At 47.9% G+C, this 53,253-nt stretch overlaps 1 long non-coding RNA gene across 1 annotated transcript; it reads left to right on the top strand.

Moving 5' to 3' along the window:
- Positions 1 to 26,073: 26,073 nt before the first annotated feature.
- LOC126037175 (uncharacterized) lies at positions 26,074 to 27,613 on the top strand. Its single transcript, XR_007505540.1, has 3 exons — positions 26,074 to 26,556; positions 26,649 to 26,991; positions 27,472 to 27,613. It is a non-coding gene; the product is annotated as an uncharacterized LOC126037175 (long non-coding RNA).
- The last annotated feature ends 25,640 nt before the right edge of the window (positions 27,614 to 53,253 follow it).

Here is a 53,253-nt window from a genome sequence, read left to right as displayed (position 1 = left end):
CTTGTGAACATTACCTGGCCTTCCATACCAAAGGCCCACGGCAGATGTTTTTTTCCAAATGGCCTTCTAATTTGAATCCAGGAAAACAACCAATAAAAGGCATTCTGAAATGACACTATGCACTGCCTGTGGAAGAGGCTGCAGCAGTGCAAAATGGCAACTGCCCTAGAGGCAGGGATCCTGTGTGTCCTGGTTTCAGCTGGGACAGAGTTAACTGTCTTCCTAGTAGCTGGTACGGTGCTGTTTTTTGAGTTCCGTATGCGAAGACTGTTGGTAACACTGAGGTTTTCAGTTGTTGCTACGTAGTCTTTAGTCTGAAGTCAAGGATTTTTCAGCTTCTCATGCCCAGCTGGAGGGGCACAAGAAGTTGGCACAGGACAGAGCCAGGGCAGCTGACCCAAACTGGCCAACGGAGTATTCCATACCGTGCGACGCCATATCTAGTATAGAAACTGGGGGGAGTGTGGGCAGGGGATCGCTGCTCGGGGACTAGCTGGGTGTCAACCGGCGGGTGGTGAGCAATTGCACTGCGCATCATTTGTACGTTCCAGTGCTTTTATTATTGCTGTTGTCCTTTTATTAGTGTTACCATTATCATTACTAGTTTCTTCTTTTCTGTTCTATTAAACCGTTCTTATCTCAACCCACGAGTTTTACTTCTTTTCCCGATTTTCTCCCCCATCCCACTGGATGTGGGGGGGAGTGAGTGAGCGGCTGTGTGGTTCTTAGTTGCTGGCAGGGGTTAAACCACAACACTGTGAAAAAGAAACTTGCAGGTCAAAGGAAGCTTATCCCAACAGCTGCAAGGATAGGTAGCAGCATTGTTAGGTGGTGACTTCTAAAGCTTATAAATTACCCTTAAGTGTGTAAGTTCTCCTCCTTTCCCAGTGTGTTGAAAATGTGGAGTTCTTAAAGATTGCTTGGAATAATTTCTTCTCCCCTGTGTTTAGTGTGCCTCTAGGAATTGGTTTTCCACACCTATACTCTTCTTCCCCATTTGGGGGAGTCTGGTACTGCTTATAGAACCAGTTAGGCTAAATGGATCTTCAGGGTGTGTCTGAGAAGACTGGGAGTGGAGCGGGTGCTAGCATGGAGGAGCGTAACGAGATGAGGAGATACCCAGTTTGTCATTCCACATACTTGCAGGGGTTTGACTCCATACAACATGCTTCCTTCTGTTAAATGTTAAGCTAATTGTGTCCTGTGTGTTTTTAGCTTGGCTAGGATGGGCCTTTATGTATTTCTGGGGAGGTTCGGTGAAGAAAAAAACGATTTCCTGGTTCAGGTGCTATAAAATACCTGCATGCATTACTGCATTTAGTAAGCTAAATTATGGTAAGCAAGTTGCAGTAGGCCGCTGTCAGCAATGTACAGTACTACAAAGGAAAAGAGGGAGGGAGGGAGACAAACTAGTTATTTAGCCAGTAGGCAAGTAGACCTGTGAAGCAATGTGGAGTGTGCTGTGGTCTGATGTGCCTGGAGGCTTTTGGCAGCCATCCCAGCTCGGTTCTGGTTCTGGCTGTGTGTTCTTCAGACATTCCCTTCCTCTTTGCCGCCTTTGCGGCAGGGTGAGTAGGAGTGCCTCTTTGTGAAGACAGCGATCCCGCTGAGTAGATCTGTCATTTAAAATGGACACCTTTACTCCCGGAGTACAAGTCTCCTGTCACTCAGAAAGAGCTTGTTATATGTAGAGGTAGCATGGGATTCTTTCTTCCTTACAGCCTTGGCTAGCCTGTCATTTGTTTGTCTGTCCCAAGGGCTACAGTCATCAATTAAAGCTGTTGAGGATATGGCTAATGAGGCCTGCCCAGTGGCTTGCCACAACGGGTGATGAAAATCTCAGGAGAAAGAATTGTTGGGTCCTGCTGGCGCCCAGGCAAGTGCACTGGTCTTCCAAGATGATGTGACATCCTCGTAAGAAGTTGTTTGGGTGTTTTTTTTTCATTTTGGAGTGTTGCAAGTTATGCTCTTGGCTTTCTCATTCTGCTCTGATCTTGTAGATACTTGGTCCTTCTTTTGTCCTTCTCATTTGTACCTTTATGGAAAGCCCTTATAGAGGCCAGTGATTTCTGAGCAGTGGGCTGCGTTCCTTAGCGCGGTGGCTGTTTGCAAGCTGTCTGCTCCCACGGGCTGGTTGCTGTCGTCCTCCTTGCCACACAAGGGAAACGGAGCAGATGGGAGCCCTTGCTCTCTTGGTCTCACTGGATGTGTGTTTGGCAAGCGCAAACAGATGATGACGACTGCTTCTTTGAGAAGAAACGAGTACCTCTTGGATTTACTTGGCTAAACTCTCATCCGTTATTAAACAAAGAAAATGCTTCCGGAGAGTGGAAGCAATAAAATTGCTTGTTTAACCACCTTAAAACCACAATGAAGCCAAAACCCCCAAACTGTTCACTTTCATCTGCTTTTCCGAGGTTTTTCTCTAAGTGATTTAATCAAAAAAAAAATCAGATGCAGCGTGCAGCAAGGTAGAACTTCCCTTGCTAATCCAACAGGTTATTAGCATTTAAGAAAAATGCGTGCTTGAGAGTGGTTTTGCTGTGTTCTCACATACTCTCTTTGAGCAGGCAACAGGCAACCCTTTCTATTTATTTCTGTGCTGAATAGAAGGTTTGAACCCAAACCTTTTGGTCAGAATGCCTTGAAGTTGGGAGTGTGAGGGCTAGTCAGTATCTTCTCTTCCAACCTGCCCTGAGGTGAAGCTGTACTCTTCCCAGGTAAAGCCATTACGTAAAGTAGATGAATACCTTTGATGTTTGCCTATATGCTGGAATTACAAAATGTCTGTGTTGAAGTGAAATGCCTGTTCTGGGGCGGGATGTGGGGGGGGAAGCGGCAAAGTACCGTGGCACATGCTTCTAAGGCAAACTAGAATGCAATATAGTAGATAAAATGCTGACCTGCATTGTAGAAAGAGGTAGTAACTTGATCCTAATGATCTCCAAGTTAAACCTCGACATAAGAAGGGGCTCTTTGTGGTTGTGCTTCTGCAGGTTCTGATGATTCGGACTGAAACTAGCAGATGATGTTAAGACAGGGTATGAGATCTGTAATCTCCCTGAGAGTGGAAGGTATTGTTTATACTGGGATCACTGCAAAAAGGCTATATAGGTCATACTGGGAGGTCCAGGTCTTACTGGGAGCCAGGAATGACAGTTCCTGGTGTTACTGGGAGCTGGGAACGACAGCTGCTGGGTATACTTGGAGCTGGGTATTTCATGTACTGGGCATACTAGGAACTGGGAGTGCTGTGTAAGGGCTATACTGTGAATGGGGAACGGTGAATAATGGTGTTTATTGGAGCTAAGAGTGAGAGATACTGGGTATTCTGGGAGTGACAGGTGTTGCTATACTAGGAATACTGGGGCTGAGGAATGATGGGTAATGGTCTTACTGGGTGCTACTGGGTATACTGGGAAATGGGAGCCAGAGTGGAGAGGGAATCCTGGGAGTGGATAGGGACAGGTATTTGGAGAACTGGGTGTACTGGGAGCGAGGGGTAATGGGTATGCTGGTAGGGACAGGTGTTGGCTGTAGTGGGAGCTGGGAACAGCAGGTACTGGTCGTACTGGGGATACTGGGGGTGTGTGTGCCAGCTACTGGGAGTACTGGGAATGGAAGTGACTGGTAATGGCTGTACTGGAGCTGGGACTGTGAGGTACTGGTCATACTGACAGCACTGGGAGTAGCACCCCCAGTTCATACTGGGTTCCTGCTCTACCAGGCCTAGTATGGGACTGCGGGGCAGGGGAACTGGGGGCTCCAGTTCCTCTCAGTAACCATATGTCTGTTCCCCCCACTCCCCCGCTCCAGGCCATGGCTGGTGCATAGCCCCTTCCCCTGCACCAGTGCTGGACCTGCTGCTGTGTGAGTGCCCCTGTGTGCAGGGAGGGGGGCAACACACAAGAGGTGTGTGCGGGTGTGCACACGTGAGTGCACACATGGGGTTGTGTTGTAGGTATTGTCCGTACACATATGTGTGTGCACTGGGCTGGAGCACATGTGCCAGTGGCGATGTCGCGTGTGTGGCTGTGCTGGACACTGCACACATGTTCACATGCATGTTCACATACACATGGCTTCAGGAGCTGATGCTGACGTGTGTGTAGGGGTAGGTACAGAGCTGCCCATGTGGGGTCACGTGTGTATGTGTGTGTGCACACACGTGTACACCAGGCTGTATGTGCACACACATATGCCAGGCTCTGACATGGTGCCACGCACATGTGTGTACACATGTTGGAACACGCACATGGGTGTCCTTGTGCCTGTGTACACATGTCACAGTGCACATGTGTGTTACAACATGCATTACAACATGTACATGGGAGTACTTGTGCCTGTGCACATTTGGCAGGCTGTACACACACGTGATAACATGCGTTAAGAGCACACACGTGGGTGTACTCATGCCTGTGTGCACATGCCAGGCTGTACACACATGTAAACAGGCATCACAATATGTATACATGGGTATTTGTCTGTGCACACGTGTAAGGGTGTACATGTGTGTTACAACAGGCATTACAACATACAGATGGGTGTAATCGTGCCCACATACACGTTAGGCTGTGTTACAACATGCAAACAGGTGTACCTGTGCCTGTTTACACGTTAGGCTGTGCACATGTTACAGCAGGCACAGGGGTGTGCCTCTGCACACGTCAGGGTGCACATGTGTATTACAACACACACACTTGTGGCCCTGTGCATGTGTTAGCGTGCACATGTGTGTTACTACAGGCGGTACACCATGCCCATGGGTGTACCTGTGCCTGTGTGCACACGCATAACACACAGGTGACCACACATGGACATGGGGTCACTGTGTGTGCACACGTGCCTGTTGGTGTGCAAAAGCCTGCTGGCCCATGCACACTTGTGGCCATAATGAAAATGATGGGTAGTTCAGCAGAAGTGTTTTCGACATGCACATTTCACTGCCTTAACGACAAAAAGCATTATTAAAGCATGCTTCTGGAACTTTTTTTTTAATAAGCATATAGGCTTCTTTTTTTGTTTTGTGAGCTTTTCCTACTACTTTTTTGTGTCTCCAAACACAAAGGATGAGACACAATGACACTACCAGTAGAAATATCAATAGCTAGAAATCCTGCTCTCTAGTGTCCTCTGTAAGGTTGACCTGAGCCATATGACCTGACTTCTCTTGTCCCAACTACCGCGGTAGTGGGCTTGCCCTGTAACAATAAAGCTGTTGATCACAAATAGACTTGGACCATCGGAGTTGGAGGGACAGGGAGACAGAAGTTGGATTTGATCTTTACAAGGTGATGAATGTCTTCAGCCTCTTATGAGGGTGTGGTTAAAACTTCTAAGCAGACTGAGCATTACTTGTTATCTGGCGGTGGCTCTTCTTCAATCCGTCGAGTTGGGGATGACTTTAGAAGCTCTTGAAAATGTGTTACATCAGGAACAGCTCAAATGTGTTTATCCCAATTGGAGAGAAAAAAATCAGTGGGTAATACTTATTCAAAAATAAATACAGGAAAAGACATGGAGAAAAAAAGAATTCTTAACGTGTCCATTAAGTCCAAGAATAAGGCTGAACAAGAGAAAATGTAAGTATTCATACCTTGCCTCTGTGACAAAGTATTTGATTGTCCAATGGCAATCAAAATCTCCCTGGATGGGTCGCTGTGAAGCTGGAGATGACATGCATATAAATAACCTTATAACAAGCTACCCTTTATAGAATTGTTTTCTGCTGTTCAATTGTCCTGATTTTTAAATTTGCTAGAGGGTTTGTTCCTCACAATGCACACTTTTCTACTTTTGATCTAGGAGAGATGACCCTTGTACCGTATATGTGTGTTAGTAGACTGGCACCAGATTACAGATCTGATGCTCCTCTGGGATGAGTAAAGAAGCCAAGCTTTCAGGATGCAGAAGCTCTTAGTGAAATGCTAAAATAGCCAATGATTAATGCCAATGTACCAGTAGCCTGTTTTTTTCCTTCCTTATTAATTAAAAAATTGGCATCAGTAAAAGGCTTCCTGAAGTTACTTCAGAAATACTAGTAAAAATGAACTTTCATTTCTAGTTCTAGAAATTATTTAAGCTGTTTAGAAAGTAAAACACTCTTGCATGTTTTAAAGTCTTTTTTCCTCTTTTGGAGAGTTTGTTCCCTTAGACTGCTACTGTAATGTTAGAATTCTATTGTGAAAAGAGACTGGATGTTTTTCATCATGTACCAGACTTTAGGGGTCTAGCTGTTTAAAAAAGAGAGATTATGATCATTAATTTAACCTCTGACAAGATGGAAATAAGAAGATTGAAAAGTGCTTGTGTGTAAACTCTTGTTTTGCTTGGGCTGGCAGGAGGAAGGTGAATGGTGCTTAGTGCAATGGATGGTTTTGAAGCAGTGATTACTGGGGACCAAAGCAAAATTAACTATTTTTTTCATTATTACATTTTCTAGTATCAATAATGTAGATTTGACTGCATGTTTAAGGTCGTTCTAGATAACTCTGTAGGAGCTGGTATTTTCATGAAGGTATTCAAGATGTTGTTTCCCAAGCTGATAAATAATTTTTACTTTTTCCAGTGATCCTTTGAATATCTCTTTGCTAATACCCTGTACTGTACTACAGTACAGGAGGCCACCTACACAACCTCTGCCATCACTAGCCCAGGAACAACAACTTCCTCCTATGAGCAGACTTCTGTGCATAGTAGGATAGGGTACCAAAGCTGCGTGGCTCCATCTGAATCAAGTCCTGTTGCAGTTATGGTGAATGAATTTCAGAAAGACAACCTTGAAAAAGGTGAGATAGTCTTACCCGTGTTCGACTTGTATTACCCTGCTAGGTTAATACTTTTAACCAAGCCAAGTGGTATTGTTGATTCCCAATCCCACCCTGTTCTTTGGTTTTCTTTTTCCTATTGTGTAGCCATTTTTGGCCCTACTGTATTTGGGATATAAGAGCCTCTGATTTGGGGAGGGGGGGAGGAGATGTTGACATCTTAAATTGCTGTTGGACCTTTTTTTCTTAGTAACACTTAACATTCTACCTGCGTGTCCTTCTCTGAAGCTGACCTTTTAAAAAAGGACCTATCTCTGTATGTAAATATTAGTTATGGTATTTTGCTGTAACTTGACAGGTTTTCTCCAAAGGTGTATTATTTATTAAATTTATGTGGCACCTTGCAAATTGATCCCAAACTGTCTGTGGCCCTTCCAGCATTACTATTCTGTTGGATATAGACACCAGTGGGAATTAGTTTCATGTTTTATTTTAAAAAGCATAGGGAGAGGTCTAATCTAGGATAGAGAGGATCTCTCTTGGGAGATTCAAAAGCACCTCCTCTCTTTGTGCATGGAATGTATATTTGTTTGAAGAGAACTTAATTGATTAAATGTTTCAGGAACTTGTGAGAGTCTGTAAATTTACTTCTGACCTTTGTTATGTAATGGCTCAGTCACACTTTGTCTTCTGCACTAGCTCCTATGTACTAGTGAGGATCGAGCGTAGACTATCCATTTCTGTACTCCAGCATTACCTCAAAAAACCCTGGTGCTTCTCAAGTCTTACCCTTCAAGGGGGGGAAAAAAGGGGCGTCTCTGTGTAACTTGAATAGTTAAAATGGTGAGTTGCATTAGATGAAAAGCCCAACCACTTCCTGTATGTTAATGCAATTCTTTCTTTCCTATCGGTGTGAACCTGAAGTTGATGTTCTATACAGTACATGGGAAGGTCTCCTGCCGATGAGTGTAGCACAGGCAGCGTGTGGGATTCTGTATGTTGAGGACACCTTGCACTTGAGACAACTGTTCTCTGGTTTTGTTAAAGGTAGTAAAAAGTTAACATTCTGCCTTTTTTGTCTTTCACTTTAGAATGAATGTAGAATTTTGCATGAAGCATGTTTGATGTCCCATTCAGTCTGAAAACTTAATACACCTCTAAGATGATTCATTCAATCCTTTCTCCTTCATAACTATGTTTCTGTTTGTTACTTGAATTTACTTCTGTGTTGTCAGTTACCCTCAAACTTCTTGCCAAGGCCAAGACCTCTTGGTTTCTGTTTGCATAGCACCCAATCCAGACCAATAACGTGAACAAACTGTGATGTGTAACTTCCAAACGTATGCCTGACTTTTGTTTGGTGACCATTCTAAAACTGTCTTCACGTGCATTGCCAGTTTGTGATGAGCCACTGGGTAGTGGCCTCTGGTGTAGTATGGAAGCGTGGCCCAGCAGAAGGCAGGGCTCAAGTCTCTTTCTGAGTTCTACTGGTGGGTGAGTGCCTCTAATTCTTTCTATTATCTTTGCAGGACAAGAGTTAAGTGTAGAAACAGCTGGGAATGATGTTGGGCAGTAGAGTTGTTCATTGTCTTACTACAGTATAGTGATCCTTTGGAAAAGCACATCTGTCGTAAACAAGTTTTACTCTGTGTAGCCTAAAAAGTAATATTAAAGCTTAACACTTTCTGTTATCTAGGTCAAATAAAAAGTAAGTCAGTATTTGACAAGTCTTTAGCCATTAAAAATGCTTAATGTTGTGCTCAATTGTGGCTTTTCCCTTGTAGCTTCTTCTATTCTACTGCATTACAGGTTTGACTGAGTACTCCAAACCTGTAAGTTATATGTACCCTTGTACTCCAGCAATCTCAGCCTCAATCATCAAAGGTGCTGTGTAGGTTGGAATAAAGAAGCAGAGCTGTACATAAAAGGAGATTTGTACCGTGCCTTGAAAAGTGCAAATGACTTTTGTTTGCAGAACCAAGTACAAGAAATTTTAAAATGAGTGTTGACTTGTGAGCAAAAGCTAGTGATCCAGAAGGTGGGAGGTGAAGTGCAGAAGACTGCAGTTTACTGCAGGTGTAGCAGTGAAAATTATCAATTGACTGAGGAGAAGAGTTCAAGAAGGGAAATAATGATAGTTCTGTTGCTGTTTGAATTTTCCTTAATAGCCAGCTGCATGGTGCCTAGTTGCTGGCTGGGGTTAAACCATGATAGGATGGCAGCCCTGCCCTCTAGTGTAGCGCCTACTCTCTTCAACATGGTATAATCAACCAATGCTATGAAAAAGCAAAGCACTCTCGCGTCTCAACTGGATCATTAAAAGCACATTAAACAGGGCAGATTGCAGGACAGGCACCTTCAGGACTCTACTAGCTAGATGTCTCCAGGCAGAGTATGACACATTGACAAGATTGTTCTGAGTCAAACTGTCCAGTGTTTTTTTTTTTACCTATCTATTTTGCTATCCCTGCTGACTATAATATCCTATCTCGGACACAAGGATATTGTGGGGGATGGTGAGGAAGGCCTTGCTGACTTCCCAGTAAAGGACAACCACTGTTCTGCCTGGCACCAGCACTCCTGAAAAAGTACAGTTTGGGGGTTTTTATCGGGATGTATTTCAAAATTCCAAGTCCTTTTGTTCAGTATCGAGACAAATGTCTTGGGCTTTGATGGTATTACTTTCACAGTTGGTTTCGTGCAACACAGGCATCCGTATCACCTGTTTGCCACTAATATCAACTGTTTGCCACTTGTTCCTGGTGTATTGGGGCCATGCTCTATGTTCTCATGAACGGAGGACAGTTCTGTTGTGATTTAACCCTGACGCCATGATTGGGTTTGTGGTGTACACTGAAGCACTGTGTGTCGTTAAGACAAAGGCAGTGGCCCTGTTGTTGATGGGGTCATAAGTAAAATTGGCTAAACACCACCAGGATTGGAATTCTCTTTTGAATTTAGTTGCATTGTCCGAAATCACTTTTCAAATCTCTGTGAGTAGGATGCTTTCTTCACCTTCTCTTACAACTGCTGCTACTGCAGATTGCATCTACAGTGGAGCCTGGGTACAGCTACGGGCTAGTGAAAGGCTGCCTTGGATTGTTTCAAGTGCATCTACACTCAGCTGGTGGTCTTTTTCACTCGTTTTCTCCCACTGACGTAGGGTATCGGACACAATCCGTGGATGAGTCCCCAATGCTCATCAAGAGGATCGCAATGGATGTTCAGCAGACCTGTGTGAAAGTTTGCAGCTTGCGGCCTAAGGCTTCAGCACATCTGGCTACTCATGCTAAGTAAGTGAACAGCATTCTAAATCACACGATGCGAGGCGGCATCACCTCAGGTGAAGGGCGGGTGCCGCCCCTCGGCAGCCTGACCACCCAGGAGGCCAATCCGAGGCAGCGTCACCTCAGGGGAGGAGACCCGACAGCCCTCCCCACCTATGTCGGCAAAGAGTGATGCGAGAAGAAGGCGGGCTCCGCCGGCGATCGGGCCCAGCAGCCCCCGACCCAGGCCTGGGGCCCCATCGCCCCTTCCACCCCACCGCCATGCTCTGGAACCCCCATCTCCATGGGAGCCACCACCTCACAGAGAGTCGGTATCCTGTGGCCATGCCACTGGACGGCAGACATGGGCCACCGGGCTTCTCGCCGCCGTCGCTGCCGGCATCCGACCAATGGTGAGGAGGACGAGGATTTGTGGGGGGTGGTGCTTGCCATGGGGCCGCCCGCCATCACCTCAACCACATCCTCTCCCTGCAGCCCAAGGGACCCCGCAGCAGCCTGAAGGATGGTGAGGCGGGGAAGGACGTGGCCACCATCCAGCATCTCCTCCCAGAGATGGTGAGTGGAGTAGGGGGTGATGGTGGGGCTGGGGTATCCCCCTCAAAGGAGGGGGAGTCCCGGGGTTGATGCTCTGCCCCCTCTCTCCCCACAGCTACTGCACGTCATCTCCTTCCTGACGCTGCCTGACCTGCTGAAGACTGGGCCAGACCTGCCGCTGCCTCCATGAAGTGTATGACAGCGAGGCTGCCTGGCACCACCTCTGCACCCCTCTCCTCTCTGCTGCCACCAGCGCCCAGCCCTGCAAGAGGGCCGCCATCCTCAACTGTGAGTCCCCTCCATTGCCAAGGGAGTGGGGGCTGGTGGCACTTCGTCCCCCAGCCAATGACAATGTCCCTGCTTCCCCTGCTCCAGACACCAAGGGGCTCTACCTCCAGAGCCTGGGCTGCCGCTGGCAGCGAGCGCAGATGATGGCTTCCGCTGCTGCCTGTTAAGGTAAGGGAGGGGGTGCCTAGGGGATCCCTGCCATTTTTTAGGGCCCATAGTTTCATTTTTAGGGCCTCAACCCTCTTTTTTTAGGGCAAAAAGCTGCTTTTTAGGCTTCAAAGCGACATTTATAGTGTCCAAAGCCTCATCTTCATTTTCCAATGTATTATTTCTTGTGTCATGGCCAAGCCCTCATTTTGGGCTCCAAAGCCTCAGTTTTGTGATCCAAACCCCTCTTTTGGAGCTCAAAAACTCATTTTGATTGTCCAAAGCCTTATTTTTAGAGTCCAGAGCTTGGATTCTAGGGTTGAAAGCCTCCTTTTTATGGTCCAAACCCTCATTTTTATTGTCAGCAGGTCCCATGCCCAGCTCCCTGCTTGCTGACACTGCAGGGCCATGGGCTTGGGAAGTGGGGGGGCACTGGGCCAGTCCCACGGTAGCCATGGGGGCTGGGGTGGGGGCGGGCAGGGTGGGCGGCTGGCTGGGCTGGTGGGGGCCTGTGCCCCAGTGCTCCGTGGCATCAGGTCCGGCTCTCAGAAGTGCTGCGGTGTGCAGGACTGCTGTCTGGGCACGAGGGGCAGCTGCTGGTGGTGGGCTGGGCTTCCTAAACTGTGAAGATGCACTTGTGGAGAGAGGAGGCTGCTGAGGCCCCGCTGCAGCTACAGTGCCAGGTGGGTGTGGGGCAGCGCTGGGTGCACCATGGGGTGCGGGCACCCATCTGCACGTGGGAGCTGTGGGTACAGAGAGCTCTGTGCAGAAAATGGGGTGCCCCCCACACCCTCAGTTGGGGCTCTGCTTGCCTGCCCATGGCTCATCTGCTCTTGGCTCTGACCATCCTGACCTGCCTGCTCTGCACATGCTGGGAAGGAGCCCTGACACCAGCAGGATGATGGGACCAAAGCTGGGCACAGCACTGTACGGCCAAGAGAGCCTCCTGTTCACATTTCTCAGCGTGCCTGGCAGAGACCAGCACTCGGCTGCCCTGCCCGTCCCTGACCAGACAAGGTGACAGTCTTGGCTCTCTGTTCAGTGAGGTGATCTCCATCCTCTCTTCAGAATATGTATCCAAAGAGATAACATACCCATGCACAGACAACCCCTCTCACATCTATGCTGAGAACAGCGGCAGTGCTCAGGTGCAGATGGGACGGACTGACTCTCTTTCTCCAAAGCAAGGCCGAGAGCTGGGAAGGTTCCTCACCACGGTCTGAGTTGCTGGGACACCCGGGCCGAGGTGAACCTCTGGGATTTACGGCATCCCCTAACAGGGTGATTTCTGCTGGTAGGTTCACTGGCAGGCAGATGTCACGATTGCAATTCTCACTTTTAATGGCTGTGTCTGCCTCCGTCTGTTGCTGGGTCTGCTCTTGTCGAGGCAGGGTCACTTTTAACTAACACTTGCCACAGGAGGAAGGGGTTTCAGAAAAGAGTGCCCATGTGAATTGAGAGGCCAGTTAAAACATCTTGCAGCAGCAATCTCAGTAGAGTTTGGCCGGTAACTGACTCGGCACTCCAGAATACCCTACCTCTAAATGCTTCGTGGCTAATAGCAGCCATCTAATACAGAAGTTTGGCAAAAAAACCTCCCAACAACTCACCGTCGTCTCTTCCTCCACAGACGGATCACACAACACAGTATCATCCCAAACAGCACGGAGCCCAAGACTGCCACAGCGCTGTCCCGATCCAATATCGGGGAGGGTTCTTAAACGATCCCAAGAGCGAGATTAAGACCCAAACAAGGTCAGATGCCGTACAACCTTACGAGTTTTATTTCCTATAAAAACTGATAATAGTGACAGGACAGAGGAAAGAAGAAAGGAAAAACAGGCAGGCATAAGCAAGAAGACGGGAGAGATGCAGCAAGACTAGTTACCACCACCACGAAGCCAGCAATGTCCCATTGACTCGGTCTTGGTGCAGGTGATGGGGGTCCAAGTTCCAGGTTGCAGCAGACAGACGATGATGACAAGTCCCAGTTTCAAGAGCTGATTATCAATCCCTTGCAGTTCCTTTCAGTTCCTTTTTCCAGTCCCTTGCAGTTCCTTTTTTGAGGGAGGAGTACGCAGTTTTTCTGAAGAGTTCAGCCATTTCCACAGAGACTGCTAGCTTCAGGCGGATATGGTGATTTCTTTAGGGCCTTTAGCACGTACTCCCCACAGCAACAGGATGCTGAGGCTAGCAAATGGTCAGCAAAGTTGAGACAAATGTATTCCAACAGAGCCTCTTACAGTCTCTTACAGGCACCTTCTGGAAATCCTTAGGATCCACAGTGTTTGTGTTTCTCTTGCCATCCACACCTGGAGGAACAAGTCTGCAGGTTAGTGTGTCCACATACTGCTGGTAATCTCACAGGAGGTCTGACATTGCCAGGAAATGATCTTTCTCACTTTGTTAGCATCTCTGCACCAGCAAACATGCTGGGGCTGCAACGTTTCCTTGGTTTCAGTAGAAGCAAAGGAAACTCCCAAAGCCGTTGCAAATTAATGCACTCTGGAGCCTCTCTTTCTCCTCAGAGCTTTGCTTACACTCTGGTACGGCCATAATCCAGTTTTCCCAGTGTCACGGGTTTGCTCCCCTTTCTCGGCCACCTGTCACATTTGCACAGAATTTCTTCTGCGCTCACCCACCTTCACTCCCCAAGGCTTGCTAGTGGTGCTGCCTGGAGGCTCTCTCTGGCACTTTGGGACAAGTTGTCCCAGCGAACAGGACTCATGAGGCCAGATGGAGAGCATGTGGGGGAGCGCAGCTGTTTGGCCAATCGTTCCTTTGAGCAACACAGACAAAACCCATCCCTGCATCAGGGAGTGCCACCCCCAGCTCTCTCCCCAGCCCAGCACCCACACCCCGAGGGGATGGAGTCAGGTCCTCTCAGGAGACACCTGAACCTCGTTCTCCCTCTTACCTTTTCTCCAGCACGGGCATAGCCTGCATGCCCCCAGGTTTCAGGACTTGTCTCCCCCTTATGGCCCCCTGCAAGACTGCTAATTACCTGGCTTCTTTGGAAAAAATCCATACATCCCAGCATGGTGGGCTTCCTTGGGTACTGCCAAGAATCTGAGATACATAACTCTCAGTGTGGCTTAGGCACAGAGTATGGAGAAGATGGTGCAGGTTCTCTCTATGCCCATGCCCGATCCGTCAGTGAATCCCTTTGGACCTCAGTTCTCAGATCCCCCTCTGTTGTGCCCAGAGCCTCTAGGGCCTCAGTGCAAGCTCTGGGATGCAGGTACTGAGGGAGGTACATTCAATCAAGAGTCAAATTTCCCATCATCTGCTGAGCATGTTTCAGATGGCCTCGTTCCCAACATGGCAGAATTCTGAAATTCCTGTGAATGGGGTGTGGTGGGTGGTGGGCATCTCACTGCATCCACAGAGGGTTACAAGTGCGTGTCTCTCTGGCATGCTGATGGCAGTATCCTCCACACCCCAGAGATGACCGTCATCCTCAGAGAGCCATTCCTGGCTTCTGTTAGAACACTCACTCTGTACTAAAAGAGTAGTTTGCTGCTGACACAATGTGCAGTAGTGGGTAGCAGGGAAAGAGTCTGCAGACACCCAGTGATTTTGATTTATGGCACTGGATGCCCAAGGGACAGCAATTACCTGGCATGCCTGTTGATTGAATTGCCTGTTATTTTCATCAGAGACTAGTGCTGTGGGACTGCCTCCTTCCTGAAGTGACTCCTTCGCCACAGTCTCATGGTCCATCTCTTTAGAAAGAGGGTCGGCTGAATTAGAAGTAACAATTCCTCATCGGGAACATGATATCTTCAGAAGGCAAAATACATTAATAATGCTTAGAAACAAGCCCTGGGTGTTTGGGGTGCACCTCATCACTAGTCCAAACAATGTGTCATTCATGGAAAAAAAATTAAGAGCTAGACATTTCCCAGTTTACCAGTAAACAGCAAAACTTGACCTGCTGAGAGACTAGGAGATTGCATGTTATCTTATTGTTCACACTTAGTGCATTTTTGGCAAGCTGCAAGTACGCTGCAGCTAATTCAGCTGGGGAAAAAGCCCTTTGGAGAAGCATGTCCCACCATGCCAACTCCATCACAAGGAGGGGAAGGGTAAGAGACACACACAGTGGACTGAACCCGCAGCTCTTGAAGCCGTATTTTGGGAACTTCCACAAGTGGCATTGAAGAGCCCACAGTCCCCAAAACAAGAGGAAAACCACAACTAGAAGCAGACAGCTAAACCACCCGAGACTTAATTCACAGCCCTTCATTTTAGCTGCCTTCAAGTTTGGTGTCTGGCCTCAAGCTGGGTGTCCAGCTTCCACCTGTCCCTGAGGTGTCACTGAGCTCCCACCTGAATTAATGTAGATGGAAGTGTGGCAGTACATTCCACACCCCGCCCCCCCCTCGCCCCCTCCCGCCCCATCCTGCCAGCAGGAAACTTCAGGAAGGGAGAAGGGGAAGGAAACCCTGGAGGCTGCAGGTTGAAATTTGAACTGGCCAATTGAGATGCAGCAGGTACACCGAGGTGACCCTCCTAGACAACAGAATTAAATGACCACAGGTCAGATTCGACAGGGGTATAAATGGGGTCCTGCTGGAGGACACGTTGGCAGTCCTCCTCGGAGCAGCAGGTCTGCAGTCGGGGACTCCCCCTTGGGCCAGGGCACCGCCCAAGGTAACTCCTCGAGGGAGAGAGCCCTCAGCCTTTAGGTGATTGATATGTGCATTTTGAGTCCTCACTTTAAATCTTGGGGATTCTTAAGTTGGCTGTGTACTATTAATTCTCTTTACATCATTGAACCTGTGATTTTATAAAATGTTACCGGACTTTAACTAACTTTTGCTGAAGAATAAATCTGAGTTTTAACACCTGTTGGATTTGGTTAGTCATGCATCCGTAACAGGAAGGCAGGAGTGAGGTATTCAGATGGAAATACCTGGTGACCAGTTGAGTTACCATAGGTGGTGCAAGATACATGCAGGTAACTGCAAGCTGTAATGGAGAAGTTCATAGAGACAGGGCAAAATCTTGGGAATCAAATATAATCTGGCTGGGAAATTCTTTTGGCCAAGTGAAATGGCAGCTGATGCCAAAATAAAGGCCAAAAGAACCTTTTCCTACTCATTATCTTCATGGCAGTTTATACAGGTATTCATATGAATGACTGCAGTCATGTACCATAGCAAGAGCTAACTCTCTCTCTTTTCCATCAGCTGAATTTGCTATACCTCCACTGACTATTGTGGCATTTGTCCCATGTTCACCCCCACATTGCCTGAGGAGATTGAAGCAGACGGACTGACCCCTTATTAAACCTGTGAAAAAAAGGATTGCTTGGTGTTACTGTACTGAGGCATAAGCAATCTTGTCTGATCACGTCAGTCAGGGTTATCCAGATGTTTTCTTTGGTTTGCGGCAGTATCCATGACTACGTCCATCCGAGGACTGTGAGGAAGATGGACCATCCGTACATTCTTGTGCCGTCTTGCTTCGCAAACTTGGCCAACAATTGGTAGGTGCCAGCTTTACGTGGGCGTCCCCAAGGAGGCATTGCCGTACACCAGCCCGGTGCTCTTCGGAAAATCCCAGTATTTATACATTGCAGAGGAACGGGTTTCAGCACACGTGGCCAGCGGATGCCAAAAGTCTGCCTCAATTGCAACCTATGGCGCATGCACTCACTGGCCAGGCGCGCTGCACGAGTCATAGCTATCTTGTCTATTGGTTCATGGGCTTTGTGATGCGGTTGCAATGCACAGAGAATTTTGACCTGTTATGTTAGCCAAGATGACCTACGCATTAGTTTTTGGCTGAGGTGGTATTCGTATTGCCGCACCATCTATGATGCTCCAGATGATGATAGTTGTACAAATCGAACGGAAGTCAATTGTGGGCCTGCATCTGTGGAAACACAAGCATAATCTTGCCCCCAGGTTATTAATGGAAATGGACCTTCCCATTGCCCTGTTTCTAGATTCTTAACTAAAACCATGACCTTACCCCTATTGCAAAGATCTATGAACACAATTAATTAAACACAGTAAAAGTAGTATTATACCTAATAAAATACATAAGAATAAAAGACTGTTCAGGTAATGCCAATGACACACAAAAAGAGGTTTGATTAATAGCTTTAGGTAGTGACACCCAAACATTCTTACTGTCCCATGGCTTATCAATCACCGGTGTCACTGTCATGCTGCTTACTACAGTCAGTGTGTTCCATATCAATCTCAGCATAAGGTTTCGTCCATTTAGTTGGAATCCACTTTGGCCCATTTTCTGTAATTACACAAGCATAACCTCGACCCCACGTTATTACTTTAAAAGGTCCCTCCCATTGCTGATGCTCAATATTTTTAACCCAGACTTTCCACCCATTATTAACATTTTGAATCCCACTATTCATTGTTTGAAAGTGGCGAACTACAGGGGGAACAACTGACTCTCCACGCAGAGTCAAAAAATTCATCACATATATTGCTTTCATGAATCTATTTGAAGGCGGTTCCCCTAATTCCCCCGTTTTTTGTTTTTCTAAAAAATCTTTTAATACTTTATGAGTTCGTTCGATTATAGCTTGCCCTGTGGGAGAATGAGGAATGCCAGTAATATGAGTAACTCCCCATTGCTGAAAAAATTCCTGAGTCCGTTGTGCTATAAAACATGTCCATTATCTGTTTTTATCTGGGCTGGGACTCCCATTACTGCAAGTGCTTGTCGTAAGTGTGTTTGTAGATGTCGACTTGTTTCGCCCGCAAGTGCTGTGGCCCCATACCATCAAGGAATATGTATCAACAGAAACATGAACATAACACAGTTTTCCAAAAGCTGGTACATGAGTCACATCAGTCTGCCACAATTGCAAGGATTGCAGACCCCTAGGATTTACAGCGCCATCTCCGTGCCCAGATAATTTCTGGCACTCAGCACAGGATTGAACGATGGCTTTGGCATCTGCTATAGAAATTTGAAACTGTTTGGCTAATACTTTCACTGGTTGGTGGAAAAAACTATGAGCTCCACGTGCCTGCAGAAGTTTATTGGGGGGTGGCCCAGTCCATACAGGATTAGCTAGTAAATCAGCTCGTTTATTCCCTTCTGTGATCCATCCAGGCAAACTGGTGTGACTTCGCACATGCATTATATAATAACACTTTGTCCATTGGTTTAACAGAAATAGCAACATCTTAAATTTTTCAAACAATGTGATGTTACCAATTTCTTTCAAATAAGCCCGTCTCAAACGTTTTACAACACCTACCACGTATAAAGAATCATCAATAATATTGACCTCAACATCCTGCCACTTTTTAAATACTTCTATTACAGCTTGTAGTTCCACCACTTGGGGGGAGCCTTCACATCTGACAATGTGATTTTTCCATACCTGACCTTCTTTCCAAACTACTACTGCCTTTCCTGGTTTTCCACTGCCATCTGTAAATACTGTAGGACCATCAGTAGGTAACTCTGCAGACAATTCTTTTTCTTCTAGTTTTATATTCTGTAGCAAGGTAAACATTTTGTGTGCAGGAGGATGAATATCTATCTTTCCTTCGAAATCTGCAAAAGCAATTTGTAAAGTTAGGCTATTCTGTAGACACCATTGTAAATACCCTTGAGTCAAAGGAACAACAGTCGTGTGTGGTTCTTGTCCACAAATCTCAATAATCCAATGTTTCCCCTTTATAATTAATTCTGAAATCATTTCAATTTGAGAAAATATGTTTTTTTCAGGCCTGGTAAGCTAAAAAGATCCATTCTATTATTAACAAGTCTTTATGACTCCTCTCCCATTGATATATGATCCCGAGGGGTTGTTTTTCTTGGTTTAAAATGCTAAGATTAATGTCAAGATTTTCTTTAATCCTAAAAGCCTGACTCTGGGATATTATATCTGCTATCTGTTGTAATGCTTGTTTACCTTGAGGGGTCAATTGCCGAGGTGCTGTTAAGGTAGTATCGCCTCATAACATTTCAAATAAAGGGGTCAGAAGCTCATTATCTATTCCCAACAGTGTTCGAACCCAATTGATTGTCCCCAGTAATTTTTGCACATCATTCAATGTTTCTATCTTGTCTGTAATTTCCAGGTTTTGTGGAACTATAGTTTTTTCTAAAATCTTCCAGCCTAAATATTTCCATGGTTGCATTTTTTGTACTTTTTCTGGTGCTATTTTTAAACCCAAATTGGACAATTGAGTAGTCAATTCTTTGAGCTTTTCAGATAAATCTCTTTTCCCTGCTATCAAGATATCATCCATATAGTGATAAATAATCAAGTCTGAATTTTGTCTGAACCCTCTTAGAGCTTGGGATACATAGACTGGCATATGGTTGGAGAATTTTTCATTCCTTGTGGCAGAACTACCCAATGATAACATTCCATGAGTTCCTGTTTGTTTATGGTGGGGATAGAAAAAGCAAATTTTTCTGCATCTTTTGAGTCTAAATATATTGTAAAGAAACAATCCTTTAAATCGATAATCAAAATGTTCCATCCTTGTAGAATCATAGTAGGCGTGGGTAACCCTAATTGAAGGGCTCCCATATTTTCCATTACCTCATTTATTTTTCTTAAATCATACAATAGTCTCCATTTCCCAGATTTTTTTGGAATGACAAAAACTGGTGTATTCCAAGGGTTCGTGGTATTCACCAAGTGCCCTTGTTCCAATTGCTCCTGTACTGTTTCCAGATGGTGACCTTAGATTCAGTCAGCGGCCATTGATCTACCCAAACTGGTTCCTCTGTTTTCCATTTCAGTTTTAGGCATGGTCGCCCGTCAATGGCTGTGCCACAAAATTGTCTCCTGTACTAAGCACACATCCCATTTGACTTAATGCATCCCTGCCTATCAGGCTCATAGGGATATTGGTTACATTAGGTTTGATATAAGAAACTGAATTTTGACAAATCAATTGGATCATATATTTGCTTTGTCAAGTTTTTGATAATCCTCCCACACCAAACAGTTTCGAATCCATCTCAGAAAGCTCCCAAGTGACAGGCCAGCCCTCCCACGACAGAACCGTTACATCTGCTCCAGTATCCACTAATGCTTGTAATTTTATTTTTTCTGGCCTGTTCTTTGCATTTTGTAACTCTACCGATATACTAGGTTTTGTTTTATTGATCTCCACTGACCACATAATTTGAGCTTCTAATCCCGTAGATCCAAACCCTGCATTGCCACGCTGTTGATTAACCTTACATGATACATTTGCTTTAAAAGGGACTAGCTGTGCAATTCTGCTTCCTTCCTGTATCGATACTGGTGGAGGTGGTGTCCAAATCATAGCATAAATGCGACCTGTGTAGTCCGCATCAATCACCCTGGGAAGCACAAAAATTCCTTGTAATGTTATACTAGACCGTCCCAACAACAGGGCACTAAGCCCAATACCTAATGGTCCTTGTGCGTTTACTGGCACACGGGGTACCTGAGAGTTCTATAGCAGAATGGTTTCTATTGTTGAGACATCCACTCCTGTTGGAGCGGCGGAGGAATGCACATAAGTCGACCCAATATGAGTGATAGAAGTGATTCAACTTTATTTGCACGGATAGCTCATATTTATACAGTTTGTGATAATTATGCCTACTAGTCCTAATATGATTGGTACATTGCTAATGTTTATTCATTACTAAAACACACCCACTTGTGGTTGGCAGCTACGCGTGTTCAGTAACTTTCTCATGAGAACTTCTTCAAAAGTTACTTGTGAAGTTATGCCAAGGTCACACCGTCCCTGTCTTTCTCCTGATAACAGCGAGACCAGCTGTTGTTTTTCTCCTGGTATCAGTAAAGCCAGATATTTTCGGCCAAGGCCTAGTCTTGCTGCTCAAACTGACATTCTTTCACACAGAACTCTGCTCGCACAACTTTTCCACAGGCCCATGTCCTTTTTCAGCAAGCCATTTCCCAACACACTCCGGCACTTCCAGCTGTTCGGGCTGGCAATTCTGCCAGACATCCTTCTTGGCGCCGTTCTGGAATCCTTTCGGAGCTGTTGGGGTCATCGCACCGCTCCTCGCACTCTTCTTGTAGTTTCCCAGCAATGGGGTACCTTGAGGTGGCAGAGCTACACCTTCATTTCTGAAACGAGATCTACATTGGTTAGCATAATGTCTCCCTTTATGACAACAAGGGCATATTTTAGGCCCAACTTCCACTTTGTTTCACCCCTCTTTACACTGAAATTGCACATGTCCCGGTGGTCCGCATTTATAGCATTTCTTAGGTTTTGTATCCATTCGCATGGCTACAGCAAAAACATTGGCCATTAATGTAGTTTTATGCTTCAAAGACCCAACTTTGTTACAGGCCTCTATCATGTCTACTAGTGTCACTCTTCCTGGCATCAATTGTAATATTTTTTTACAGTCTGCATTTGCATTTTCCACGGGCAATTTTATTATCAATGCTTCTTTGGCATCAGCATTATCTATTTGCTTTTCAATAGCATCTCGCAGATGATCAATGAAGGACATATAAGGTTCCGTATTACCCTGCCTTATACTTGTAAATGATTGTTCTGGCTTTCCAGCTTCAGGCAAAGTTACCATTGCCTTCAGAGCTAAGGAAGCTGATTCTTGTAATGCTTCCACCGGTAGCCTTGCTTGCCTATTAACATCTGCAAAGTCCCCAGTCCCCATCATTTGTGCAGCAGTGATCATATACCACGGATCTCCTTCTGGGCGGTCGAAATTTCTTAGTGCTGCTAAATCACATAACTCTGCCCATTTCACCTTCCATAATAGACGCTGAGTCAGGGTTAAAATCATTGTAGCCAATTGTGTACAGTCAAAGCCCGTTAAAATTTGACCAGTAAATACATTCTCCAATAACGCCTGACTAAACGGAGCAGACAGTCCATTAGCCATTACTGTTTTCCGTACTTCTTTTACTAAATCCCAATTGAAAGGTTGCCACGTGTTTGGGGCATCCTGCCTGACTGTAACTGGAAAAGCCACAGGATTTAGACTTTCAGTTAACATTTTATCATTTATGTCCTTCCATCGTTTTTTTATAGCTTCTCCTTGGGATGTATCTGCCTCGTAGGGAGGTGCAGAGGGGATAGGTCTCTGCTCGAGAGGCAGGTTACTTAAAGGTTGATCGTTGTCTCCATTAATGACATCTCCCTCGGTGTTTAATTCCTCATTACTGTCCGAATTATTTACCACCTCGCCACCCACACTTTCCTTTCTTTCTGGGGTAACTTCAATTGAAATTTTTGCAGCGGGGTTGGGCAAGACATTAGAAATCATAGGGTAGAGTCTGGCAGCCAGCTGAGCAGAATTGGAAGATAAAGGAAGAGCATTAGGCATATAAGGTGGGGCAGATGCGGCTGAAGTATTATCTGAGGCTTCGTTCGGGGCAGTAGCGTCTGTTGCTGCATTATCTGTTGCGATGCCTCTTTCATCCCACACTCCCAACTTGGATGTTCTCTTTCCTCTGTCCACTTATTCCCAAACATAGCAGTAATTCATCTGTCCTGGGAACCTTATCCTCTAGGTGATGTTGCAGAACGTTAAGTGTGTGCTGGGCAAAGGTCCCCTATGGTGGCCACTGTTCTCCCAGGTTTCCATTTCTAGTTATAATTGCCCAGGCTTCTTGGCATAAAGTTACTGCGTGCTTTTTCGATCAATCTGCTGTACCAAAAATTCTTTTCCGATTTTGTAATACCTCAACCAAGGACATCCCCTTCTCCGTGCTGGGTGTATTTCCCATCATTTTCAAACTAAGAGGGACTCAAACCCCACTTCTGTGTGCATCTTACACTGATCAGGGCTGTGCATCTGTAAGCAAGCTGCAGCAGAGGAGGGACTCGAACCCACCCAATACTGAGAGGGACTCAAACCCACTGCAGTATCTTCACCAAATCTGCTCAGCGAATTTTAACACTCACCCTTCAATGCCTCCCACTTCAGAGATCCCAAGCAACGCCACTCAATGCTGGCTGTTGGATGTTTGGAGGTGAGAGGATCCAAAGGTGGTGGCCTAGGGTCCCACCTGGGGTGCCAAACTGTTGAAAGAAGCGCAGTTTGGTCCAGGTGTCTGGTGGCAGTCGCTCTGCTGTTCAAACCCTAGGTTTCCCAAAGCAGAGTCTCGGGCATCGAATCTCATAAAAATAAATAATTTAATAGAGTGGTACAGCAGCAGGAACAGCTTGAGCTGGGTGCCTCCAGGGAGGGACCCCGAACAAAGAAATCCCTGGGCAATTATACCCTTACAGACTATGCATCCACTCCCCATGCAATCTCCACGTGCCTCTCACATGCCCTTTGGTTTGATAGTGATTCTGGCCTGAGCTCTTCCAACACCTTCTGACTCCGTATTGGATTCCTTCACTGTCTCCAGGCAGGCCATTATCTTGTCGAGTTGCAGCTGCTGCTGTACCCTCCTCATCTTCTGGTTTGGGCCGGCTCTGAAGGCCTTGTCTTGCTTGAATAGATACAAATTCAGTACAAGTTCAGCAAACCTGTGTGAAAGTTTGCAGCTTGCAGCCTAAGGCTTCAGCACATCTAGCTACTCTTGCTAAGTAATTGAACACCATTCTAAATCACACATTACAAGTCTAAGAAGTGATTAATTCTAAAACTTGCTTATTTCAGCTGAACAACTAATATCTCTTTGTTACCGTAAGTAGGCACTTCAGAAACTCTAAGACTCAATTTTGGAGTTTTAGAAAGCAGGCATTCTTTATTGCAGTGCTGGGTACATGGTGGATCGCTCCACCTATCATGCCTACCAATTCTTTCAACAGTTGAGATTATATACAAAATGGATATACATATTCATGATTTTTCCTGGAAATAATTAACATATTCACCTGAATTCCAGGAACTCAATAATATGTGTAAATGCCCTTGGCGCAGGCACACTCAAGATCTCTGGTGGTCTTCGATAGTCTTCCTCACTTGTCCACTAGTTCACCCTCTTCTAGTGATTCTGCGCAGTGGGACACTTAACAAGTTTTGATACTTCTTTTAAAGAATGTTCATTAGTAACTTTAATCCTTATCTTTTCTTGATTTTCATTCTTTTAACACAAGCCACACTGACGCTTTTAACCTAATTACCTAAAAAGGGCCTAAGGTTCTCATCTTCTCAGGGAATTGCAAGGTCAACCAAAAGCAATTTCCTCTTTTATCTTACACATTTTGCAACGTACATGTTTTCTTATCCACCACTAGTCAGCATAACAAGGCCACTCTGTTATTCTAACACACAAGATGTAAAGCATCATGTACCATCTTAACAGTGGCACTGCTCTGGTCACGCCGTCCCTGCCACCACTTTCCAGCCCAGAGGCCGGACACCATGCCCTCACTGTGGTGTTCACCACCCTCATCGTAAAAAGTTTCTTCCTTACATCTAGTCTGAATCTGCCCTCTTTTAGTTTAGAACTGTTACCCCTTGTCCTATTGCTACAGGCCCTGCTAAAATGTTTCTCCCCATCTTTCTCATAAGCCCCTTTTAAGTACTGAAAGGCCGCAATAAGGTCTCCCCTGAGCCTTCTCTTTTCCAGGCTGAACAACCCCAACTCTCTCAGCCTTTCCTCACAGGAGAGGTGTTCCAGCCCTCTGATCATTTTTGTGTCCCCCCCTCTAGACCCACTCCAGCAGGTCCATGTCTTTCCTGTGCTGAGGACCCCAGAGCTGGACACAGTACTGCAGGTGGGGCCTCACAAGAGCAGAGTAGAGGGGCAGAATCCCCTTCCTTGACCTGCTGGCCATGCTGCTTTTGGTGCAGCCCAGGATATGGTTGGCTTTCTGGGCTGTGAGCACACATTGCCAGCTCACATCCAGCTTTTCATCCACCAGTACCCTCAAGCCCTTCTCGGTAGGGCTGCTCTAAATCCCTTCAGCACCCAGCCTGTATTGATACTGGGGGTTCCTTGTTTCATTATGAAGCGTTTCTGTAGGCAAGATTTTAGAAAGAAATATATATAATTATTTTTTTTCTCATTACAAATACTCCTATTATTGCAGTTAGGAGAGCCAGACACCTCTTAATAGTAACAGGTGAGTGTCAGAAAGGCTAGGGGCTAAGGCTGGGGATGAAGGAAGTAACAGGTAGTCTTTTTTGTTTTTTGAAAAGAAAGCTCGACCACTGCCTTAACCCGAAGGTCATTGTCTGTCTTCTGCCTTAGTCAAAAAAGAAGTAAGTTTTTCTTATTCCAGTGCAGGTGGAAAAGTAATTTTCCTCTTGTTTTTCCCCTATTAAAATGTAATGTTTACTTCCAATATGGCTCTAAAATATTTTTCTAATGTAAATGTTGTTGACTATATTTCAAACTGAGCAAGAAATGAGTAAAATAAGAAGAGATCTGGATTACAGTGATAGTTATGTTCAAAACTTCCACTGTAAACATTGTGATGAATTTTGAATCAGAATTTTAAAAGTAGGGAACAACGTCTGGTTTCAGTATTGTGAGCAGTACATTTTAGGTTTCTCAGGTTTTTCCATGCCCTGGCAGAGGTGCCCCAGATGTCACAGAGGACCCCCTGTGAGGTCATGCAGCAGCTCTGCATGGTCATACAGGTGGCCCGTCTTACGCCACACCAGGCTTGGGAGACGCCACTCCACACTCGCGGCCTCAAAGGCACAAGCGGGTGGTGGCTTCTGCCAATGGGCAGCATGGGGCAAGCGTGGGGGGCCTCCTCCCCCAATCGCTTCCTCCTCCTCCTCCTCCTCCTCCTCCTCCTCCTCCTCCTGGCAGCCCTGTGTGTCAGGGACAACTGGGCGGCTCCGCTGGGAGCAGTACTTCAAGGTAGGTTGGGCAACAGCTGAAGCACTGGGGTGAGTGGGAGGCAGAAGTCCTACAAGGAGGCACAGAAGGGCCACAGCATCTGCAGGGGCATTTGGCAGAAAGTGGTGGGCCTGGAGCTTTGTGGCAGTGCAGAGAAACCCGGGCCTGAGTCCCCATCGGACCTTCCCTACGAGCCACATGGGTCCATGATCCCCTCCCAGTCTCTGCAGTTCCACTATGGAGAAGCATCTCTCAATACAGAACTTAAAGCTTTCTCGTCTGTATTTGCCTACAGCTGTGGATGCAGGCCACGCTTCTCAGCCACGCCATTTTCTTGAGCCTCGAGCCTATCCTGGGGGTACGTAGTCTTTATTCACTTTGTAGGGTGAGCACTTCTTTTCTATCTTGCCTTCAGGTGGAACATACCTTCTTACATTCTTGGCCGGGGCTCAGAGGTCCAAAAGAGCAGAGCAGTGGGTATCAGGAGAGCTCAGAGATGTGCCCTGGGGGACTTTGCCTTGCAAAGCTCTGTTTGCTAGTGGCTCAACACTTCCAGCACAGGCTGCAAAGGCAGTGGCTTCTTGGAGCCAATCTCACTTCCTTTGCGATCTGCCAGGTCCGACCCAGAAGGTCACCCTGGCCCCTCTGCAGCTGCTGCTTACAAAGAAGTGTCTCGCAACATGTCATGAACACTTTTTTCCTCTGTGTGTGATGGTAGCTCTTCCCCTGGAGAGTGCTTTTCCACCTGCTGGCCTGCGTCCTGGGTTTGATCCTGAGGAGCGTCACAAGGGTATGTTGTCAATCTCTGTTTCCCAGAAGGAAAAAACATGTCCTTTTTAGTATTTTACTCATGTGCAATTCAATGGAATACTTTATCCGAAGGTCTTGCAGGAGATCATGGTCTGCCGGCGCGTGGCACTGGTAAGCTTTGACCATTTGTTGTTCACTTTGAGAGCAGCTGGGTCATGGACAAAAGCTCACTCTAAGCACTCTGCAGCTGTGAGTATGCCGACCTGTGTGACAATCCCATGTCATCATACATTCCCCTTCCATCACTGCAGTTCCCCTATGGAGCAGCCAGTCACAGCATGGAATGAAAACTTGTCTCCTGTGTATTTCATGGCAGGTGTGCCTCTAGGCCGTGTATATAAAGCGATGAGGCAGAAGCCTGTTTTCCTGGCCTCTCAGCAAGATCTCTTCCCTGAGCCTCAGCAGAATCCCAGGTGTAAGTAGTCACTCTTCCTTCACTTCCCAGAACTGCTTCCTTTCAATTGTTCGCGTGGAATGGGAATGTTATGGATTCTCCCTCCCTAGAGAGAGTCAAAAGCCAACTAGACACAGTCCTGGACAACTAACTCTAGGTGGCCCTGCTTGAGCAGGAGGGTAGGACTGGATGACCTCCAGAGCTCCCATCCAACCTCACTCATCCTGTGATTCTGTGAGTATAACTCACAACGTCCTGGCGACGCTCTGCCAGGTCAAAGAGCAGAGTGGGACCTGCTGACAGCTCCGTGCATAGCTGGTTTTCTGCCAATACAGTCTTCTGCCTGCACCCGGTAACCCTCTTCCAGGTGCTTGTGACTGGAAGGAAAGGATAGGAGTTGGGGGGTAATTGCGTGTTCGAAATGTGTTCACTGCTGGTCAAAGCTGAAGAGGTGTATCAGAATATAGCACGAGAGCTGTTGTCTTCTGCCTTTGGTTGCAGATGTGGACGCAGGTGCTGGCTCCGCATCTCAGTGGCATCCTGATGTAGAGCCTGGGAGGGAACGCATGGGTAAGTCACGAGTCTTCACTTCCTTTGCCAAGTCACAGGCAAAAGCTCACTCTATCCCCTCTGCAGCTGCTGCTCTGCAGACCAACATTTAACAATTACTGGTATTGCACAGTGAGTTTAATGCATTCTTTGCATGAAAACTTTCTACCCAGAACATCACCCATGTGCCTTTGCAGCTTTGGGTGTCTCGGCTTACACCTATGTTCGCTGCTTATCTTCCATGCACTACCATTCACTTATGAAGAAGTTGATTGCAACATGTCAGGGGACTGTTTCTCCTCCAGATGGGATTACAGCAGTGGCTGTAGGCTGTGTGACTTCAGCTTGTGAGCTGGCTGCCGTTCCAGAGCCATAGGGGGAACACAAGGCTGAAGCGTTCAGCTTTGGTTGTCTATTTTTTATGCCTTTACAATACTGTATTGCACTCCTCAGGAATTCAGGGTGCCCAGCAAGCAGTCCCAAGCCCCAAGCCCACGGGCACAGCTGGATGTAGCAATCGTTCAGCCTCTCAAAGACACTGCAACTGTTGGCAGTGCAGAACACATGAATATGTGGGACTGTCCCATCTCCTACAGGTGCTGGTGAGAAAAGTCCACGGGCCGCAGACTGCAAATGGCCACTAACGTACCCTGCAGCTGTGGCGCTGGCCACCCTGGCGTCCATAGTCCTCCTGGCATCTTTGGGTCAACTGGTTAAATCACTGCTGAAGAATAGGAAACAGTAAGTTGGTCTTCCCAACATTCTTATGCAGCAAAGCATTCCCAGTGGCAGCATCCTGGAGTGCGGGTCACCGAGGGTAGCAGCACTCTGTTAGCATTTCATAGAATCAGAATCATAGAGTTGTGGAATGGTTTGGGTTGGAAGGGACCTTTAAAGATCATCTAGAGCAATCCCTCTGCCATGGCCAGGGACATCTCTCACTAGGTCAGGTTGCTCAAAGCCACATCCAACGTGACCTCGAACACTTCCAAGGATGGGGCAGCCACAACTTCTCTGGGCAACCTGTTGCAGCGTCTCACCACCCTCACTGTAACAAATATCCTCCTTCTGTCCAGTCTAAGTCTACCCTTTTCCAGTTTAAAACCACTGCCCCTTGTCCTGTCTCTACAGGCGTTGGTAAAAAGTCTCTCCCCACCTTGCTTATAAGCCCCCCTTATATATTGAAAGGCTGCAATAAGGTCTCCCTCGAGCCTTCTCTTCAGGCTGAACAACCCCAGCTGTTGGGGTTGCTGTTTCTGTTGTGAGAATTTTTTACTCCCAGCCTCTTAATTCATATTAATGTGAATTCTTTTCCAAAAGCCATTCTTTGTGTTGCAGAGAACCAGAGCTTCCTCTTGTCAATGTTGCCTCAGAGACAGACGCAGCTACAAGTGAAGCCAAAGCAAATTCAGAAAAAGAAAGAAAACTCACCCAAATTGCCATGGAAATAGAAGAACTCGCCAATAAGTGGACTTAGTACAATAGTTGAAGACTGTGGAAACACTTTGGCCTCCTGCTGTCAGCTCCAAATGGAGGGAAAGGAGAAAGGTCCCTCTCCTGCACAGACCTGCTGGTCTGTTACGAAGCCAGTCAGAAAGGCGCTCACGCTCTGTACAGCATCGTTTTCAATACTCTTAGAGCCTCAGCTGGAACAAGAGCAAGAGAGAGCAATACAGATAGTCTCACGGCCCTTTGGATGGTGGGAACCCCGAGTCGCGCAGCACCGAGCAGGCCTCCGACCAGCATGCAGCACACCTGGCAGACCCCAGCTGTAGACCAGATTACTCCATTTTGGTCATTAAAGCTCTTACTGGATTTTTCTTACAAGAAACCACTCTGTTCATTGCTTCTAGTGTTGAGCAGAGCAGATCTTCCCCGACAACTTGCCACTGCCCTTTTAGACAAAGGCAAGGCCAGACAGGTGGTGTGATCGCTGGTACTGGGCAGGAGTTGCCTGCAGGCTCCCCCGGTCCAACGAGCTGGTGGAGTTCATCCTGCAGCCAATTCTCCCAACTCTTCCACTTCCTCCCCAGAAGCAGCACAGGGGAATGGGGAAGGGGGGTTGCAGTCAGTTCCTAACGCTTTGTCTCTGCCACTCCTATCTCCTCATGCTCTTCCCCTACTCCAGCATGTGTTCCCTCCCACGGGACCCAGTCCTTCATGAAATGCTCCAAGGTGTACAGGGCACAGGTACACCCGTGTGCGTGTTGTAATACACACGTATGCAGGCACAGGTACACCCGTGTGTGTTGTAATGTCTGTTTACACATGTGCATACCCTGATGTGCATACAGGCACAGGTACACCTGCATGCCTGCTGTAACACACGTGTACAGCCTGATGTTTAAATGGGCACAGGTACACCCATGTGCATGTTGTAACACACGTGTGCAGCCTAACACATGTACATGGGCACAAGTACACCCCTCTGCCTGTTGTAACACCTGTTGTAACACACATGTACAACCTGACACGTGTGCAGGGGCAATGTATACATGTTGTAATGCCCATTTACATGTGAGTACACCCATGTGTGTGCTGTTAGTGCCTGTTACATGTGTGTAGACCCTGACAAATGTGCACAGGCACAAGTACGCCCATGTGCATGTCATAACGTGTGTTGTAACACATGTGTGCACCCCAATGTGTACACAGGCACAAGGACACTTCTGTGCATGCTGTAACGTCTGTCATTTACACATGTGTACACACGTGTGTGTGGCACCGTGTCGGAGCCTGCAGTACATGTGTGTGCACATGTACACATGTGACCCTGCATGTGCATGTCTGTACCAACCCCTACACACGTGTCAGCATCAGCTCCTGAAGCCACATGCATGTGAACATGCATGTGAACACGTGTGGTGTCCAGCACAGGCACGTGCGTGACATCACCACCAGCACATGTGCTCCAGCCCAGTGCACACGTGTGTGCATATGGACATGCCTACGACATGACCCCATGTGCGCACACCCGCACACGCCTCGTGTGTGTTGCCCCCCTCCCTGCACACGGGTGGGGGGCACTCACATGGCAGTGGGGCGCAGGTGTGTGGGAGGGGCTACCTACCAGCCGTGGCCTGGACTGGGGAGTAGGGGGAATGGAAGGACAGTTACTGGGAGGCACTGGGGGCCCCCTCCCCCTGGTCCCCCATCCCATACTGGGACCAGTAGAGCAGGAACCCAGTATGAACTGGGGGTGCTGCTCCCAGTGCCCCCAGTATGACCAGTACTGGTGCTCCCAGCTCCCAATACGGCCATCAGCTGTCACTCATGCTCCCAGTATCCCCAATATGACCAGTGCCTGCCATTCCCAGCTCCCAGTACTGCCATTACCTGCCACTTCCATTCCCAGTGGTCCCAGTATGACCAGTACCTGCCAATCCCAGCTCCCAGTACAACCATTAGCTGCCACTCACACTCCCAGTACCCCCAGTACGACCAATACCTGCTGTTCCCAGCTCCCACTACAGCCAACGCCTGTCCCTCTCAGTCCTCCCAGGAGACCCATTACCCCTCGCTCCCAGTACTCCCAGTTCTCCCAATAACTGCCCCTCTCTGCTCCCAGTACTCCCTCTCCACTCTGGCTCCCATTTCCCAGTATACCCAGTAGCTCCCAGTAAGACCATTACCCATCATTCCTCAGCCCCCGTATACCAACACCTGTCCCTCCCAGTACTCCCAGTATCTCTCGCGCTTAGCTCCAGTAACACCATTACCCACTCTCAGTACTCCCAGTATAGCCTTTACACAGGTCTCCCAGTTCCCAGTACGCCCAGTACACAACACTCCCAGCTCCAAGTATACCCAGCAGCTGTCATTCCCAGCTCCCAGTAACACCAGTAACTGTCATTCCTGGCTCCCAGTAAGACCTCGCATTCCCAGTATGACGTGTATAGCCTTTATACAGTGCTCCCAGTATAAACAATGCCTTCCACTCCCAGTGCTCCCAGTATCCCCCAACAGTGGTCACTCCCAGTTCCCAGTAAGACCATTAGTTACAGTCTCTAACTCTTAGTACCCCCAGTACACCTCTTAGACAGCACTCCATGCTCCCAGTACTCCTGGTATACCTGCCACACAGCACTCTCAGTACTCCCAGCTCCGAGTATAGCCCTAACACTGCACTCCTGCCTCCCAGTATAGCCCTTACCTGGCACCCCCAGCTCCCAGTATTCCTACTATAGCCCTTACCTGGCACCCCCAGCTCCCAGTACTCCCAGTATAGCCCTTAACTGGCACTCTGGGCTCCTAGTGGAGCCTTGACCCGCCACTCCCAACTCCCAGTATGGCCAGTCCCTGCCCTCCCAGTGCTCCCATACCCAACTTATCAGGGCTCTGCACCCAGCCCAGCCCAGAGCACCCAGCCCAGAGCTGGGAGAGGGGGATGCAGGCATCCGGGCACCTGAGGTACCCCCACCCCAGGGGAACCCAGGCATCTGGGGATGGGTGCTGACAAAAGAGCTGGTGATGAAACAGCCCGGGGGGGGGCGGGGAGGGAGGTGAAACCTTGGGAACTCTCTGCACCCCAAGGAAGGGGTGCAGGGCCAGACCCTCCCTTTCCCATTTGGTCCCATCCCCCCCCAGTGTCACCCACTCAGGAAGGACCCCCCCCTCAAACCCGACCCTGATGCACCCCCAAACCACAGCCCCTCCCAATGCCCCAAATCTCCCCTATGACCCCCAGACACTCCAACAGCCCCAGGCCTCCCCAGCACCCCCAAATTTAACCCACGCCACCCCCAGACACCCCAACACCCCCAATCCCCTCGATGCCCCAACACCCCCAAATCTCACCCATGCCCCCCATACCGATCCCCCTAACTTTGACTTCCTGACCCCCCACAGACCTTACAGCCCCACCAAACCCTGTCTGTTACACCCCCTCCATGGAAAGGGGGGGGGCAATGGGAACAGGGCAATGGGAACAGGCAATGGGGGCATCCCACAAGGGATCCTGATTGGCTGTTCCCCTCCCTCCACATGAAGTGTTCCCACCCAGATTTGGGGGGTCACCCCCCCCGAAATGGGGGGACACCTCCCCACGAGGGGAAACGGAGGCACAAGGAGGGTGTCTCACACAACATGGCTGCCTACACCCCAGCTGTGCTGGTCCTTTAAGACCCAGGTGTGTTGACAGCACCCCCCACCCCCAGTTTGGTTAGAAAAAGAGGATTTAGGGGGCTGAAGTTCTCAAGGGCCACCCATGGGGGGAGTTATCCCCAAATGTGACACACACCCCCAAATGTATCCCACTCATCCCCCCCGAAAAGCACAAGAGCTGCTTCCCAGAGTGGGATGGCCCTGTCTGCACCCCCATAACTGCAGCCAGGACCCCCCCAACCAGTTAAGGTAGCTACCTGTTGCCTCAGCCTGGACCCCCCCATTACCTCATCCCAGAGGCCCCCCATTTAATCCTCCCCCCATTTACCCCAGCACAGACTCCCCTCAATCACCTCACCCCAGATGACCCCCTCCAATTCACACCAGGGGGGTCAGCCTCCCTCCCATTTACCCCAGAAGGTTCGGGGGACACACACACCCCGTGTTTCAGACACCCCCTAATTTACCTCGGGGGGGGGCAGGCCTCCCCCCCCCCCCCCGCTTACCTCAGCCCGAGATAGCCTCCTGCCCCAATCCACCTCAGACACCCCTGGTGACTAGTTGTCGTGTGTCCCCCAGCATCCAGGTCTCAACCCAGTGGTCACCCCCAGCTCCCCCCCATCCAAGAAACACTTTACAGGCATTCAGGAGTCAGCAGGATACAAGCAAATACAGAATTCCTTCCTTGCATTACTTAGATCCTCATGGATTCTCTTCTACAGTTGCATTATCCACAGCTAATGTTCTATCACGCCCTTTGTTTTATGTGTGTGTTGTGTGACTAAGTGAACATGACCTACCTGCTGCTTAAATCAAGAACTGTGCTGGTCAAGGCTAAACAAAATTCTCCCAGAAAGCCTGGGCAATATTTCCCATTTGGTTAGACAGAGAAGAGGACCATTCATCCTCCCAGGCACTGCTTGTTTCACTTTCTTTAGGCAGAAAAAAGAAATAAGATCTTATTTCTGGAGATCAAATCTAGCCTCTAAAGAGATGCTGGTGTGCTGGTGCCAGCACCAGCGCTGAGTAACTAACTACCACTGCACTTCAGGGAATTGCTTCAGCAGCCAGTTTTCTGACCTGCTTCCAAGTGCAGCAGTAGGAGTTCACCAGCACAAGAATTAAGCATTATTTCTTATACTTGATATTTTTTGGCATGGCATTACATGGTAGTATGTGACCTGGAAGCCCTGAAAAGCCAGAAGATTAGGGACAAGACCAACAGAGTTTCTGTGGCATCTGCCACATCACAGAAGTCACGCTTATGACCACAATCTTCCAGATGCAAAAATTATCAGCTTAGCCTCTCTATAGTTAATACGTTTCTTTGGAACTAGATTATTTGAACGGCTTCCTTTTCAATTGTCCAGAAGATTCATTACAAAATATCCCCAAATACAGAAAATGCATTTTACCACAAGCTACTAAAAATGTGGTGAATAATACTTGAACATGCATTAATAATATTTTTTAATATTGAACTAGAATAATTCAAAATCCTAGTTTTGCTTTGAGACAGCTCAGGACCCCACTGGAGTTAAGTGATCTTGTACATGGCACTTTGCAGGAACAGGGCCTCAACTTTTTCTACCGTAATGCATTCTCAGCTCTTAATGATTGTTTCAGTGCAATATGAAGGGCTGAAAACAGACAGAAAAACACCCACGCATTGAAGGATAACCTGAGAACATGCAGGCACATCTTGCCTCCTGATGCAAAATGTGAGGAAAGAGTAAAGAATTTAGTTTAACAAGAGAATGGCAGCTCCTAACAAAATTCAAGCAAGATCCATGCAGTACTAACAGAAAGAGAGGCAGCCAACATTTCCCTTCAGGAAAAAAACACCAAAACTCTTCACAGTCAAAAAAACAAACTGTGAGAGATATAAAATTCTGATTCATACTGCCAAAGTTGCTGGCCAAATGTCCAAACTAAGAGAACAGCTGATCAATCAGCTGCCAAGGAGATTACAGATCTCATTCCCTGTCTTAACATCATCTGCTAGTTTCAGTCCGAATCATCAGAACCTGCAGAAGCACAACCACAAAGAGCCCCTTCTTATGTCGAGGTTTAACTTGGAGATCATTAGGATCAAGTTACTACCTCTTTCTACAATGCAGGTCAGCATTTTATCTACTATATTGCATTCTAGTTTGCCTAAGAAGCATGTGCCACGGTACTTTGCCACTTCCCCCCCCCACATCCCGCCCCAGAACAGGCATTTCACTTCAACACAGACATTTTGTAATTTCAGCATATAGGCAAACATCAAAGGTATTCATCTACTTTACGTAATGGCTTTACCTGGGAAGAGTACAGCTTCACCTCAGGGCAGGCTGGAAGACAAGATACTGACTAGCTCTCACACTCCCAACTTCAAGGCATTCTGACCAAAAGGTTTGGGTTCAAACCTTCTATTCAGCACAGAAATAAATAGAAAGGGTTGCCTGTTGCCTGCTCAAAGAGAGTATGTGAGAACACAGCAAAACCACTCTCAAGCACGCATTTTTCTTAAATGCTAATAACCTGTTGGATTAGCAAGGGAAGTTCTACCTTGCTGCACGCTGCATCTGATTATTTTTTTGATTAAATCACTTAGAGAAAAACCTCAGAAAAGCAGATGAAAGTGAACAGTTTGGGGGTTTTGGCTTCATTGTGGTTTTAAGGTGGTTAAACAAGCAATTTTATTGCTTCCACTCTCCAGAAGCATTTTCTTTGTTTAATAACGGATGAGAGTTTAGCCAAGTAAATCCAAGAGGTACTCTTGTTTCTTCTCAACGAAGCAGTCGTCATCATCTGTTTGCGCTTGCCAAACACACATCCAGTAAGACCAAGAGAGCAAGGGCTCCCATCTGCTCCGTTTCCCTTGCGTGGCAAGGAGGTCGACAGCAACCAGCCCGTGGGAGCAGACAGCTTGCAAACAGCCACCGCGCTAAGGAACGCAGCCCACTGCTCAGAAATCACTGGCCTCTATAAGGGCTTTCCATAAAGGTACAAATGAGAAGGACAAAAGAAGGACCAAGTATCTACAAGATCAGAGCAGAATGAGAAAGCCAAGAGCATAACTTGCAACACTCCAAAATGAAAAAAAAACACCCAAACAACTTCTTACGAGGATGTCACATCATCTTGGAAGACCAGTGCACTTGCCTGGGCGCCAGCAGGACCCAACAATTCTTTCTCCTGAGATTTTCATCACCCGTTGTGGCAAGCCACTGGGCAGGCCTCATTAGCCATATCCTCAACAGCTTTAATTGATGACTGTAGCCCTTGGGACAGACAAACAAATGACAGGCTAGCCAAGGCTGTAAGGAAGAAAGAATCCCATGCTACCTCTACATATAACAAGCTCTTTCTGAGTGACAGGAGACTTGTACTCCGGGAGTAAAGGTGTCCATTTTAAATGACAGATCTACTCAGCGGGATCGCTGTCTTCACAAAGAGGCACTCCTACTCACCCTGCCGCAAAGGCGGCAAAGAGGAAGGGAATGTCTGAAGAACACACAGCCAGAACCAGAACCGAGCTGGGATGGCTGCCAAAAGCCTCCAGGCACATCAGACCACAGCACACTCCACATTGCTTCACAGGTCTACTTGCCTACTGGCTAAATAACTAGTTTGTCTCCCTCCCTCCCTCTTTTCCTTTGTAGTACTGTACATTGCTGACAGCGGCCTACTGCAACTTGCTTACCATAATTTAGCTTACTAAATGCAGTAATGCATGCAGGTATTTTATAGCACCTGAACCAGGAAATCGTTTTTTTCTTCACCGAACCTCCCCAGAAATACATAAAGGCCCATCCTAGCCAAGCTAAAAACACACAGGACACAATTAGCTTAACATTTAACAGAAGGAAGCATGTTGTATGGAGTCAAACCTCTGCAAGTATGTGGAATGACAAACTGGGTATCTCCTCATCTCGTTACGCTCCTCCATGCTAGCACCCGCTCCACTCCCAGTCTTCTCAGACACACCCTGAAGATCCATTTAGCCTAACTGGTTCTATAAGCAGTACCAGACTCCCCCAAATGGGGAAGAAGAGTATAGGTGTGGAAAACCAATTCCTAGAGGCACACTAAACACAGGGGAGAAGAAATTATTCCAAGCAATCTTTAAGAACTCCACATTTTCAACACACTGGGAAAGGAGGAGAACTTACACACTTAAGGGTAATTTATAAGCTTTAGAAGTCACCACCTAACAATGCTGCTACCTATCCTTGCAGCTGTTGGGATAAGCTTCCTTTGACCTGCAAGTTTCTTTTTCACAGTGTTGTGGTTTAACCCCTGCCAGCAACTAAGAACCACACAGCCGCTCACTCACTCCCCCCCACATCCAGTGGGATGGGGGAGAAAATCGGGAAAAGAAGTAAAACTCGTGGGTTGAGATAAGAACGGTTTAATAGAACAGAAAAGAAGAAACTAGTGATGATAATGGTAACACTAATAAAAGGACAACAGCAATAATAAAAGCACTGGAACGTACAAATGATGCGCAGTGCAATTGCTCACCACCCGCCGGTTGACACCCAGCTAGTCCCCGAGCAGCGATCCCCTGCCCACACTCCCCCCAGTTTCTATACTAGATATGGCGTCGCACGGTATGGAATACTCCGTTGGCCAGTTTGGGTCAGCTGCCCTGGCTCTGTCCTGTGCCAACTTCTTGTGCCCCTCCAGCTGGGCATGAGAAGCTGAAAAATCCTTGACTTCAGACTAAAGACTACGTAGCAACAACTGAAAACCTCAGTGTTACCAACAGTCTTCGCATACGGAACTCAAAAAACAGCACCGTACCAGCTACTAGGAAGATAGTTAACTCTGTCCCAGCTGAAACCAGGACACACAGGATCCCTGCCTCTAGGGCAGTTGCCATTTTGCACTGCTGCAGCCTCTTCCACAGGCAGTGCATAGTGTCATTTCAGAATGCCTTTTATTGGTTGTTTTCCTGGATTCAAATTAGAAGGCCATTTGGAAAAAAACATCTGCCGTGGGCCTTTGGTATGGAAGGCCAGGTAATGTTCACAAGCCCAGTGTCCTTTGCGAATGCTACAGCTGGTCGAACTGGCCAACATCTCATCCAGTCACTGCCCCCTGTCCCCCCTGATTTTCTGCACATAATGCTGCCATGAAGGTAAACATCTGCTGATGGGAATCCCTTATCAGACAGGGTGCTTAGCCATTCAGTGACAACTCTTACTGGTGCCTTGCTTCCCCCCCATCCTCCCCCACCATATTTCAGCCATTACACCTCAGCAAACTGAAACAATGCAGACTCCTCGGTTTGTTTTACAGCTCCCGGGACTCCAGGCTGTGATGTGCTTGAGGAGATCTGTCAGGAAAACAATTATGTTTGTATCACCTGACTCTTCAGTTTCAGTATCAAACTTCAACATGCTAAATTTCTGATCCAGCGTACAGAAAGACTCCTGGGACCTAAGAACATGCAGATGAGTGCCAGCACACCTGTACAAGGAACAGTACCTGCCTTCGCAGGAGACATGGAAATGGGTGATCTGTGAAATAGTGATCTTGAATAGTTTTTCACAAGGTGAGTCTTTCCCAGGATCAATAGAACAGGCTGAGGCTTTTTTGAAGGGCTTTTATTTGCCCACTGGTATGTCAAAAGAGGATTAGCAACAAAAACTTAACACTATATTGTATTTCACAGTTCGGTGAAAGACGTGAGACTGCAGACTAGTGCATAAAAGGCAGTTCAAGAGAATCACAAAGAAGCATTGCTGTACCCCCTGGGAGAGGCTTTCAAAGCTGTCTGAAGGATTGAATTGGATTTGTCTGCTTCTCACCCCATTGCGTGGATCTACAGTTTTACTGGCAAAGCGTTTAGGTGCTACAGAGATGGATACCTTTAAAACAGCAACTGTAATGATCTCATGCATAAATATGCACAAAGATGCTCTAATATCACCCATGGTTATAACTCAATGGATGCTCCTACCAAGACAGTGGTTCCTTTCCCTAGCCACTGAACACGTAAAAGTATGGAACAGAATGACATGATCAAGCTCTGAAGCAAAATCTCCCTTTTCATTTAGCTTTAATTTAGAGCTGCATTTAGTGGTGAAAAGTGCCAGCCTGACAGCTCTGAAGCATGAAGCACTTGATCTTCTGTACCAGAAGCACGCAGGCACTGGCCAGGCAAGCTGCCTGCCTACTTCTTGCCCTGCCAATACAATATATAATTGAGGAAAGTAAAATGGAGATAGAAATGTATTTTCTCCAACAATTTGGTGCTGACAGCTTCTCGCCTCCAGCCTTCCTGCACCTCAGGAGCTCAGAAAACGACAACAAGAAGTGAAAGCAATGAACACCGGCACTGCATCACTCACGGAGTGGCTTTTCCACTCAGAACAGTGGTTGGACTTCATCACCATAAAGACTAATTGTCTGGGTTTGGAGGAGTGCCTTGGAAGCAGTGCAGGGGCCCAATTCAACAGCGTGTCATCTAGAGAGAGGGAGACAGTCAGTGGCCCAAATGTCCCGCTCAACTGCCACAGCGGGAGAACAGGGAAGCGTTATCCCTGCAGTATTGCTGAGACACCAGCTTCAGTAATGATGAGACACCAAAGGTAAGTAACTTTCCCCAGGTCTCATTAAGCATGCACTCACGTTTTCCAATTTCCTTTCACGTGCCCAGGACCATTCCCTGAAATGGAGGCCAACTGGCACAATTACCCTTGGCCACTTGGTTGCATTTTTTTTATGCAAAATTTGGATGCGCAACAGCTGCGTCCAAAATGCCCACTGGGAAATCCCCTGGCCCACTCCCACTCGTGAGTGGTGCCAAGGAAGTTGTTGAGCTTTTCAGCTGACATGGGCCAAACCTGTACCTGTAAACCTCCAAACGATTTAGCACTACAGATGATCAAGGTCCAGTTCACGGGAACACTCACTGCTGCTGTTTAATTCCATACCACAGATGCTGCCAAAAATTCTCCCTCAGACAGCATCTCACGGTAACATACACAGGGTAGGGTTTTTTTCAACACTCTCTTAAAATACCAGTAAACAGAAGCAGAGGAAAGCAATGGGAATAAACCAAGCTCAACCGCTATCATCTCAGGGATAGAAGAGTGGCTCGTTATCTTAAGAATACAGCCTAAAGAGCATCTGGCTTCAGGCCCAATGTTCAGCTGGAATCCTTTTTTCCATTACTGTGATGAACAGGTAGAAGGGGGTGGGGGGTGGGTTTATTTTTAAACTTCTTACTTTTAAATAAAAAGGGGAACAAAAGGTATTAAGCATCTACAAAGAGACAAGGCACTATCACAAGTGTAGGATCTAGCAACAAGAAGTGACTGAAGAAAGGGAGGCAGGAAATGGGAAGGGTCACCAAGTACCTAAGCACAATTCACAAGTGAAGGGATCCTGTCAGCAGAGCCCTTTTTGCCACCAAAATGCTTGATCAGCAACAGTTCAGTCCTTCAAACAAGAGGACATCAGAGCAATTAAAACGTGAAAAGGCAACACATACCTTGAAAGACAACACCTGAAGAGGCAGTTGATTTGGAGGAAGGAGAAATTGGAAGAGATCTCCAGGCCCACCATAAACTTGCTGAACTCCATATTAAGCAATAAGGGGTTGACTGGTTGCTTTCTGCTTGCTTTCCTTCCATCGGAAGGCTGTTGCAGAACCCAAATCTTAGAAGCATTTAGAGTTTTCTTCCAGTTTTCAGCTTAAATTTACTCGGGAGCAGGTGGTACACATGTCTTCCGGTGCCCACTCCTTTTAAGCCTAAAAACTGTTCTGCCTAAATGGTATTTCCCTCTCCTGTGTTTACAGGAGTCAGCCCACTCTTCTTCCACCTGCTTTTTCTAGCCTAGGCAAATCATGAACTCCTGATGTCATCACGCATGTCCATCGCCCGTGTCCCAGCAATCCCTGCAGCTCTCTTCTCCAGTTATTCCAGAAGGTCATCTTTCTTGTACATGAAGGCCACGTCAGATGAGCTGTGCTCTGTTCAGTGGCATTAACTCTTCTCTACACTTCCTGAAAATACGTGGCCTGACACACTGCAGCGTAGCACTTTCTTATGCCCACATCACACTGTTGGCTCCCAGCTGCTCTCCTGTCCTTCCCTTTAGCTACCTGTAGTTCTTCTTCCCCCTCCTCAGTTTTGGCCAGCTGAAGAACATAGAAGAGAATCATAGACTCACAGAATCATAGAATGGGTTGGGATGGAAGCGGCCTTCAAGAGCATCTAGGTCCAACCCCCCTGCCATGGACCCGGACACCTTCCACTGGATCATGCTGAGCAAAGCCCCATCCAACTTGGCCTTGAACAGTTCCAGGGAGGGGGAGTCCACAATTTGTCTGCACAACCTATTCCAATGCCTCTCCACCCTCGGAGGGAAGAATTTCTTCCTTCTATCTAATCTAAATCTACCCTCTTCCAGTTTAAAGCTATTACCCCTTGTCCTATCACTACGTGCCCTTGTCAAAAGTCCCTCTCCGGCTTTCTTGTAGGCCCCCTTCTTCCCTCTCTTCTAAATATCTTCTTGGGGGTCTCAGCTTGCTGCCCTTCAGCTATGTAGCTTATCACAACAGGACAAGGATAGCACTCTTTTCTCCCCAAGTAAGCAAATACTTAAACTGTTCATTCAAATATAAAAATGAAGAGAAGGGAAAAAATTGACAGCTAAGTGGAACGCGAAAGTTTAAATTCATGCCAAAGCAACTTGACTACTTATTCTGCAGCTGTAGCAGAGGGCTGGCACCTCGATGTCTGATCATAATACAACAAAAAAATCCTTCCACTATGGCTTCAAATTACAAAATAACTCCATCTAAGGGAACACAAAGTGTATATACACAAACATTGCCATATGTTTATAGTGCCTTCTCAGCACAATGTTTCTCTCATGGCACCAAGAACTTACTGCTATGAAAAATTACACATTTTAAGTGCTACTTTAAAGCAATTTACAGCTAAATCAACAGTAGTGAGAAAATAGTCAAGAATTGGACTTGCAGAATGGGAGATGATTCATGACTGTCTCAACATCTTTTACTACTGATGAAGCTTACAACTACCTTACTGTTCGGGAATGACATTCTTTGTTAGTATTGGTCCAGTTAGAAACTCAGCAGGCTGGCTTGTTCATCATTGCAATTTTTCAATCAGAGGAAAGAAAGAACTGAGGAAGAACTAAGCAGAAAGAAGGCCAGCAGGTACCAGTTTCAACTACCTTTCACCTGGGTGCAGAAAGAAGCTTCTTTCTAAAAACAAAAATTGCATCCTATCGGGATATTGGCTATGCTCGGAAGTGTCTTTTTTCCACCCTTCACTTCACTAAAAAGCTTTTTGGCCCAGCGCGTTTTCTCCTGATGCGGAAATGTGAAAGCATTGGGAATCTGGCACATTTGCATAGGAAAGCTGTTGCCCACTTAGCTCTGTAGCTGTGACGGTAGGCGCTGCAATGGTCACGTTCCCCTGCAAACAGCAGTTGTCTTTGCAGGTGAGCCATGTCACAAGGAAAACATGCTCCATTACAACTTCCCAGCTGGATGAGCAAGGACACCACTAGTGGGTCTGCATGCAGGTCAGAAGCCCAACGCTGGTGCCACACCTCAGGTTCTTGACACAACAGTAGGTCAATATGCAAAACTTAAAACGTGGGGTGGTTACTGTTGGAATGCCAAAAATGAAGGAGAGGTAGGGCCTGTGGGGGACTTCAGAAAAAGAAAGGAAGATCTTACTCTCTCTGTATTACATTTTCCAAAATGAAATCTCGTATGTAAAAAGCAGTCAAGACAGGATTAACAGCTACCAACAAGTCAACAGATTTCCTGGAATTGTTCTGGAATCATATAATCCCTGTCCGAAGGAAGCTATCTGCCTTGAAGATGCCAGACAGTCAGTGGCATTTCTACAGGTGCTCAGCTACATTTTAGTTCATCAGTTAGCATGCAGCCTGGCTTTTAAAAGATGTTGCACTGGCCAGAAGAGTCAGAGCTGAACTGAGCTCTCACATGAAGTCGAGGGGAGAGGAATACAACAACACGTATTTACCACAAACTGGAATATAGTTGACAAAAAAGTAATCCACTTTGCATGGCAGACATGCCCGGGTTTAGATGCTGCTGCTAACATCTCGGGCAGAGGCTGTCGTTATTCTGTGGGCTATCGTTGTACTCATGAAACAGCCAGCCTTCGCTTGCACGAGGACTGGAGTGAGACCCCTGTGAATTACCATGCTCACTGAATCAGCCAGCAGAAAATAAATAAATGAATTTTTAAAAAATCACATGTAGCACAAAAGAGGGCCTTCTTCAGAAATTATGGCTCTCTAGAGAAAACAATGGCTTGGATCAGTTTCTCATTAACTCTTAAGTTCTCTGTCCTCTGCTCTGATAGGTGTTGATTCAAGATCTCTCCGGACTCAGAAGCTCTACAGTTGGATATCCCGGCAGGAGCAGTGGGGGACAGCAGCCACCTAGACCAAGACCTACTCCTTGTTCTCTCCGTTAAGTCAATAAACCTGAAGGAGCATAAAAGTGACTCCTCTGGTAGCAAAAACAGAACGGGATGAAGGGGCTTGAGGTTTTCAGAACTGGTCTCCCATATATCATAACGATGGAGCAGGAAACACTTTATTTTGATCCCAATTCACAGTTCCTTCATAGCCAGAAGAAATTTCATTACAGGAATTTCCATACCACTAAACTGGCAAAAAAGGCATCCAAGCCTTTTTATCCCTTCTTCTCCTTTTATACTTGTTCCATAAAACCATTTTCCACTCTCCAGCTCACGATCCCTCTAAGCAGGAAAGTCCTATCTGCCACACACTTGGCATAAACTAGGCAGGATATGACAAAGTTTCAAATCCATCAGTATTTATAAAGTTAGAAATGTCAAAGTGCAAAAAACAAAAAGAAAAAAAAACTATGCAAAAAAGGGTGGTGGGGTAAAAATTAGTTTCTACCTTGACTGCTAGGCTCTTAAGCTGCCAGTACTTAACACTGATTTTTCTATTTCCGTGATTGCTACAGTTCTGCGATTTGTGGATATCAGTTTGAGATTATCTGCCTTTCCCCAGCTCAGGCAATCCACTTCTCAATGGATTTCTTTTCTTTTTTTTTTTTTTTTTCATGTTTAAAATGGTTAGAATACACGCCTCTTCTCGATTTAAATACCAGAAGTTAGCTCCACTGGTACATTCATCCACAAGAACGTTAACACCTCCAACTTCATAGACAACTGCAAATTATTTCTGTAAACAGCAAATTACTAAACATAGTACAACACTCTATGAAGGAGAAAAAGAATGCACACCATCAGCATTTCCCTTTTGGACTAGAAAATGAAAATCTCTAACAGCAGATAAGCCTGAACTAAACATCAATCAAATCTGGACCCCAAATGGAGTATGGCTTATGATATGTCACATGTCTGGACTTGACTCTTGAAAGCAATCATGCACTTAGGAAAATTCGAGGCTGTTATGCAGAGGTTTAACTAGAGTCTTGGCAACTTTATTTGGGACATGAAAGGTATTTGCACTACAGTACCAGGTGCAGTAAAGGAAACTGGTCTTGCAGTTTAATTCCAACGCTGCATCCGCAAACAAAAGGAGGCTGCTACGTTTGAGGAACATGGATGGAAATCTCACCTGCCATCCTGAAGTTACGCCGTGGCATTTTGTCACTTCTTGTCACTTTCCTCGGGCTTGGTAAATCTTTTGCAGAGTCCAAGGCAAAGGCCCATAGCTTCTTCCTGTTTGTAACAGTAGATGTCTGGGGTTTCGCAGGCTGGTTTGCTGTGGGGCACCACTTGTACCCTCGATTTGCCTTCATACATGCAACCTTGTACTGGAAAAGAAAAGGGAAATTGCCAGTCATGACATTACACTATCCACAGGGCAACAGAGTGCAGTGCTTGTAAGAGGATTTAATACAGTAAATAATCCTTAAATGTCTTGATTTTTTTAACAGTTCCGTCACGTGCTTAGAGACTGACCGCCAACACAATCTAACACGAAGAAATCTTGAGATAAGTTGAGCTGCATTTAAAACAGTGGGGTTTCTCTCTCCTCTCCTGAGGGTTTATCACCCAGAACCCAGAGCAGGCTGAAGTTCTGATCCTGCAAACTGCTCCCCAGTGCTTGAATGCTCCCTCTGGGAAACAAATTCTGTTGCAGGTTCAATCTTTGTTTACCTTCTAGTTTGAATGAAATGAAAGCAGACACTTAGCAAGAAATGCAGCATGATGCTCCTTACCTTGCGCTCCCTTTCCTCTAATAGATCTGGATCTTAGAAAATTTGAGTATATTCTTTCCCCAACCAGGCACTGAAAATAAACCACTACCAGCATCACCTCATTTTCAGCACCTTCTGATACATCATCCCAGTGGGCCTTCCAAAATGTACCATGCTGCACAGCTGCACGCAATAAACGGGGAACACTTAAAACTGTCTTTGGCCTGGAGCACACGACACACATCTCAGTTCTTTGCTATATTCTTGCTCTGAGGCAGCAAAATGAACAAAGCCAGGCTACGCATAGCGGGGTAGGGGGAAAAGGTCTGGATCCTGCACCGTTTGGGGGGTAGGGGGCAGGATGGGAACCTACTTTATTCTCAAAATGCAACCGTGACGTTTTCCAAATACCTTGCTGACTAGACCAAGACAAGATTTTTGAATGTTAGCAGCCACAAAGAGAGCACATTTCAGTATTTCAAGCGTGCTGCTGTGCCAGGTGGAGAATGCATGAATCAGAGGAACATGCCACACTTTCCTGCTACAGCTGTTTGCCTAACAACGGAGAGGGGCACACAGCACTGGCTGCTGTGGGAGGCTACGCAGTGAGGACCAGTGCTGACTGCAGGGAGGAAGAACCCAATACCTTCCCATGCCCTCCCTCAGTAGCTCTCAACGACAGCAAACAACCAGACCTGAAGCACATGGCAGGGCAGCTGCAGGAAGTTTCTGCTGAGGTTGCACACCTTGCCACCCACCCAGCTGTCATCAGTCCCCATTACAGCACAGAGAAACACCTACGTTTCTTGCACATGCCTGCACAGAAACGCACGCAGAGGGAAAAAATCCCCTGGGTGTCACACGCAGAGATAGCACTGACAACCTTGTTCTCTGACAGAGTCACTGCGGCGTTTTCCCAGATCAAGAAGCAGCATGCCTTGTGGCAGGATCACCATCGCAAGCATATCGCTTGCTTTCATCTCCATCTTAGTCTATCGGCTGGCGCTCGCTCCCTCCAGACTGTAGCCGGGATAGAAGCGATTCAGTTTACAAGCAGCACAGCACTGCGTGAGCCCGCTGTGCGAAGTCCTGTATTTGTAAACATGGCTATAAATAACAAAACTCCGCAGGGACCGCTGACCCACATGGAGGCTGTGTTTTCTGAACAGGGCGTCTGCGTGAAACCGGCCAAGTCAGGGCTGCGACCCCCCTCACCCTGTCCCTTTTCTCCTTCCCTCAGCCGGGCCCGGCTCCAGCTTGGAGCCCCCTCCCCCGGGCAGCCAGCAGGCAGGAGACACCCCCACGCCCGCCCAAGGGCCTCCCTCGCCTCACGGGCAGCCCCAGCCCTCACCTCAGCCGGGCCGTAGCTGGAGCAGAGGCTGCAGAGACCAACATGGCCGCCCGGCAGCCCCCAGGCCTACAGCTCCCAGCATGCCCCGGGAACCACCAGGGCTCCTGCAGGCCCCAGGACTACAGCTCCCAGCATGCCCCGGGGCGCTCCTTCCTGCTGCCTGACCCTGCAGGGACACCATCCCCGGCCCGGCCCCGCCCCCCGCAGGCCCCATGGCCGCCTGCCCGGGGGAGGACGAGGGCGAGGAGGAGGACGAGGAGAAGGACGAGGACGAGGAGAAGAAAGAGAAAAGAAGAAGGGGAAGGGGGGACAGGGCGGCGCGGTGGCCGGAGAGGGGCAGGAGCAGGGGCAGGGGCAGGGGCAGGGGCAGGGCAGAGAGAGGGAAAAGGCGTCAGGAGAGCGGAGCGACAGAGCGATGGGACAGGGAGCAGGAGAGAGGGACGGAGGGCAAGGGTGAGAGGAGACCGGCAGGGAAGAGAGAAAGAAAGGGAGAGGCAGGGACAGAGAGCAAGGGGAGGACGGGGAACAGCCCAGAGAGAGTGAGAACCAGAGGGGTGCGGATCAGGACAAGGAGGGGCAGGAGGACAGAGCAGCGATGGCCTCCAGGATGGAGACGGCGGAGGAGCAGAAGGGGCTGGGGAGCAGCACGGAGGCCGAGAGAGAAGAGAGAAGGCCCAGCCAGCTGAGCAGGAGGGGATACGGGCAGGAACGAGGGGCCAGGCTGCGGGAGAGAGAGGGAGGAGGAAATACGGACAGGGAGCGAGGCAGAGAAAGAAAGAGAAAGAAGAAAGTAGTGGTGAGAGGGAGGAAATAAAAAGTGGGGGCAGGGAGCCAGACAGAGCGTGATGGGGAGAGACCAAAAATGGCAATTCTGGGCAACTGCCCCCGTTTCTGGAGCACTCCCCAGGAACTGCATCACCGGGAGCCTCAAGGACTGTGCTGCCTGCCAAAGCCCTGCCCTGGGCCCAGTCCTGCGCCCTAATATTGGCGATGAGCATTGCCTTGCGTAGTGGCCAGGACTGAGGGAAAAAAAAGGACAGCTGGGAGTGTGTGGGGGGGAAATCACCCAGCTGTTTTTGGGCTGCTTCTGTATTTTTTTTGCTTGATGTTTTTGCTTTTAAAAAGAGTACTCTTTAGGCTCTAAATACAAACTGCAAGGAAAAAGGAACCAGGCGTACCAGTCTGGACACATTTAAAGCCTGAACCCATTCAACAGCTGCACCAACCACCACTCGCTCCTGCTGCACACACTCCACCGCCTGCCTGCAGGTACAGGCAGCCGCCCTGTTTCTTGAGTGTTCCCCAGGCACGGCAGCACCAGGCAGCTCAAAACACCATGCTGCCTGCAAAAACTTGAGCACAGCTGAATTCTGGTCAGTTTGTCCCCTTTTTAGGCTGGGTTAAAGACTCACCCATCGAGAGATGGCTCAGGACCATGCCGGGGCCGGTGGCACTGCTTTCTGGATCCTGTGGCGGCGATGGGCAAAGGAACGGGTTGTCAAATCCCAGGCCTGGGTACCCGTGTGGGTTTTCAGGGTCACCCCTGCCTGACTTTTCCCAGCGAAGCTGCAGGTAGTGCCAGCCCCGTGCTGCAGCCCTGGGGCTGAGGCTCAAGGAGCCGGGGATTTCCGCAGGCGCTGCATCCTGCAGGGCCCCACTGCCGGCTGCTGGCTGCCCCCTGTTCTCTCCAGCTCTGCTTTCTGCCAGCGCTGGGGGCACCCCAGAACAGCCTGCCCGCTCCCCACAGCCCCACTGCCGTCCATGTCTGCAGCTCATGCGTGGTGTCCACATGCCACAGCTGATTTGGGGGGTGGCAGGTCTCTCTTGTGGCAGCCTGGGCATGGGGGCAATGCAAACCCCATCCCTCCCTTTCAATCTTTGTCCCCAGGGAGACCCCCTGGAGACTTAGCGTGCACTGGAGAGCGCCCTTCAGGGAGGTGACAGCCGATTGCAGAGCAACGCTGAGACCCGCCTGACAGCAAAGGCGCCCGGTGGCCACGGAGGAGCCCAGGTGAGCTGGTTCTCTTGGAGGCCAGCAAAGCAGCCTTCCTCTGCCCCTGGTTTTGTGAGGTATGGAGCAGTGCAGAAATGTTTCTCAGGCATCCAGGCCTGAGGAGGGTTTCCCAGTGCCCCCGTGAGAGATCCTGCTCCCAGGCAGCATCTCCCCTTAGAGCCGAGGTCGTATCTAGCCCCCCGGAGCTGGGTACGGCTGCGCTGAGGGGTCTCGCAGGGAGGACGGGGTCATCTGCCTGCTGGCTCTGACACAGAAATGATGAGCTGAAGCCCCGTGGCCATGGTTGGCCGGTTCAGCGTCTCCGAGTGCCTTTCTGCCATGGAGCGTTTAAGCCAGGCACTTTTTCAGAGTGTGATGGATGATGTGAAGATGGATGCTGGTGATGTCCTGGTGGCTCTGTCCCACTGCCCCTTCAAAGTTGTGATGTCTGAGATCTGGGGCCACCTGCAGGCTCTGGATCCAGAGAGATGCAAAGATGTCCAGGGAGTTTGTGTTCCGTTTTTTGGTATCTTGAGGCTACGGTGTGCTCGGGTTACGGTATGCTAGCGTTGCAGTGTGCTAGGGCCATGGGATGGCAGGATTACAGGATGCCAGAGTTCAGGTGAGTTAGGATTAAAGCATGTTACTGTTACGGACCGGCTGTGGGTTTGTTGGCCCTGGGTTCTTGGAGTTATGTTATTTTTGCCTTGTCTTGTGTCCTGGGTTTTTTTTTTTTTTTTTTTCAGTTGCTTTTTTATCTTGTTTGTCTTTTCAGGGTTTGGATAGGGGCCTTTGGTTTGTGTATGTTTCTTCTGGCTGTGTTTTTTACTGTTCCGGTGGTTTGTGTTGGGTTTTCTGTCTCAAAACCACCATTTGTGGTCTGATATGTCTGACCAGGTCATGCAGAGTTACTTCTGGTGCAGTCTGACTCATTTCCAATGAGTCAGGAGGTTGTGAGGTAGGTAGGTAGGTAGGTACGGAGGACTTGGAGTCAATTGTGAACAACTACCAGATGGCTAACGGGCACCTATCCCACTCATCCCTCCACCATTCTGTATTGCTATGGACTTTACCAGCCATTGTCATGGACTCTGAGCCTGTACTGTAGTGAAGTCAAAGCAGGTATTAAAAAAAAAAAGAAACCAGGAAAAAAAAAAAAAAGAGTGTTTTTCTAAAATATTTACAAGATTGGAAACAACAGGTGGCTGTGGGCAGGTGTGAATACAGAGAAATGGGCAGTGTGCATCTGGATTTAGGGTTTGTTCTGGGATTTGGGCAATGCTACCAGGCCTAAGGGTTATTTCGGGTTTGTGGGGTGCCACTGGGTTGAAAGCTGTTGAAAGCAGCATCTGCTCCAGTGGAAGCAAACCCTGTCCCTGCAGCAGTGCCAGCAGTGCATGTCGTAAGGTGCTGCACACCAGCGTGGTCATGCCGCACTCTCTGGAGGGTTGTTTCAGCAGCTCGGGTCCCCGGCTGGCCAGGCCACCCTTGAGAAGAGCTGGGGTGCCACCCTCTGGTGTTCTTAACTTACCCGGTTTGAGGTGGAGTCACGTCTCTCATGTTTAGAATACTTCAGGATAGTACAAACCGTGCTGTCTGCTCTGCCTTGGTAGTCAATGATGTGTTTCTCTTTATAGTTGAATTGCCTTATTCCTTCTTTTGAGTCTCTGATGCAGATCACTCGGGGCCGTTGATCGAGGCTGATTTTTGAATTGTGCCTGCTGTTTTGCTCGTCAGTGCTGCAGGAGGGAAGCCAGGCAGTGCTGCTCCACTACTGCTTGCCGGGGTAGCTGTGGAGGAAAGAGGCTTTAGGAAATCCCTTCCCAAGTCCAGCTGAAGCTCAAGAGGTTTTCTGCCAGTGGAGTTGCTGCGGCACTTGCATCACTTGGCAAGGTCTCTAACTTTCCTTGGGATCACCTTAGTTTCTGCTCTGTAGGAGATGGCTGGCAAGCATTGAATTCGCACAGCCTGTGCTCCTGTTGAACCGTCTTGTTGCTTTTTGTCGCAAAGCAGTTTGTCAGAAAATGTCTGGTGAATGAGGCTTCTAGTGATAGTTTGCTCTCTGGATATTCAGGAACAGGAGAGGGATGTAAGTTAACGTTTTTAAGCTGGATGGAAACAGCAGCTTGAATTTATTAAATGTTTTGGCACACTTCAGAGTAGCTCTGAGAGCATCCTTTGCCTTCTAGCGATACTGGGTAAGGTCATGAATCTTTAGTCCCGTGCTAGGTTTTCACCTGCAAACACTTGCGTGTACTTCTTCCTGCATCTGCTTTTGTCCCTGTAAAACCAACAGCTGGTCTCTGGGTCTTTTGCTTTGTGGTCAATGCTATTATTTTGTAGTTTAGTTCATCTGCATTTGTCTCTTTCTCTCTGTCCTGTGAAAATGAACTCTATCGCAGCTGCACCCAGGACACTCTCTCGCTCCCTCTGTTTTGGATAGCTGAATAATCTCGTAACCTCTTAAGTAGAAGATTAACCAGGCGCCTGTTCCTGTACTAAAGAATGCAATGTAGGAGCGAAAGGCAGAAGCGTCTCAATAGGACACATGTAAAAATGCAATGTCATTGACAGTTTTGGCTGTGTTTGGCGGTGGTGGTTGCTGTAGCCCTGTGCTAGCTCCGTGCTTCTAGCTCAAACTCGGTGCAAAGGTTGCCTGTGAGTTTCTTGCTTGGTTCTGCCCGTGCCTTTGGTTGGCGTGGGGTCAATGTTGTTGGCTGGTGGGTGGCTTCATGCCTTATCTGGTAGGCTGATTTGTCTGCTTTGGGAAGATTTTGAGCTGTTGAACAGGTGGGACTGAGAGCAGGGAAGGCATCTGGCTTTGGGCTCTTGTCCGTGTCCTTGCACTAACGAAATCACACTACTTTTTGGCTTATCCCTGTTGTTCAGTCGAGGTGCATCAGCCTCCAAGAAAGGGAGAAGTCTAAAGGCAGCATCCTCCCCAGCAAGTTTTGTTCTAGGCGTCGCCCAGCCCGATGTCGACTGTGGAACTGGCGCCTGTAAAGAACGATGACGAGAGGTGCTGGGACTGCTTTCTCGAGGAAGAGCTACAGGCTGAGCCTTGGGCCAGAGAAGTCCAAGCTCCCAGGGACGGGCCTGCACAGGCTATGTAGAAGACGGACCACTGTGGTCCTGGATCGGGGTGAGAGCGCACTGCCTTTACTTGAGATCCACTGTCTTCCCGTTGCCGATCCGAGGTGTGGTGGGGTTGAAACTGAGTAAATCCCTGAACTGAGATCTGGGGGGGCCATTCCCTTAGTACCAAGGAGTGCACCAGAAGCTCATGTCACAGTGCCCTTTCTTCAGCACACAGCTCGGCCTTGTGAGACTAGAGAACGTCCTGTTGCCTGTCTTTGTCCCATCCGATTCAGGGACTTCCCCTTCCAGGTCAGACGGCTCCTCAAGTTCTCAGATTAGTCATTTCCTGGGAACTTTTGATACTTGCTAGGCAGTCTGTTTTCTCTTGAACTGACTGATCCAGCAGAACTGTGCTTATGAGATCCACAAATCTGGGACTCGAGGGCTTGTTGCATTCAGAAATAAAGCAGGCTGCATCAGTGTGACATTAGGGATTCTTTTGCACAAAGAAAGCTCAGGTGAGGCCATACATCCTTAAAGGCAGCTGTGGTTTAGACTAGATGAGCTACATCTGCAACCCTTCCTACCTCAGCCTGTTCTCTGGTGTGGTTAAGAGGTGTAGGTACATCAAATGTTCCAGGTATGAACAGAGGACATCAGGAATTGCAGTAGTGATAGGATTTATTTATTTTTTTTTAAATGGAAGTGGATTCCCACCTCCAGCTTTTGAAGTCACTCTATCTGGCAGTTGTACAGCAGGATTCCTGATGGTGCAGTTCCACCTGTGGGAAACAAGTTCTAGCTCCCATTTGCTGTTGAAGAGCAGCTCAAATTGGAAATAGCCCCTGTTGCAGAGATGGACCCCATAATGCTGGACTCTAGAGTTGTTAGCGAAGACAGTAAGATGAACGACTTCTTGAAGCTGTGTTTTCCACCGTCTTGTCTGTACCCTTGAACATCGTTTCCCCGTAGTTACCAATTTCTTGCTCGTACATGAAATTAATGCTTGAGTTTACCTCCTGACTTGCTAAGCTTATTTTGCTTGTATTTTACCAAAAGATGGTGAAAATCAATTCACAATCATTCAGCAGCTGCTGAATTATTATCTGCATGACGTCTTTACCGATGCTGGTGGGTACCAACCTGCAGCTGCTTACAGGAATTGGGCTGCTTCTCACTGACTAGATGGCAAGTGATGCTGTATCAGTCCCCAGATATGCAACACTGTGGGAAAGGAAAGATCTTTTAGTCGTCCTCCTGTTCTTCCTCTTCCTCCTCCTCCTCCCCCCCCACTAAATCTAGTGTAAAGCTCTCCATACAAGCCTGGCCAGCCCGTAGCCTCAGTAGCATTTACATATCGGAAATCACACGGTTTTCTTTTTTTCCCCTCCCCTCAGCCCAGAGGATCCCACATAATTGTCGTCAGACTCCGAGGCAGAGAGAAAGCCACAGAAGAGCAGCGGCCAAACAGCAAGCACAGAAGCAGCTGTAGCCAAAAGCACCTGAGCCTGAGGATGTCAGGGAGCGTGCTGATGTGCAGACAGCTAGGATGCTGAAGGGGTCTTAATTTCATCTAAATCCAAAACCTCAAAGCATGTGGGGGGAGGGGCAGTGCCCCAGGGCCGTGGCCGCGGTGGGAAGGCCGGACTGTGAGGTCACAGAGCCCCGCTGTGCCACGCCGTGATGTGCAGTGCTGTGCCACAGGCACCGCTCCAGCAGTGCCAGTGCCAGTGGCAGCGGCAGCAGCAGCAGCGTCATGGTGCAGGCGTGGGGGACCATGACCCCCACCTGCCTCATTATCCTTTTTATGGTGTCCCTGCAAGCCTGGGATGTCGGGGCTGCTCCGTGGCAAGCGCGGGGATTAGGTAGGGGGGCAGGCGAGGGCCAGCACCCAGCCCTGGCAGCGTGGCACAGCACCCACCACACCTCGGGGTGACGGCGGGGCTGGGGTCGTGGTGTGGCAGGGCTGTGAGAGCAGCGGGGCCGGGCTGG

Source organism: Accipiter gentilis, unplaced genomic scaffold (assembly GCF_929443795.1).
Source record: "Accipiter gentilis unplaced genomic scaffold, bAccGen1.1, whole genome shotgun sequence".
Taxonomy (NCBI): domain Eukaryota; kingdom Metazoa; phylum Chordata; class Aves; order Accipitriformes; family Accipitridae; genus Astur; species Astur gentilis.
The sequence above is the reverse complement of the archived record's forward strand: the minus strand, read 5'-3'. Positions and strand labels throughout refer to the sequence as shown.